Here is a 60948-nt window from a genome sequence, read left to right as displayed (position 1 = left end):
GCTTTTTGGAGTGCTACACTCTCAGATAGAAGTCAAGCTAAATCAGTTTATGAAAGAGAGTTAATGGCAGTGGTCAGAGCTGTCCAAAGGTGGCGGCATTATCTCTTAGGAAGGCATTTCATAATTAGAACAGATCAAAAGAGTTTGAAGTTCCTTACTGAGCAACAGGTTGTGGGAGAGGGGCAGTTCAAATGGATTTCCAAACTCTCAGGTTATGACTTTGAGATACAATATAAGCCTGGGAAGGACAATTCAGCTGCTGATGCCATGTCCAGGAGAAGCTCATATTGTGCATTGTCAGTTCTTAAGGTGAATGACTTTGAGGAGTGGCAAACTGAGATGTTGCAAGATCCCAAGCTACAGGCCATTGTACAAGATCTGATTGTGGATCCTGAGGCTCATAAAGGGTATACTTTGAAGGATCACAGGTTGTTTTATAAAGGAAAGTTGGTTCTGTCCAAGCAATCTTCTAGGATTCCAATTCTTTGCAAAGAGTTTCATGCTTCTTTGTTGGGAGGACATTCAGGGTTCTTTAGAACCTATAGAAGGTTGGCTGCAGTGGTGTATTGGGAAGGGATGAAGAGTGACATAAGAGATTTTGTGGCAGAATGTGACACATGTCAAAGAAACAAATTTGACAATCTCTCCCCTGCAGGGCTGCTTCAGCCATTACCTGTGCCTACTCAGGTTTGGACAGATGTGTCCATGGACTTTATTGGTGGTTTGCCTAAATCTAATGGCAAGGATACAATCTTAGTGGTGGTGGATAGGCTGACAAAATATGCTCATTTTATTCCCTTAAGGCACCCTTTTACAGCTCCTGAAGTGGCAGCTTTATTTCTTCATGAGGTAGTGAGACTTCATGGGTTCCCAACAACCATAGTCTCAGATCGAGACTCTTTATTTCTCAGTAGTTTTTGGAAGGAACTGTTCCGAGTGTCACACAACTTAAGTTTAGCTCAGCCTACCATCCTCAAACTGATGGCCAGACTGAGGTGGTCAATAGATGCCTTGAAGTTTATCTGAGATGCCTTACTGGATCCAGGCCAAGGAAATGGGTTACTTGTCTTCCTTGGGCAGAGTTTTGGTTCAACAGCAATTACAACCGATCTGCCAAAATGTCTCCTTTTCAAGCTCTTTATGGTAGGGAACCACCTGTGCTTCTTCAAGGGACTACAATTCCTTCCAAGATAGCTGCAGTAAATGATTTGCAGGTGGGGAGGGATGAATTGCTATCAGATCTGAGAGCTAATCTTTTAAAATCTCAGGACATGATGAGGACATATGCAAATAAGAAGAGGAGGGATGTGGATTATCAAATTGGTGATGAGGTTTTTCTCAAGTTACAACCTTATAGAAGGAGGTCTTTGGCCAAGAAAATGAATGAAAAATTGAGTCCTAGGTATTATGGACCCTATCCTATTGTAGCAAAGATTGGGGCTGTGGCTTATCGACTTGAGCTACCAGCTCACAGTAGAGTGCATCCTGTCTTTCATGTCTCTCTCCTCAAGAAGGCTGTGGGGACTAATTTTCAGCCTCAACCTCTCCCAGCAGCCTTGAATGAAGATCATGAGCTCTTGGTGGAACCTGAATCAGTGCTGGCTGTTAGGGAAACCACAATGGGCCAGATTGAGGTGCTAATTCAGTGGCACTCTTTACCTGCTTGTGAGAACAGTTGGGAATCTGCTGCCCAGCTCCATGAAGCTTTTCCTGATTTTCCCCTTGAGGACAAGGTGAAACTTTTAGGGGGGGGGGTATTGATGAGCATAGACCTTCAATTAAGAAGGTGTATGAGAGAAGAAACAAGAGGAAAGTCACAACTTAGTGTGACTGTTATTGTTAGTTGATCTGTTAATAAACAGCTGGCATGGTTAGTTGTTTCTGTTAGAGTACAGCTGGCTAATTCTGTTAATAGTTGTGATTCTGTTAGAACTACTGAGTAGTATAAATAAGGGAAAGGGGGAAGTTACAGGTAGTTATTCAGTTGGTTAGGATTTGGGAGATTCTGGATCTCGAATTCCAGAGGCTAGGGTTCTTGTTAGTGTTCTTGATTCTTCTGTGTAATTCCTGAGAATTCAACCTCAGTACTTGAGGATTGAGTCTCTGTTTTCTTCAATAAACCAGTAGCATTTCTGTGAGTTCATCAGAGACAGAATGAGTTTGCACTCTTGCATGCTGTAGTTAATGTTTTCTGTTTGGACTGTTATGGACTAGAGATGTTACATTGCCAGTTTCTAGTGCAGGTAAACTGGTAGCTGTTTTTGCAATAAAAATCTAAGCTCTATCCTTGTATGGTAAGAGTGTCTTCATGTCTTGGTATGCAACCATTGAACATTTCCTCATATTTTTTATGGTTGAGAAATACTTTATCATCTTAGGAAAAGATAACATAAATTAGCAAATTTTGCAGACACTGGTTTTTTAACTGTATTGCAGTTATGCTGGAGCTCTAACTATGACTGTTTTCCAACAAGGAAGATTTGCTTCTTCTTCCTTCTGCCATTTGAATTTTGTGGTTTTGGCCTTTAACTAGTGGGGTTTTCTATCAATGCGTGCAGTGCATGCCCAATGTTGTTCTGTTTTACTTCAGAAGTTAACCTCTGTCTGATGCTGTTAGGAACCAGAAATTGAGCCCTAACTAATTTTCACTTCTTTTAAATCCTAATAGATGCCCTGTAACTTGACTTGAACCCTTACATGTTGCATATTAATCACCAATGCCCAAATGTGACACACATATATATGTGAGAATGCAACCATTGGAGAAGTATCTGCTAGATGGAGGATTCACAGTTCTCGAGTTTTCTTTCTTTTCTTTTCATTTGCTTGGCATACCATTTTGGTTATGTTTGGCAAAACTAGCTAAAAGCTAATGAATTAGAAGAAATGTTTGATAAAATAGAGTGAGCTTTTCGCTAGCTAGAGCGTAAATACAAACATGTCACACGTGTTAATGTTTTGGAGAAAAGATTGGTATTAAGTTCTCCTAGTGCTTTAGCCTTGCTCTATTACAGGTTCCTCTGTACACTGCTATTGGTAATAAATTAGGCATGTTGTGAAGTCTTTTGCCTCATGATATGGCCTTACCCTTATGTGCCCCAAATAGTATGGGTGCTATCAGTGTACACAGAGTAATGATACTTGTAATAAACTTAAACCGATACACTCCCTTACATTTTCTCATCGATCTATTATAAGATACCCTGGTCTGACGGGAATTTCTTCTCACATTCTTCTACCAAATTAGAAGAAGAATAAGAGAAAGAAGGTCAACTATTGTATTTAAATTCAACTAATGTCTAGAAGTTAATGTTGAACATGAATGCATCAAAATGGATTTCTAAATTTGTGACTTGACTTTCATCTCATCCCCATGCCGTAACTCTCCCGGTTATGAACTTATGAATTATGATGAAGTCATTGATTTGAAGGGTTAACATTTAAATAAGATTTCACCGGCCTAACAGACATATGTTTGATATTCAATTTTGATAGAAGAAAAGAAAGGCAGGCGAAAAATACATATTAGAAAAAGCTGCCTTCGCTTACTTTTCCCTCTTCTAGATGACAAGAAATTATAATTTTCTATGAATACGGGGCACCAAGGGAAGCCATATGGTAATAAAGTAGCAATTATTTAATTTTTCTGTTGTCAATAATAGTATGTGAGGAAACTATTTGACATAGTCTACGTGTTTTTATAATGTCATGTTTTGTTATGTGAACACAAGAAATCAATACATATAGTTACAGTATCATAACTATTTCAAACTGCAGAAGACAAGAAGGATCTAATATGACATATTAATTAGTTCAAAAAAAATGACATATTAATTAATATAATAATAGAAGTGTGTAAGGAAAAACTTCAAGTTACTACTATTTATAAGGAGAAACTCGAACTCTGTTTCGATCATACACCCTGCAATTCTTCTTCTTCTTCTGTTCCTTCTTGTCCAAGTTTGTGTTATTGGTGAGATTACCAAATGGGTTCCTCCAGATTGTTGGGTCTTACAGCCATGCTTCTCTTGGTGCTTCTCCCCATGGCTGCCAAAGGGGATATTGTTGATGATATTCTTGGTGCTTAACTCATCTCTTTCTTTTACCACACATGAACAAAAACAAATGTCATTTCTTTTTATTCTATCTTTCTATATGTGATGCATTTGGGTATACTTGGTGCGTGTTTGAAAATTCTTACACATTTGATTCTAAAGACAAAATTAATTTTTGACAGAAGCTTATGTAAGTAGCTTTATGTAAGTAGCTTCAGTTGTCATAATTGATTCTGAGAAAAAATATATAAGTTGATCTAAATATGGAATTAATTAGTAGTAAATTAGTGTAATATTACTTGAAGTGTGACATTAACATATATGAATATGGGATATTGCAGACAAGGTTTGTGAAGAAGTGGAATGTGGGAAAGGAAAGTGCGTGGTAAACACAACTTACCCATTGAACTTCATCTGTGAATGTGAGTCTGGCTGGAAGAGAACTAGAGACGAGGACAGTGACAAATATGGCACTAGCTTTCTTCCATGTGTCATTCCCCAGTGTAAACTCTCATTCTCTCTTTCCCAAATACTATAATTTGGAGTTAAAAATTTCAAAACCACCTAATCAAATTGTAAGTTCTCAAGCCTGAACCTTCAATCAAAATTGGCTCTATTATCTGCAGGTAGCTTAAACTATGGTTGCCAGCCAGCACCACCTCCAGTTCCAGAGAAGAGTCTACCACATAACTTATCAGCTTTTGACCGTAAGTAACATAAAACCTCACTTTGAATTTGGTGATTTGTAAAATATAAACATGCTTTATATTAGTTTAAGTTTAAGTTTAATTATCAATTCAAAATGTTTCATATTATAAGTGAATTATGTGATGACATCAAACAGGTTAAATTTTTTCTCCAACAATCAATAGCTTTGGTAATTAATGTATTTTCCATTTTTTCTTGCTCTAATCATTTCCTAATGCCAAAATAAATTGTTGAGTATGGCTCATGGGTAAGGTCATGTCAAGTGGGCAATTAGGCGTAATCTGAATCATCAGTATCCTTATATGTGCTTGTAACACTGTAACTCTTATGGTATTCTGAATCCTAATCAATAAACGAAACTATAGACTTGTGTGTTTATCTCTGATCGGTATTCGCGTTGCTGTTCTAACATATATAAAATTATGTGACAGCTTGCTATTGGGCGTACTGTGGGGAAGGAAAATGCATCACGAACAGAACATATACATACGGATGCGAGTGCAGCCCCAATTTTTACAATCTTCTCAACATCTCTGTCTTCCCTTGTTACAGTGAATGTAAGGATCCTTAATTTAACCAAAACAGAATGTTGGTAAAGAAAATATATGGATTAATGAGAATTTTCTTGTTGAATTTTGAATTTGAAGGTACTCTTGGATCTGATTGTTCAAGACTTGGAATCAAAGTTGCAAATTCAACAGGAGACTCAACTGGTGACAGTGGCACTAGTCTAGGTGAGATTCACTATACTTCTCTTGGTTATTAAAATGCTAACTTTTTAATTATGTGATGCACCATAGAAGATGGTATATAAGAAATAAAATTAATTAAAATTGTTATATATATATATATATATTTTATGTTCATACAATGATAACATTTAAAAAGTTAGGTAAGTTTGAAGAGATCATAATTCTGAAATTGTCTATTTTGGTATTTTTCCACAGCAAGCTCAATCTTACCAGGAGGAAGTTTCCAATGGATGGTTATGTTGTTGATGTCAACGGGTATGGTTATGTGGAGCTAGGATGCAAAGAGAGGTGGCTAGTGGTGATTGGAATTATTGATTTGATTTCTGTTCACAGTGATTTTTGTGTAATATAATACTAATGCTGATACATAATATAGCCTCATTTGCCAGTAGTATATAAGAATAAAACCAGGGTTCAGTCATCAGGTGACTACTGTATGTATGGTATACTGTATACACATGCACAGATTTTATACCCATGTATGTACACATTATTGCTATATTTTATAATGTCTTTTCATTATAAATCTTTAATGTGTCTTCTTCTTCCATGACCACCCAATTACTATTCATTTGTTTTTCTCTTCATTTCTCACATCCTGTTATCCCACAATGAAAAAACAGCAACACTTAACTTACTGTTACTGATTTATCTGCAATGCGATCAATCATTAAACATCAAAATTAGAGGGTGAATTTCTTCACTCTTTAGTGTATAAACAGGATACTCTACGGATTACACTGAGATAACTTTGGGCTTAATTAAGGCATAGATCAAACCCCATATGCAAGCAACTATTAGGGTCATTTATGAAACATCAGAATGTATAGGTGCATCATCCTTTTTCTCTTATACCAATCATCTAGTTAGCACGGCACGGGCATTTCTTCGTTCTGTTTCTTAAAGTACAACTACAACGACTTTTTTTACAGTAGTCATTAACGAGGATGCATGTTAACCACATTCCAAGGCCTACAAAACTTCCTTTGTTCCAAGGCCTACATGGAAACCATTTGAATTCAATCCACTACTAAATAGACCAAATTAAACCAAAGACTTGAACCGTTGAACTCTTCAATTAGGATTGTTTCAATATTTTTTTTCGAGAGTTCTCATAATCGGACCCGTCATTAAACCGGTTGATGTACCCGTTCATGATTCAATAGTTGGATAGTGGTCGAATTAGTGATAATTAAATGATATTACAAATATATATAATGAAAATTACACACTTATAGAGTTTTAATCTTCAATAGGCAAGGAAATCAAATTTTGGGAACACAGTACATGTTGGTAAGATCATCTTTCTTACATGGAATCATAGTCAAAAAAACGCATGAAATGACCTGAACGGGTTCAACCCAGTTTTTAACCGACCAATTTTATCGGTTTTAAACTGGTTATGGCCAATTTTCATCCATGTTGGATATACGATTGGTTAGACCTGTCGGTTCGGTCCAATTCTTCAAATAATGGTATTATTTTATTTTCCAAAGTATCATCACAGCTGATAACCATGAGACTAATTTCAAGCGAGGTGCCAAGCTACAAGGTTTCCAAGCAGGCCAAGGGATTACCTGGCCATTCAATCATGGAAAAACTAAACCCCTTAGCCTTAGCCTTGAGCCAAATCCAAGATTTATATATGTGACACAACCTCTCCCAAACAAGAGAGACTTTTGTTTCAATTTGGTTAGCTGGTGTTGTAGTTTCAAGATAATAGGATCCCAAAAATGAAGACTCTTCGAGTTACCCCTAGCAGAAAGCCCATATACATGAATGGAAGAATCTTCATAGTTCTACAATGTAATAATGTTGCATTCTCTCCCATTGAAATCCCTGCAATTACATTTAGAGAAATTAACCTTCAGTCTAAATATCAATTCAAAACAACGAATAATGCATTTCAAGAGTACCACATTTTGGAGAGTCACATTCCCTATGGGGAGATGAAAATTTGTCATGAAGATTGTCTCATACAATGTGCGTGGCTTGGGCAGTACTGCCAAGAGGAAAATAATAAGAGAACTGGTAACCAAGGAGCAAGTTGATATGCTTTGTATCCAAGAAACGAAGGTTGAGGTCTTGGATCAGAGAATATGTGAGCAGGTTTGGGGGGATGCAAAATTCGAGTGGCAGACGATACCAGCTGAGAATAGAGGCGGTGGGCTTCTATGTGTATGGAAGAAAGGTGTGCTCCATATGACAGAGTGCATAATCAAACCAGGCTTTATTGGTATGGTTGGTAATTGGGGAGATATGGCGGAAGAGGCTGTGATTGTTAACGTGTATTCATCTTGTAGACTTGAAGAGAAAAGGAATATGTGGAGGGATTTAGTCGAGTGGAAGGAGCATTGTCCAGTTTTAGTGTGGTGCTTGTGTGGGGATTTCAATTCCGTTCGTTCAGAGGAGGAACGCATAGGAGTGTCTATGAATTCTGGCTCCCAGAGGAGAGAGATGGCAGAATTTAACAAGTTCATAGATGATATGGGGGTGCTGGATATCCCTCTTTCGGGAAGGAAGTTCACCTGGTACAGGCCAAACAGACAAGCACAAAGCAGAATTGACTGTTTCCTACTCTCTCCCGAATGGCTAACAAATTGGCCGCATTGTGCGCAGCTTGGACTGCATAGAGACATATCAGATCACTGTGCGGTGTTGATGAGATCAAGCCAGCAAGATTGGGGCCCGAAACCTTTCCGAGTACTTAACAACTGGTTTAAAGATCCTCGCTTTGCCGGCATTGTTCAGAAAACATGGGAGGAGCAGCAAATTACAGGTTGGGGTGCCTTCAAACTCAAAGAGAAGTTGAAAGGGCTAAAGCAAACATTGAAAAGCTGGAATAAGGAGGTGTTTGGGGAGTTGAGGAATAGGAGGGAGGCAGCGGTTGCACGAATAAATGAGTTGGACAACAAAGATGATCAATTTGGCTTATATGTCGAGGAGAATAGTTTGCGCAAGGAGGCAATGGCTGATTTTTGGCAGGTTCTGAAATTGCAGGAATCCTTACTGTATCAAAAATCAAGATCACAATGGCTTAAGGAAGGTGACCAGAACACAAAGTATTTTCACTCAGTAATTAATTGGAGAAGGAGGACAAATTCCATTGTAGGGCTGATGGCGGATGGGCTATGGGAAGAGGATCTGGGAAAAGTTAAACAGGAGGTGAAGTGCTTTTTTGAAAAAAGATTTGCAGCGAATCAGTGGGCGAGCCCGCAATTGGATGGTATATCCTTCAGAACACTTTTACAGGGAGATAATGATATCTTAACAGGCCCATTTGATGAAGCTGAAATAAAAGATGCAGTATGGGATTGTGGAGGAGATAAAAGCCCAGGACCAGATGGATTTAATTTCAAATTTATACAGAAATTCTGGCACCTATTGAAGGAGGACTTCCAGAGAGTGCTTGCAGACTTTTGGAGTAGGGGAGCATGGCCTAGAGGTAGCAACGCCTCATTCATAGCGTTGATACCAAAGGTTAGCTCGCCGTTGAGCCTAAATGATTTTAGACCAATATCATTGATTGGTTGTATATATAAGGTGGTTTCGAAATTATTAGCTTTGAGGCTGAAGCAGGTGCTCCCTCGGGTGATTCATGATACTCAGTTTGCATTCCTTGGTGGTAGGCAGATGCTGGACAGTGTTATAGTAGTCAATGAAGTGTTGGATGTGGCAAAAAAAGCAAAAAAACCAACGGTGGTATTTAAAGTGGATTATGAAAAAGCTTATGACTCAGTAAGCTGGGACTTCCTGGAATACATGATGAGGAGAATGTGCTTTTCTGGAAAATGGATTCAATGGATTATGAGCTGTATTGGATCGGCATCAGTGTCAGTACTGGTGAACGGAAGCCCATGTGAGGAGTTTAGAATGGAAAAGGGCTTACGTCAAGGAGGCCCACTCCCCCCGTTTCTCTTTTTGATTGTGGCAGAAGGATTAAATGGTCTGTTTAACAACGCTGTGCAAGTGGGCAAGTTTTAGGGATTTTCATTTGGGGAGAATGCAGAGCCCACTGTTTCTATGATGCAATTTGCAGATGACACATTATTTATTGGGGAAGCATCATTACAGAATGTGACAACTATGAAGTGTGTCCTGAGATGTTTTGAACTGATATCTGGCTTAAAAGTTAATTTCCACAAAAGCAAGTTGTCGGGTGTGGCGGTGGATAATGATTGCATTAGTAGATTTGCTGTTGTACTCCACTGCAAAACTATGAGTATCCCATTCATTTATTTAGGCATCCCTGTAGGGGAAGGTCTAATAGCTTGGCAATGTGGGAGCCAGTAATCAAGAAGCTTAGGGGGAGACTATCAACATGGAAACAGAAACATATTTCATTTGGGGGAAGAATTTGCCTCATTCAGAGTGTATTATCTGCACTACCTTTGTTTTATCTTTCCTTCTTTAAGCTACCAGTTGGTGTTCTTAATGTCTGCACTGAAATTATGAGGAGGTTTCTGTGGGGTGGTGGGAATCACGAGAATAAGATAGCATGGGTAAAATGGTCTGAGGTATGTAACCCCAAGGACCATGGTGGTTTGGGAATTAAAGATTGGCGCCTATTTAATATATCTCTTCTTGGTAAGTGGAAATGGAGGTTCCTTACTGAACAGGAGAGTCTGTGGTGTAGGGTTATAAAGGCAAGAGGGGAAAAATATGGGGACTCCCCCTGGTGGAGGGACATGAAAAATAATTGCATCAATGAGGGTTGGAATTGGTTTGAATCAGGCTTGCAGAAAAGTATTTTGGGTGGGGATGCAACGAAATTTTGGTCAGAGAATTGGCTTGGAATGGGCCCCCTTGAGTCTAGGTTCCATAGACTGTATAATCTTTCTTGCCAAAAACGTGAATGCATTAGCAAGATGGGTCAGTGGAGGGATGGGGCGTGGAGCTGGGATTTTAAGTGGAGGAGGCGGTTGAGGGGACGTGAGGAGGGTTGGTTAGAGGAAATGGGGAGGGAGGTCGGAACTGTGCAACTAGTGGAAAATAAGGTTGATAGGTGGAGTTGGAGGCATGATGGAAAAGGGATTTATACAGCTAACTCTTCTTATTTATTTTTGCAGGCACAAAGCTTGGAGGAGGCTGACCCAGTATTTAAACTGGTGTGGTCAGTTTTGGTCCCATCAAATATTCGAGCTTTTATTTGGCGATTGCTGAGGGACAGGTTGCAAACAAGGGATAATCTTCGAAAGAGGCAGGTTATAGGGAGCGGGGATGAATCCTTGTGCCCCTTATGTGGGCTGGAGGAGGAGTCTATCAATCATCTATTTCTCTTATGTGAGGCAACATGTCCCACCTGGTATGCATGCTCCAACTGGCTTGGCATGGTGTCATCAGTGCTGCCTACACTACGGGATCACCTGATGCAATTCTCCAACATTGGGGCCAACAAAGTACAACGATATGAAGAGTATGTAATTTGGATGGCGATTATGTAGACTATTTGGCTCGCCCGAAACAAAGCGATTTTTAATGGGGCAGAATTTGACAGTGGTCAAATTTTGGAATTGGCACAACTGAAAGCCTGGAAGTGGCTGAAAGCAAAAGCTGACGGGTTCAATTATTCTTGGTTCGAGTGGCAACATAATCCGGCCATGTGCATTTGGTCATTCTAAGGAGAAGAAGGGCAAGATGAGTTCAAGTGGAGGATTGCTGGAATTGGACTTATTGAGCTGGCCTTATATATGACCATACTGTGTCTGCTTGTACCAGTGTTTTTTTATTTTGGGGTCTTCCTGGGAGTCTATTGTGATATCATGTTCTAGGTTGGTTTGTCAATTTGTAATTTAGCTGTATTTTCTTTTCTCATCTTCTTTGTATTGGGTTGAAGTACCCCTTGTACTTCATTTCAATATATTATTTGGCTTATAAAAAAAAAACATTCCCTATGAATAAGGTGTCATCAGTGAACTGAATTATCAAGACATAACAAAATTTTCATTTCTCACTTTAAAAGCTAAAAATCTATGGAATGATATTGCACGCTTAAGTTTTCACGGTAACCAAAAAATTTATTTTACTCAAATATTTATTAAAAATATTTTTTTTTACAAGTCCATATAAGATGTACAGTAATTTATAAATGTATAAGAGTTTAGATTTAATTTAAAAAAAAAAGAGTTTAGATTTAGATTTTTTTGATTGGATTTAATTGATTTTTAGAACCACATTCGAAATCTGATATAATTATATTTTTTGAAACTAAATCTGATATATAAATTTAAAAGATTATATTCATTCTGTTTTTATCTTTTAAAATAGCTGTTGAATTTTATTAGATGAAATTGATTGATTTATTGCAACTTGCAAACTGTGGTATCTAACGTCGTCGTTTTACCTTGGAGGTTTGGTTTTTTCAGCGCAACCTTAGATTCCGAGGTGGGTTTGTGTTTGGAACATTGATATTTCATTCATTCTCTCTCTTTTCTTCTCGCAAATCGCAGTCGCAGCAATGTCCGGTGAATCTGCCAGCGCTATTCAAAAGGGTCAAGTAAGATTCAAACTTCATCTTTCATCATACAATACATACTCTTTTCGATTATTGAATTTGATTTTTGTGATCAGGTTGATCTCTTAGACTTCATAGACTGGTCTAGTGTTGAATGCCTCAATCAGAGTTCCACCCACTCTCTCCCCAATGCTATCAAACAGGTTCTTTTTTATTTCAATTTTCATTTTTTTTCAAAAGGCTTTTTTCTTTTCTTCTAGTAATAGCTAGCTGTGTAATTGTATTTATTTATTATTTAATTGATAAACTACATCAGGGGTATAGAGAAGATGATGGTTTGCATCTGGAGAGTGATGCTGATGAGCAGCTTTTGCTCTATATTCCTTTCACTCAAGTCATTAAACTCTCTGCCATTCTTATCAAAGGCCCTGAAGAAGAAGGTAACACCAATCACCTTCATATTTTTATAACTATAACTTTTTTCCCATTAGAGTCACAGTGTCAGTGTCAGTTATGAGTCTTGTAAATTGTAAGAGATTGCACAAGTAAGATGCCTGCCTGTGTACATACATCTCTCCTTTTGTTTGCATCTTGGTGCCTGAATTTAGAGTTTAGATGCTAAACATGATTGTTCAGTTTTTGATATTGTAGTCTTTTAGATAAGAAAGGAGAGAGAAGAGAATGAGACATATACTGAATATGATATGATATATATGATACAAAAGACTAAGCGTGGACGCTTACTTATACTAATGCTAGGCTCCGAACCCTAATCAAATAAGCAACAAATCATGATGGTTAATAGACGCCTAATTGAATAAGGAAATATATCATGCAATATAAAGAAACTGATTCTAAGAGATCATCCAAGATGCCCTAAGTCAAGATATTGTAAGTTTTTTCCATATAATCTAACACTCCCCTTCAAGCTAAAGCTTACTGAGTTTGATCTTGTTACAAATATATTCTTTAGAAAATATATAATTAATAGATTGTAGACCTACGGGATCTGGATGCTTTCCTTGGGACCTCTGCGAGGCCATACTGCATCTAGGATAGCCATGGGGCTTTCTTGAAATCTCTAGGACTACTGCTGGAATAGTGGCAAGGTCAGGCTGTTTTCTTTGGGATTGTCATAGGGGTAGGATGGTTTCACTGGAATAGCCATGGGAAGGGGCCAGCTTGTGAGACAAAAGGCTCCAAACAATCATTGGAAATGCCAAAGGGCACGCCTGAGCAAGTGTTGTTGCTAGGAGACACATTTAAACAGAGGTTGAACTAAAGAAAGAAGTGCACATCCTTATAGAGGACAGTGGTGTAACTCAAATGGGGCCAATAGGTCACAATGGGTATAGCCAATCGGAAGGCAGAAAAAACACTGAAACAGTACATGGAAGATGTGGTTTTTAATGAGAAGCATCCAAACATTTCAGATCAAAAAACCAAGGGCAGCCCCACGGAGGGCACTTGTAGGCAACCTAGGAGGTGAAGTGGTGGTCAAAGATGTGGTCAAGCGAGCCACTACCCATGGTGGAGGTGGTGCACGCAGGATGAGTAGCACCTTGAATAAAATTTCATCAGAAAGAGCGTGTGTGTGCACATGGCTTGTTGGCTCTTATGAAAGTTTCAGGAGTATGTAGATTGGCTCGTGACAAGTCTGATGTTGGTGGATTCGGTTGAAAAAAATTCCAATATTGGTGGCATTGGCAGGAAAACTGTCTGAATAAAGGACTACATGCTAGAGGATAGAGGAAACTAGAGATGCCACAGCGGCAACTATGGTCGAAGAGATTCAAGCCGGAGAATTTCACGGTGACTAAGGCTCGGCAAAGGTGTCTTGATGGAGGTGACAAAAAAAGTCACCAATAAAGAGAGAACTTGGGAGAGAAACAATGATAGGAATTTATGGATGGCTGACAAGAAGAAAATGAATCTAGAGATACTGTCATTGTTACAATTAGGGAACTTGGCAGCAAAACAGTAGTGGGACAGTTCGTGGAGGATTGTATTGCTCTGATATCATGTTGAAGCTATAAGGTTTTAGTTAACGGAGGAGAGAAGAGAAAGAAACAATTTTTTTACTATTATGATATGATATATATATATATATATATGATAGAAAATACAAAACATTAGCCACTACTTATAATAACTCTAGGCTCTTTATCCTAATTGATTAAGGAAACAAATCATGGATATAAAGAATAAGAGATCATCTAAGATGACATCAAGATGTTCTAAGATATTTTAATTTAATTTAATTCAGTTTATAACTTTATATATATTATCTGTACTAATTTGCTACTGCACATTTTTTTTCCCCTTGGTGACATGATTGTAAATTGTAATTGGATTTCTATATTGTATTTTAGGCCCCAAGACTGTGAAGCTCTTTTCTAACAAGGAACACATGGGATTTAGGTATATTTTTGCCAAAATCGTTTGTTTGTCATAGCACTTGTGTCTTATACTCTTATGATTTAATTAGTTGCTGATTGTTGATTCATGAAATTACAGTAATGTCAATGACTTTCCTCCAAGTGATGTGGCAGATTTGTCCCCAGATAACCTCAAGGTAGTTATTATATGACTCTTCTCCCAAGTCCACATGATGATATCCTTTTCTAATATCTTTGGAATAACTTCAATTACAATTTTCTTATTTGTTTTCTGACAGGGGAAACCGGTACCTCTAAAGTATGTCAAATTCCAAAATGTTCGTAGGTATGTTGTTTTTGGTTGTTCCTCATTTCTGAAGAAGCCTTCATTTTTATCATTCTCTTGGAGGGAATAGCTGCTAATTTGTGTTAATTACTTGAACAGCTTGACAATTTTTATTGAGGATAACCAGACAGGTTCTGAGATCACAAAAGTTCAGAAGATTACGCTGTATGGTACAACGTAAGTTTCTACCACTTTAAGTTTCTTTTGCTGTGAAAGACAGAATTAGCACCCCCGTTACGTTTTGCAGTTTATTTGTTTGTTCCCCTTATTTTGTCTGTCATTTCTCTATGTTTATTCAACCAATTAATGAAGGAGTGCACACACAATATAAGGTAGGATAAGTTATGAAAGAATGCATTAGAGAGAAAATCAGGGATTACATCTTGTGGATTAGATGGTAAAATCTCATCTTAGATCGTTTAGATATGTGTAGAGAAGTTCTATAGAAGCTCCAGTAATGCAATGGTTAGAGGATAATGGAGATCTAGAAAAACTACAGGCCAAACTGTTAAGGAAGATTTTGATTTGAATGGTTTGTCATTTGAAATGATTTACAATATGATATTATGATGTTGTTTGGTCCATATAGCTGACTTTATCTAGTGAAAAAAGGCTTTTGTTGCTGTTCTCGTTCATTGTTTGTTGGGCTATAGGATCCGGATATTCATTTTGTTTTTCTAGTTGCAATGTTATCTAGCAATTTTCTTTGTGATATCACAAATGCCATTTGGAAATCTGTGCTTAATTGACTTGCATGTGAGCTGTACCTTTCTTTATTCTATGGGTAAGGGGGTGGTTGGGAAATACTAAAAAATGATAAAGGTTCATTCTTGCAAGTCTTCTTGTTTACATTCTTATGTACATGTTAAAGGCTTGTATTCTGGTTATATAAAGTACTAACACATAAATTTTCTGATATTTTACTTTTAATGCAGAGTTGAAACAACTGACATGAAGGGTTTGAAGAAAGTTGAGGATCATTGAGCCCCTGGAAAAAATATATTCAAATTTGCTCCATATTCACCCTTAGAAATTTTGATTGGAAATGTGATATTCAACTTTACGCATGATGGTTTATGACTTCCAATGTCTATCTCATTTCATAATTCATACAAGACTGACGCACGGTTTTTCTGTGTGGTTGTAACGACTTATTTGATAGGAGTTAATGTTCAAGCTTTATGGATGTCTATTGTGCGTCTATTTATTGTTAAATCACGCATATCAAATGTAAAAAGAATTCACAAACTCAACAATTCAGAATTTGGGTGTTTGATTTTCTGTTGAACTCAACATAGATCTTTGCTCCTCTGTTTGTATCTTGAGAAATGTAAAATTATGTATGCATTGCTCTAATGTCAAAACAATTATGCACTTAGTTACACACCATAGCCAAAACCTTGAGTCCCATAAGCTGGTTGCACTAGTAATACTTCTTCACATTGTGTGCTTAGACGCAACAAATCTTCTATGTATCAACGAAAAGAATAGAATTCAAGTTTTATGTTAAATAAGTTTCCTCTATATAGTTTAGGATTAAATATGCTTCATGGTATAGGTCAAATCCATATAGGTTTGTTATGATACTCACATGGTCGGACGTGAACTTTTTTCGTCAATTTATAATTCTAAAATTTCGCTAATCACATTCTCCTCCTCTTTCCCCTTCATCATCTTCACCCTCCTTCTCCCACCCAACTTCCACAACCACCATTCAACTCCAACTCAACCACCTTCCCTTCCTCTACCTCCACAACCCCTTCTCCCACCTCAAACTTCTCTTTATGGCTCTTTCTCTAGATTTGGCCTTAGTCGTAAGTTTGTCTTATGTAATGAAGATTACATGTATGCATCTGACAGTGGAAAACAGAACATGGTAATGGCATTAGCTCCATACTGGCAATGCATGCCTTTCAACAAATATTTGTTTTGTCCATGTGACTGGGTTCAGGTTCGAGTAAATAATTTGGAAGATTATCAGGAGAAGGAAGGAAGTACCTGTTTGGTGGGTTCCTGTTCCTTTTTTTTAGCATATGGTAAAAAAACAAAAAGTAATGTAGAGTAGGAGCATGATAATTTTTAAATAAATTTCTAAGAACTTATCTAGATTTGAGTGACCTAAAATATATTTAACCCTGTAATCTACACATTGATGATGGACTGATGGTTGGGGCAGATAAACAGCTTCAAAGGAAGAGGTGTTACAACAGCCTAAGTTGAAGTCACATAGTTGCTGGTTATTCTTCAAACATAGACAGAGAGACTCAACAGCCACTTACAAATACACACCCTCCATTCCATTTGACTTACTTTCCGCTCTGTTTTGGACTCCATTGTTGGCCTGAAGCCACCCAGAAAACATGACCAAACTCACTCTCTTTCCTGAATGCTTTAGAGGAAGCATAGAGGGAAGTTTAAATCACAAAAAAAACATATGAAACTTCATCATACATGATCTTTGGCTGTTACTCCTACAGTCCTACAATAAACTTGATTGTATTCGTCGTGTTGATACAATTTCAAGGTTGTGTTTGTTACTTTTCAATAGAAACTGATTGGTCTGATGGAAATCACAAAAAAACCAAAAAAGATGCACCAGCCGGGAATCGAACCCGGGTCTGTACCGTGGCAGGGTACTATTCTACCACTAGACCACTGGTGCTTTGTTGTTACAAAAGCGATGTAATTATTTAATTATTTCTGAATACTACTCTTGTCATTAGGCCACATATTTGACGCGCCATTTTGTCACAATATATTATTCACCAAGTTTTTTTTAATAAGCAAATATTAATGGTTAGTAATGTTAGTAAATTAGTTTGATTCATCAGAATTTAAATTTTGACTCCTCACTCTCCATTCTCATTAACCCTAATGTCATCTAACTCTTACTACTTAAGTTAATCCTCAAAGATATAATTCGTCAAGTGTTTTAGGTTAAACACACCGGAAAGAAATTAGCCCTCAAAACTCAGCATTACATAGTATATTCTTCATTACCTCAAATTAAGGTGGGAATACGTTAGACCATTCATAAAGGCCTATGGTTATATTAGCTTCAAGTTAGACCAAACTAAATTAGAAGTCCATTTTGTTAAAAAAGAAATAGGTTCAAATTATTCAAAAAATCTTGTAAACCTAACCGCTATAGCCTATTTAAATAAGTACTCCGTACATGATTAATATATAAACACTTAATTATGTTAGAATTTTCCATAATATCTTGATTATATAATGATTTAAGGATATTACTACATTTCAAAATAGATTCATGACCTATATAACTAGCTTATGAACTAAATAGGCTCTCACACCAACACAATCAAGGTTATTTTCATTCATACCTTGTTATCTTCCTAATTTGTTTATACAAAGACTTCTTTTAGTACAATTTAACTTGTTAACCTATAAGTTTGTTGGTCTCTTTGTAAATACGTATGTGGCCATGTAAAAATCTTATTATGAAGCATATCGACTTTTAAATAAGCTATCGGACCAGGTCAGACTTTAAAAAATGTCAGATCTAACCTGAAAAAAGACAATAACGGATAACAAGTCAGATTTTAACCTTAAAATTTTTTAAGCAAACCAAACATATTTATGTGAAGTCTAGCTCAACCCAGCCTATTCTCACACCTAACCTCAGATTTCTACCCAATTCAATCCATCAGTTTCCTTGAGATCAAATGGTCCATAGACCATATGCATCTAAGAGAAAGAAACAAAAGGAAAAGCAAACATTGGGGTCAAAACAACCCCTAATTAATGTCTAGTTTTCCTAATTAATTATTTGTTTAAGTCATATTATATGATGCTTGATGAGGTTAACTTGAGATAAAACGATTGAGTGGAAGTTTAGGTAGGAAAGTTTAAGGCCAAAGCTACCATGTCCCATTTTCCACGAAAAAGAGAAAAAGCACCAATACAAACGCCACAAAGAGGTTGCAAACCATTAATTAAGAAATTGCGTTGGTAAAGAGACATTAAACTATCGTACGTGTAGGGAGTTAAAGTCTATTTAATCATCAACATTGAGTTTAATGATGTGTAGCACTTCATCAATCCTTGTAGAAAGAGAAAAGTTTGAAATTTTTCGCCTTTTGTTGGTTCTGAGAATATATTTTTATTTTTTTATCTCACCATCTATAACAGTGACTAATCCCTTCAATGCGAATGCTAACATTAAGTGGTTAACATCTAACCACTAAATGTGTTGTGTTTCATTTTTATGAATAACGATCGAAACCCCGACCCCATAATTAAAAGACAAGATAAGCTAACTACCAAAGCACACCGTTTGGTTGAATACCATTTTATGTGATTGTGTGAACCTCATTTATCAATCGTATCAGTGGAAATCACAAAAATGGTCCCCCATATACTCATTGTTCCCATGCTCAATTTGGTTCATTCCAATTGATGCCTACCTCAAATACAACACAGACAATTTATATGAGAGAAAGAAAGAAAAAGCATGAAAGGTTCATTCCAACCAAGTTTTTAAAAGCATGCACCTTAGGATAATATAGAAACTCTCGCTAGCTACTAGAATGTGTGCATGTGGTGGCGTGAGCGTGAAATTATTAAATTCTTCATTACAAGATAGTATAGGACCACATGCACACATCTTTCTCCTTGTTTTACTTTTCATCTTCTTATGCTTTATGGTTTCTGCGGTCCCTAATTTGATTGCTAAGTTACCAAAATGGCCAATCAAGAATAACCATGGTCCGTGATTGATGCCTTATTTTCTCCATATTTCTCTTGTGATGAACTTCTTTTTCATCTATTAGAATTAAAATATCATTTACAGGAGACAATGTTGTTCAAATCATAGATGACATTAAACCTAAAATCTTTACTTAAGAAAAAAATTAACGATGTATCACTTGAATTAATTATGAAAACTCGTTGCTTTGCTATACTTTGCTTTTTAAATTAATAAATTAAGTATATCTTCCATGGGGTTTTAAAAAAAATTATGTCTGATTTACAACAACGAATAGACTAATATATAACACAAAATAAAAAATAAAAAAAAGGAAGAAAGATATAGATGTGTACTAAAAAATAAAGGTATAGATTAACACACAATACAAATATATAAAAAGGAAAGAAAGAAAGTGATCTATCTTAAAAATTTCATTACATGAGACAAAAGAGATGACACTGGAAACGTCAAAACTAGCTACAAAGTCCCAGAGATGGTCCAAATTTAGCCTAATAAAGAACCATATACTTTTGATATGTATACATACGTTTGCAATCTTCCCATCTCCCTTATATGTATGCAATCCTCGACTTTTGAGAAGAGGGAGAGAAGATGTGTATATATACATATATAGCAGAAGAACTAAAGGAGTAGAGATCAAGATTATAAGCTAGTGCAGTCTATGTTTATATAAAGTCTCGGTTCGTGCACCTGCAATAGTTGAAGCTGCCAGCATGATCTGAGCTTACCTTCTTGTAATAATGGTAAGAACAGATCATATGGCAGCTTCACCTGTTGAATGGAAGCATACAGACCCTAATCACCTTTCTCTCATCTTTGAAAAGATGAATTTCATTCGGCATCACACAGCCCTTTACAAAAGGTTTCTTTTCTTCATTAATTCATTATTGGCGCTCTTCTATAAATATATGTGAACTCTATATTCCATTGTTATTGCTAACTTTCTTGGTGTTTTTCACATCAAAATATGTATTTTTCTGAATAGTTGAATTGCTGTGTTCTTCTGTTGGTCAAATCTGGAAATGGCACTCGATCCGTGGCAAAAAGAAAGAGGAGAGGGATCGTGGCATGTGTTCAGGATTTTCAATGCATCCTCTTGCCTTGGATATGAGGACAGTGTTTTTTACTTTTTAAGAACTTTTGTAAGTCACCTAAAACTTTTTTTCCCCATCTTTTTCTGTATCTTATGCTATCTTAATTCTTATGCATTGGTTTTCATTTGTACTATAATCTTACCTACCTATAGATTATTTTTAAATTCGTGCATATACTCTATTCTATACGCATGAATTGAGTTCCCAACTTCCAGATCTACAAAAAAACTGAATATATATATATATATATATACATATATATATATATACATATATATCTTATGAGAAAGGTAATCTTATGTGAGAAAATGAGAATAAATCACGACCGTTAGATCTAACCATCAACGGTCAAGATTAAAACATTAAGTCATGTGACTTTTTTAAGTGATCATGTGACAATCACATGACCATTAAATTCTTTTAATCTTAACCGTTGATTGTTAGATCTAACGGTCGTGATTTATTCTCATTTTCTCAAATAAGATTACTTTTCTCATAAGATACATCTCCTATATATATATATATATATAGTTGTGCCCAAATAGATATTGGATTTCTTTCTCTCACTTGAAAATTATGGAATGCTCAACACAGATCTTGAATATAGCTTCCCTTGAAAAATTTCAATACATGCCATGCTCTGCTACCTAAATTTGATGAAAATTTCTCAAACATTTTGTATGATGGTTCGTCTGGGAAATGAATTGATGAGAGAAAGGAAAAGGAAAGATTAGTAATGTATAGAGGATTTTGCTTGATGGCACGAAATGGTTAATAACTAATGAAAGTGACAAAAATAGGGGTTTATTAATCCTACTTAAATAAATAAATATATATATATATATATATATGATAATTAGTTATTTACTGTACAGGTTGTGACTGAATGTGATTTGGATACTATTAAATTTTGTGTGCTAGCTTAGTGCCGATTAGTGTAAGAATATATGCATGTTCATTCTCAACTTTTGTTCTGAGTCTGACCTCAATGTTGTTTACCAAAAGAAGCCTACCTGAAACTTCATTTATTTTGAGTATTTGGAGATTTTAAAGTAGATAAGAACAAGAAAGGAACTTTAATTTAGTCTTAACTTCGACGGGGAGACAGTAGCAAGAAAGCCCAAGGGACAACTGTAGGAAGAGCAGTATAGTTGCTAACTAGATCAAGGTCACTCGCCACGAGCTCTTGCTGCAAAATGTTAGACTTGATGCAATGGTGGTGGAGATCAACATCACTAAGCCAGTTTTTGCCTTGCTCTACGCGAAGCCCCACCCAATTAGGCTACCATGCTAAACAAGCCTAGTATGGAGCGAACTGCAAGTAAATGTCGGTAATCAACCACTTGACTTCACGTACAAATCCAGTCAAATCACTTGAGAAGTTTTGATTGTGAAGATGGGTGGCGAGCTTCCAATTTAGGTACATCTTCAGGAAAATATTGTTGTTGGCTCTACCATACGTAGCGTCGTACTGGAGAGGTGCATACGAAAAAACTCTAACACCCAAGTATTAGGATATGGTGGTGTCAGGTAGAGGAAGATGGAATAAAAAGTGTACGTACCTCTAGTTTTCTAAGACATGTTTTTCATTTATTGGATTGGGTCTTGAGGATCCGAAGTGTGAGGGTTGTGATGGGTACGACTCGCAAGAAGAGTTATTGGATCTTCTCACATGCTGTTTGATTGAACGGGTGGAGGAACGCTTGCCATATTGTAGCAGGGGTTACAAGCGTCACGCTCAATCCTTGGTTAGTGGGTTGCTGACTTTGGATGATATGTGAATGGTGAAGCATCGTACTTAGGCCCTCAATTTAATTTAATTGATGTTGAGAATTCAAGTGTGAGTAAGAAGTTCATATTAGATTGAACACTCTATAAGTAAGATGTCTCATATACCCAATGCATTAAGGTTTTGAGTGAAAGATGTGTGGTGTCAAATCTACTTGTGGTTTGTTTTTGTTAGCTGAATGTGATGATCCCCCGAAGTTTAATTTTATCCTCTTGCAACCCAACAATGGTATTAGAGCTTATGGTTATTAGTGTGATCATGATGACGGCATGTCCCATTGATGAAGATTCAACAGCGGTGCAAGTAATAGTTTCTATTTTCTAACTTGATTTCATGTATATAAGAAGAATAATAGTTTATTCACATATTTTTCACCTCCACCTTGATATAGGTGGAAAAATGAGAGAATTAAGTGATTTGATAGGTGATATGTTAAGAAAGACGGAAAAAGATAGAATGATATATTGCTGGACTATAAAGTTCATTTTTTGATTTTTTCTTCTTCTTCAAAGTCTGATTAATAAGTATACGATATGTCACCCATTTCTTTACTAAATTTTCATCATTTCAGAGCTAATCCCATTTTTGAAAAAAATAAAACCATTTTAAAACTTTAGTTAGCTCGATCAACTTTGAAGTGTTATAAATCAATTTCTTAAAGAGAAAATAGGAGATGTACTGACAATTTTTTTTAAAGAATTTCATTTCATTTGGAAATTGGTGAGTTATTTCATTGTTTGGATTCCTAAATACTCTGTCCACAAAAGATTGAAGAGCATAAACCTATTTATCTGATATTGATAATATTGTCCCAGTACAAGATTGGTGCTATAATTAGCTTAAGGCAAAAGCTAAGTCCTCTCCAGAAAATTTAGTGCCGGTATATTGTAGTTCACAATTCATATTAAGCTGCTTGAAGCTAGTATTTAGCATCAGTCTCAAAAGTTGACACTACATTGGCATTGTCTTAGGTAACGTTACACACTTGATAAGATGATTGATATTATTGTCCTTTTGTTAGCGTTGATGTGGCGATGCAAAAGTTCAAATTTTTTTAACTGCATTGTCGGCTAGGCCCGACACCGATATTGGTTGTTAATGCAATTTAAGATGAGTTATACCATCATTTGCTTACTACTTGAAGGTCTCTAGATTTTCGATCTCATCTCATGACCAAGCAGTACACCTAACTTGGACTTACTTCGCTTAGTATCTCTAAGTTAGAGGTTCTTTTTTACCTGCACGATACCCCCAGCCTTTAGGTTCTAAGTTAGCCAATGATGTAAGTCATCATTAAATTTACATTGACAAATATAGATAATCTACATGCATGAAGCAGATTATAAGGACATACTGCACTCATATTATACTAATATTATGTGTAGAAATTCTGGAATTAGAAAAGTCATGTTTGTTGGCAACTTCCATATCACATTGTTGCTCTACAGTTTGGATGGATTTTAAATGTCTCGATGTAACCCGAAATGCATGCATAATATTCTAACACGGACAATTGGACATTACCGCCAAGAATGTTCAATACTCACCGGCCTATTCAAGTATCCTAAAAAAGTTAATAAAAAAACCTAATTCATCATCTAAATTAGCATTTTTCTAATCACAATTTTTATTTTATGCATAGCATTAATAATTTCTATGTACACGTCGAAAGCAAAAGCAAACACAAGAAGCATATATCAGTATTTTCAGTCAACTGATCAACATTTCAATCTCAATCTCAATAGCAACAGCAAATTCAAACATAAAAAATTCAAGAGCAACTACCTTTAATAGACTCCAATATTCCATTACTTCACTATTTAACTCTAACAGACATTAGTGTGTTACGAGTTACGACAGTAACGTGTTAGATATGTACATGGGCCACAATTGAAAGTTACAAGGACCATTTTAAAAATTAATACCAAGTATAGGAATTAGGTACCAATTATACTTTCACAAAAAGGAAAACAATCTATACTACCTGGTATATTCATGAAGTGATCTTTTGATGCACTTCATGCACAATTGCTCCCCATAAAAATGTGGGGAAAGCTGAAAAGAACTCATTAATCATTGCCACTCAATATTGGTAATAATTGAAAATGAGTGTTTGCATTTATAACTTGCTAATGACACACTACACACGGTAATTTGAGGTTTCTCATTTGCAATTTGTTGATGACACACTACTAATAAGGACTGTTATTTTGAGAATACTTGGATTAGAAAACTTTTGAAGTTGTTTGAATTAGCTTCAGAGTTTAAGATGAATGCACTCGGGTATCAACATCGTTCCTTACTCAGAGTGAGAAATCTAATCTATCAAAGGTAGGGGCTTACCTTTTTTCCATTTTCCCCTGTCCTCTCTAACCCTAGATTTTCATATCCATGGTGTAGCCATCTATGCATGCGTAAGGCCTTAGGTTTTACTTGCGCTTCATTAAAATCTCAAAAAGAGATACTTTGTTTGTACAAATTGCACCATGTATCTTTGGGCTTACCCCAGTTGGGCCTTCATTATTAATATAGTTACCAAAACACTACACCCTCCAACACACTTCTTATTATTGGTTTATTTTTTGAAAAACACATTTCTCTCATTTCTTAAAAAATTTGTTGAAGGCTTAAAATTTAGCCAATCACATTGAGTATTTAAAAGAGTGTGTTAGTAGCACTTCTCATTAGCCAATTTAACTTTCAGATATGTTGGATGATTATGTTGAAAATACGTTGTCCTCCTTGCATGAAACCCTTGACATATGCACCACTATTATGAATTTTTTTACCCTTAATTCATGCTTATGTCAAGCTTGTAGCCATCAACAAAATAATTGTGCTGAGTTTATAGCCTTTACTTCATTAAGAAGCTAAACATAAAACAAAGGGAAGAATGACACCAAAAGTGCCTAACCATGAATTATCAATTACATTGAACTTCACAAGGAAGAAAACAATTGGATACTTATTAATCTCAGACTTGAACTCATAATTTGGAACTTCTAGTGCAGTAAGCACAAACCAGTGCCTCAAAAAGGCTTATACCAAAATACAACAGGAGCACCAAACTACCACTCTACACATGAACCACCAACATTACAAAACATTGACAGCTAAATAACGATAACCAGTGACCTCTTAAGTGGCAATAATAAAATCCAACCCTTCACTTGAAACATTTAGATGAGTGCTAAGACCATGAACTAACCCCTTCATTCTTTTCCGTCTGCAGCACGAAGTGATCCTAGTTGAACTGGGGCTTGGGTTTGCACCACCTTGGATGTTCCATAAACTGCTAAATCAATACCTTTAGCCTTCTCCTTGTCAAGCTGCTCCTTAATCCAGAAATATGTAATCCTCAGCCCATCCTACAATATCAGAATTGAGATACAGCTCTAAGTATAAACAAAATCTTGTGGATGTTCATTAAGACAAAGAGGATAAGGTCAACTTGGGAAGTTGAGTAGAAACTTCAACATTCCATTACTGAATTTGAAGAAGATAAAGGGAGAATTCGTTTTATTACAGCAGTACCTATGATCAATGACTACTCAGCAGATCGTATACTAAACTTTGCATAAACAACATGGAATAGGATTAAGAAGGTAATTTTCACCCAATTAATTACATTATTACCTTCAATTTCATTGTTGGAGCCCAGCCAAGTTTCTCTTTTATCAGTGTATTATCTGAGTTACGACCACGAACACCCTCTGGTCCAGGAATGTGATGTATAGGAATATTCTTGTTCTCAAAGCTGAGAACAATCTCAGCCATCTCATTCATGCTGACCATCTCATCACTTCCAATATTTACTGGCTCACGGAAGTCGGATTTAGTCAATCTAAAGACAAAAGTGGAGACAAATTCAAGTATTACCACAAGTAATAATTAACTGAAGAAAAAGACAAAACATCTACATAATTACTTGATAAACACTGAATCATCTTCCCCAACCCAACTAAATAAGGCAAATCCTAAATTATGTAAAGGCAGCAATCCCTCATTCCCTCCTATAGTGTGTACTTTTGTCCCAATTCATAAGAAGAGTTTCGTTCACTTTTTAACTTGAAGTGCATGCTATCGTTCGTTTTCATGTGTCAACGAATATTCAAACACAACATAGTCATTGAATTCAATAGCATTGACTGAGCTAATAAATTCTTGCAAAAAGACAACTTCAAATAACTGGGTTTTGCAAAGAAACCTACTAATGAAATTGACAACTACTTAAAACAGATTAACATGGAAATTTACTCTACTGGTTTTGCTTTCATCATCAATCATAAATATCACAAGATAACTTTTTTTTATTCAAACAAAGAAAACCTGGAAAGATTCAGCCAAGACCTACCTAAGAACACCTTCAACACATTCATCAATGAAGGTGAATGATCGCGTTTGCAAACCATCTCCCCACATCTCAAATCTGTCAGTAGAAGTGATTGTCTTTCGACAAAAAGCAGCAGGAGCCTTCTCCCTTCCACCTGTATGAGAAAACAACAAACTTATTAAATCCAAATGTCTACAAAAACTAAAAAAAACATTGTCTGGTAATTTGCTCATTAACAAAACTACAAAAGAAAAAATTAACTTAAAACATGCCTTTCCATGTTCCAAAAGGGCCATATATGTTATGGAACCTCCCAATGCGACATTCAATTCCAAAATCTTTGTTATAGTGCTTGCATAACTCCTCTGTTGCGAGCTTCTCTAGTCCATATGCATCTTGTGGCTACAAAGTCATAAAATTAAACACATCAATCTCAATCATCATGTAAACATGAAGAACCAAAAGCAATATTAAACATTTAAAGGTCACAAACAAACCTCAGCTGGCCATGCATCAGCCTCCTTCAAGCTCACATTAGTTTCCAACTGTTTGAATTCAGGATAGATACAAGCACTAGAAGCATAAAAAAACCTGTAAAAAGGAAAGGTTTTGGCATGAGTAAAGTACATCATATAAGTAAAACTAAGGTCACATTGTGGATGTTTGTTCAGTAATTGCTCCAAAAACACATAACTGAAATGATGGACAAGATGGATAACCTCTTAATGCCATTAATCCTGGCAGCCTCAATCATGTTGAAACTAATCATTGTGTTGTTGTACATAATCACAGAGTGGTTGGACTGAATAAAACCCATCCCACCCATATCAGCAGCGAGATTGAAAACATGATCAACCCCCTTAGTGACCTTGAGGCAGTTATCCATGACCCTGAGATCAACAAGATGAAATTCATCACAAAACATGTCCTCACTCATGTGCTCATTTTTTTTCCAGTCCGAGGCAATAATGTAGTGCCCCTCAGTCTTGAGGCGCCGCGCAATGTGCGATGCGATAAAACCCCCAGCTCCAGTGATGGAAATCTTAAGCTTTTCCGATGGCCAGTAAAGCTCCCTCTCAAGGTTCTCATAGGTGTATTCACCATAGTCAGTTTTTCCAGTACTTCCCATTCTGCATATGAGATGAATTAAAAAGGGTAACCAGAAAATTTTCTTAATTGAATTTTAAAACATGGGTAGGTACTCCATAAACAAAAACAAAAACTTCAGTTGTGAATCAAGGGACAAGAAGTTGCACCACAGAATATGAAATGCTACAATTCAACAAAATTCCTATTTAATTACATAAAACACATGCGGGCACATGAGGGATTCTAGAATGCAATTAAAATAATGGAATCATATGATAAACAATAACTCATTAATCATTATAGTTGGCAAAAAAATAGAATTAGAAGTAAGTAGGTTGGAAAAAAAAATCTAAATACAATATATATTTTTTGTTTGGGTGGAGAGTATCATCGAATTGAGGCAGAGCAGAATACAAAAATATGTAATACCAAGCATAATGGGTGAGAGTGGAACAAAAGAATGACATGCAGAGAAAAAAAAACAGAGGATGTATATACCAGACAGAGTAAAGTCGTTACATGAGAATTTGAAGACAAAACCATGAGAGTTCAAGGTTTAAACCCTAAACTGGGATATAAAACCGAAAGAAAAAAGCGAGATACAGAATATACATAAAGAAGTTGGAGTCAAAAAAGGGAATTGAGGAACATAGATACCTGTGCAGAAGGAAAAGAAGGAGATTGGGGAAGAGAAGAGTGGAAGATAACGTGTGAAGAGAAGATATTGAGAAGTTGTTTGAGATTGAGGGGGCATTGGTTTGCTATATATAGGATGAAAAGTGGAGAGCCAATGACCGTTATTTGCTTCCAATAATTGGCTAGTCACCCCCACACAGACAAAACAACATTTGATTACTCCACCCAAACGCAATTTTATTTACTGTTTTTGAATGCACCAGATAAAAAAAAAAATTCATCGGAAAACTACCACATAATATTATGATAATATTAGACTTTTTTTGAACGTGATAATATTAGACTTGATAAGATAAAGTTTGATAAAAGTTTAACATTATTAAGCGTTTTTTTTGTCTTGACCAAGGTATCCCCACAACCGACAGCCGTGAGACTAATTCCTCGCCTCACGGTCAGCGCACTAAGCGGTAAACGTTTTAATTGTATAACTTATCATATTGATAAAAATTTATCAAATTAATAATTAATTTTTAAAACTATTTCATAACTCTATCAAATAGTTAAACTTATTAAATTACACGATAGAGGTAGTGGAGGTGATGGTGATGATGGTTTAGTGTATGGTGGTTGTGACAGTATAGGTGGTGTTGCAGGTGGCAATGGTGGTGGTAATGGCGATAATGGTAGACGGTGGTGGTGGCAGCAAGGTAGTGGTAGAGGGTGTGGTGGTGGTGTGGTAGGGCGATGATGGATGTAATTCTTATGGTGGTAGTGATGTGGCGAAGGGTGGTGGTGGATGCGGAGGATGGTGGTGATGGTGACAGTGACGATGGTGAAAGTCAGTTGTGGCAGTGTTGGAGGGTGGTGGTGGCAATAGGTTAAATATTTTAGAGTAATTTATACGTAACAATCTTATCATGTCTTATCTTACTATGTATTGAGTAACCTGTCATTTTAATGTGTAAGAATGGATTGATATAGATAAACATATACAATACAATATTAACACACAACAATGGATAAACATAAAATGTTAATATACTATTAATCCTAATGCAACGTATCAAACGAGCCTTTAATTGAAACAGATTGATTCAGATTTAGAGTGTTTAAATGTTCGAATTAATTAAACATATTCAATTTAGATTGTTTCAAATTTATTGATTTTTACTTTTTCACTCGAACCAAACCAACTTAATCTCAATTGAGTTGGTTCAACTTTAGAGGGATATTATTCATAACTATTCACTCACATCAAAACGTTCAAGTACAACTCATCGAGAACAAATAGATTTAATATTTTAACTCATTTATAATGTATTTTTATTATGAAAATAATATTAGTTTCAATAGTTTTATTTGATGAAATTATTAATATCATCATCACACATATTCATGTCATCATCATTGAATAAATGTATATTGCAATTTATAGTATGAAAAAATACAATATGCATATCACACTTTAAAATGTAATATGCACAGTAAGAAGTGCGGTATGCATTTTTGTATACCACACTTTAATATACATATGTGTGGGGATCACATCAACTATTTTGCCTTTTTTTTTACTTTATTTATTTATCAAGGAGTAAAGAAATTAATTGTTCTTGATATTTCTCATTCACTCACACATGAATGAGCAGATCAGAAAAGAAAAAATATAAGTAAGTAATATAATATATGATGTAATAGAAAATGTGAACAAGAAAATTAAAAATAAATATGAAATTAAGAGTGGAAAATAAAAAAGTGTGAATGAATCATTACTTCAAGAAAAAAATATCAATCACACATTTTCTTTACATTTTATAAAAGTACTTTATCATGCGTGTGGAATCTAGGTACTCCTATTAAATAATTAATTAAGCTTAGTTTAGTTTAATGGATACACTAGGAAATTTATTAGAAATTGGGAGGCCTATACTCAACCACAAAAGCTAGCTCAAGAGTTGAGGTTTGCACTACCCTTATAAAGGCTATCTATGCTCTATCTCTAGCCAATGTGGGACTTCTAACACACCCCCTCACGTCCAGGACTGAACAACCTGGAACGTGGGATCAACAACAACGGGTGGCCCAATAATGGGAGGTCTCCACAACAAACAACAACTGGATCTAGGATAGGCTCTGATACCATATTAGAAATTGGGAGGCCTATACTCAACCACAAAAGCTAGCTCAAGAGTTGAGGTTTGCACTATCCTTATAAAGGCTATCTATGCTCTATCTCTAGCCAATGTGGGACTTCTAACAAAATTCAAACGTGAATTGACAAGGTTAGGAAGCTACTTGAGTGCACACCGTGACGTAGAGGCTGGGTTGATTCATTGAAGCCTTGAAGGAGAAGGAGTAGTGTTGAAGTAAGCATCCATTAACAAAACCAAATAGAAATGAGTGCCACTGCATGCCAAAACCAGACACAACACAACACACAACACAAGGCGCCGTTTAGGACATGGGAGTGAAACTACCTGGAAGCTGCTGCTTTCATAAGCAGCCTTAATTTTTTAGGCTGATAAGATCTTCCCATGATAATGCCTAGGTTCTCTTCACTAATCATTTAAATAATCTCATCTATTTAATATGTATGTGGTAAGTTCTAAATGACATATGGATTGAGGAGGGGAAGGTCCGGTGATCAATCCGTAGCGGGTGCAAATTTCACTAAGGTGTCCCTATTGGTGAGAGACATTTGACTATCTCCCTTAAAACTTTGAAATCATAAAATTTTAATTTTAATATAAGATAATACTTTACATATGAGAATATTATAGTACACTGCACACATTTGTTTTTGTCAATATAGCTTGGAATAAATGGTTAAATGGTTGCTAAATGACACCTACAATATGCGAAACAATATCTCATATCTCAGAGAGTACTATAGCAATGCACAGATATACTATAAGAAAAAGAAAAATAGTTGACATAATCAGCATAAAGCATGAAATAAAACCCTAAAGGCTATACAGAAGCCCCTAAAAATCTCAAATTAACAGATAAATTAAATGACTTTAAAGATAGGATATATCTTTTTTGAATAGCGCTCCCAAAGAAGCAATTCAACTGACTCTGCCAGGGTTGTAAGCCGTGCGGCTATCAAGAAAGCCCAAAGTGAGACTTCAACTACTACACACTTTTGTTTCATCATCCTCCCCTCTCTCTGGGTCCATATAGTAGGTACTACTGAAAAGAGACACAGACCCTAATGGTTGATATAACACTCGCATCCCAAATAATATGTGTTTTAGGCGCAAAGTTTACTTTTTTTAGGATTTTATCGAAGATCTAGGAGAGATTTGATGATGGATTGTTGCTCTTTATAGTCACATTTACTTTGGCTTTCTTCCCACGAGAAAGTCATGTAAAAACCTTCACGCTCACCTATCAGAGACTTGTACCAATTTTGATTGGGATTGCAGCCTGTGTGGCCATCTCCTTAGTTGTTTTCCCAGTGTGGACATGTGAAGAGCTTAACAAATTGATAGCTTCTAACATAGAACAACTAGTATATTACCTAGAAGGTATATTTGACCCAGTCCTTAGTTCGCATGCTTATATTTGTGTTGTATATGTCAATAACTAAACATCTTCATTCTTTCTTAGGTTTCGCAGGCAAATATATGCATGACCCAGATGATAGAGAAATACTTGAGATCAAGGGAGGACATCAAAGTGTTTTTAATTCTGTAGGAGAAGAAGAGTCTTTTGTACGCACTTCATTTCTTTTTCTTTTTCTTTCATTTTTGTATTCTAGACATCATTCAACATTTTCATTTTTTGGAATGATTCAAGACTTGATTTTATGTATTTCTCAACATCTACAAGCAAATTTCGCGGGTTGGGAACTAAGCTACGTTGGCTTTAGGCTTTGTTATCCTTGGAAGCAATACTTAAAAATTGGAGCACTTGTTCGGGAATGTGCTTACAAGATTTGCACCCTCGAAAACTACCTTAATTCAAAAATTGAATCATTGATTGAGGTATTTAAACTTGAATGTCTATTGTGAAAACAAATTAAGCTTAATCTGCCAAAAGTTCATACAATTTGGTTATTGTAGACTTATCTTGGGTTTAAGTGTGGAGTTAAAGCATCATGCATTAAGATTTGTTTTGAGTCTAACAAGGCGTTAAAGGAGCTATCTTCGTCAATCAAAACCATGGCTGACTCATCAGCAGCTAAAATCCACATAGAAAATTCAAAGGCTGCCACTGAATAGCTCATTTTTGCGCTGGAAACTCATGTTAATGGTAGTGTTTGGCCCAACTTTTTTGTGGCTTAAAAGTTCCTTAAAAGTTAAAGTTAAAAATAAGAGCTAAAATAAAAAGTAAAAAGCTGTTTGTCAAATTTATTTTAGAAACAGCTTTTTTTTGACTAATTTGTTATACCCGTTTTCTAAAACGGTGTTCAATCCTTAACGCAGTCTATCTCTTTTTTTTGGACGGTGTTGTCTTTCTCTAATTGCCCATTCTTTTCTTATACTACGAACCATCAATCTCTTTGTAACTTAGCTTCACGTGAATGGTGGAACAGTAATGATATATACACACCTCATTTTTAAAACACTTCATTTCCACCTCTTTTTGTTTCTATCTCTCTCCTCTTACCATCTATCACATCTCATATTTTCTCTCTCTTACTTTTCCTTTTCTTCCTATTTCTCTCATCATTCCACCTCTTCCACCTCAAAAGAGAGGTGTGTAAGTAACATTACTCATGCATGCTGGAACGCATGATCTGTTTCATTGCAAGCATAAATTAATTAGTATTTCTGTCAAATCAATCTATTGTGCACAAGGTTGAAGAATCACTTGGCAACAAGGATGCCAGATGCAAGAAAGGGATCAATGAAAAGTAAACCCTAAATCAATATATTCAAGACCAGATTCATTGTATCCCCACAATATAAATCAGCGTTTTTGGAAATGAGGGAGATCGACTCAATATATTGCTCACAGGTACAATATATTAGGAACGAAGACGGAAGAAGATTGTTTTTTTTTGGAGTTGAAAGAGATCGACTCAAGAACTGGTGGAGAGGATGGTTAAAGAGGAATTGAGGGGGATGGGTCCAAAAAAATAAGTAACTTTTAAGAAAAAACTTACTCAGACTAACTTTTAATTTTAGAGCTTTTATTAAAATTTTCTTCATAAAAAATAAGTAACTTTTATTTTAAGATCTTCTTAAAAATTTTGTTTGGCCCAACTTTTACTTTTAAGGAGCTTTTAAGCTACAAATAAGTTGGGCCAAACACTACCTATGTGTTAGCTTTCTCATTTAGCTCATTTCAAGAGCGTAGTGTAGGCGTATCGTCTAATTGGTAGTGTGTTGACTTGTAGGTGCGGGTTTCTTTGTAACTAACTAACATATGGATGAGTAGTAACTGTGTTGTAACAATTTGTAAGAAGTTACGGTGAGTGGAAATTGTTTGTAATAAGTGTGTGTAAGAGATTCAATTAGTTATAACTGAAACTTTTTCTATTTTCAGTTAGCTTCCTCTACAAGCTATGTAGTGATTTATTCCAAACTAAGTGAAACCATCATCAAGTTAAATGTGTGAAGTATTGGATGTTCTACAGGAATAATGTTCCTCTCACACCTCTGAAGGTGTGAAAAACGACTAGAAGGGGGGGGGTTGAATAGCGTTTTCAATATAAAAACTTTCCCCTTAAGATTTAAAGTAAATCTTTTCGGTTTCTCTAAGATAGATGGTGCAGCGGATAAAGATAGAGAGAAGAGAAAAGCACACAAGTATTTTATCCTGGTTCACTTGATAAATCCCTCAAGCTAATCCAGTCCACCCGTTAAGGTGATTTCTTCCTTCTTAGAATGAAGGCAATCCACTAATCAGATAATTGTTACAACTGCACTTGAAACCTACAAGTGACTAACAATACACTGACTTAGCTATCACTAAGATTCACTCTCTTAGTCTTCTCTAGGATCCGATCAACCTTGATCTCCTAAAGGAATCACCACTAAGATTCACTCTCTTAGTCTTCTTAAGGATACTGACCTACCCGGTCCCTTAAGGAAAATCAAACAACTGTTTGAGGTTGGTGTTTACAAAGGTTTGCTTCTAAATAAGCTGAGTGTAAACTAAATAAGAACAGATGAAGAAAGTAGAGGCTTGAATCTTTTCTTGTATTGCAGCTCTTGATTTCTCTCACTCTTCTCGCTCTCTCGGTCTTTCTTCTTTTCTTCAGCCTTTTATAGTCCAAGGTGCAAAGGATATTTCTGTTGAGAGAATATGACCGTTGGAGGGCATTTCTGGAACTTCCAGAACCTGCTGTGGCTGAACCTTGGTAGGTAGGCTTTTCAGAATAGTACACTGCTCTTGTACTTCTCGATAGAGACATTTGCCTTTAACCATTGACTTCTGATCAGAGTTATGCTTCGTGTTGGAACTTGTGAAGCTTGGTGATCAGAGTCAGAGGGATGCTTGGATCCTCTGACCTTCGTAACTTCTGCTTCTGGACCTTCAGAGCTTCTGAACCTTCAGAGCCTCTGGTCCCTCAGAGCTTCTGGTCTTCAGATCTTCTGATCCTCAGATCTTCTGATCCTCTGATCTTCTGATCCTCTGATCTTCAGATCCTCTGATCCTCAGATCCTCTGATCTTCAGATCCTCTGATCTTCTGATCTTCTGATCTTCTGATCTTCAGAACTTCTGACGAATATATCTTCTGGTGTCAGAATCAGAACCTGTTTGTCAAAACACTCAAGACAAACATTAGAGTATCATAGTTGTTCATCCACAAATAAATACTTGTTATCATCAAAACATAGAGTTGTACCACATGACCAAATCTTGATCTTACAATCTCCCCCTTTTTGATGATGACAAAACCATGTATTTTGATGAACAGCTCTAAACAAATAAACTGAATACACTCAGAGTATAAGGTATCAGAGTTAAAACTTATCCTGATGTGTATAGTTTATCTTGCTCCTTCTGAATCCAAGACTCGTGCTTGATTCTGAGCTAAGCTCCCCCTGAATCTAGTACTTAATATCAACGTTAGTAAAATCTAGATTCTGAGCTTAATAAAATAGGAGTTGTCAAGATACTATAAGTTCTCCCCCTTTTTGTCATAAGCAAAAAGAATGAAGGTGGAGGGAAAAAAATAGTAAGAGCATAAGACGAAATACTCCCCCTCAGAAGGAATACCAAGGGATACTTGGCTTCTGATTAGCATATCTTCTGATGTTGTTGCTTCTGGTTTGACAAGTTCTGAGTCTTTGTTTCTATCTGAAACAGTCATGCTCATCTCTACAAGCTTTTTCAGCTAGCTTTGACTTGACCAAATCTTACTCTACTGATGCCTCCAAGATTAACTTCACCTTCAGGTTCAAGTTTTGGATCTTGGGACATATGTCTTTCTCCCGTCATGTGTTGCTTGCATCCACTGTCCAAGTTCCATGGTTGGAGTTTCGATGGACCTATTGAAGATATCTGCAACATATATAATCTTATCCCTAGGTACCCACTTTCTGGGTCCTTTCTTGTTAGTTAGCCCAGAAGTTCTGACAACTTTGGGTCTTTCAACAGGATAATATACAGGAATTTTTGCATGATATTTAGACATGGAGAAAGATCCCTTTATAAGAGGAGGTTTAGCAGCTTCAGCAGGTACAGGGTCAGGCAATATGGTACCAGAGGGAACAAAGCATTCATACAAAGATTTAGCTTTAGGCACAGAGGGCTCATTTCTAATTGGTTTAGAATACCCAATGCCACGCATTCCATTTCTGCTCACGCCATAGATCAATGAAGCCATCAAGCTTCTATCTACGCTTTTAGCCAGGAATCTTTGAAAAGATTTTTCATACTTAGATTCATGCTTACTATCAGAGGCATCGCAGGCAATAACTTCTTCTAACTTAGCAATTTGATTCTTAAGCACAGAGTTAGAATTAATCAAAGCATGATTATCATTTTTCAAATCATAAATAATTTTCTCATGTTCAACAGAAGTTTCAGAGGCAGCAGAGAAATTCTTTTTCAACCTTTTATGCTTAGTCAAGAGAGAGTTATATTTATCCATAATTTCAGACAAAGCATCTTTAAGTTCAGAGGTTAAGAAAGAATCAAATACCTCATTTTCATCGTCAGAGTCTGGATCTCCTTCTGATGCTGAGTCAGAGTCAACAGCTTCCTTTGTCTCTGCTCCTTTGTCTTTGACAATAGCTATGAGTCCTTGGACTTCACCATCAGAGTCAACATCCTCTGACTCTGATTCATCAAATGTCACCATCAGACTCTTCTTCGTCTTGAAGTGCTTCTTTGGCCTTTTGTCCTTTGATGAACCTTTGTATTTGCTCTGCCTGTGCTTCCAGATGCAGTTGAGCTTTCTGGATATCAGAGTCAGCTCATCTTCATCAGAATCTTCTGATGCTTCTTGGAGAGCCTTAGCCTTTTCAGATTTGGATTTCAAGGCAATAGACTTCTTCTTGTGATCTTGATGTTCAGCACGCTTTAGTTCATGACACTTCAGTATGCTGATGAGTTCTTCTAAACTCATATGCTCAACATCTCTTGTAAGCTCTATTGAAGTCACTAAAGGCATCCAGCTTTCAGGAAGACTTCTGATGACCCTTATGACATGATCTTTTGTAGTGTAGCTTTTGTTGAGAGGTCTTATTCCAGCTACGAGCAACTGAAGTCTGGAAAACATATCCTCAATGGATTCGTCAGGTTCCATTTGGAAGGATTCATACTGCTTGATTAGAGACAACGCCTTTGTCTCTTTCACTTTCTTGTTTCCTTCATGAGACATCTGCAAGGATTCAAAGATGCCCTTGGCGGAATCACGATCAGTAATTTTCTCATATTCTTCATATGAAATGGCACTTTGCAGAATAGATCTTGATCTGTGATGATCTCTGAATTCCTTCTTTTGATCTTCACTCATCTTCACCCTTGGGATCTTTACACCATGTTCATCAACAGGAGGGGTGTAGCCATCAACAACAAAATCCCAGAGATCAGGATCAAAGCCAAGAAAGAAGCTTTTGATTCTGTCTTTCCAAAAATCAAATCTCTGACCATCAAAGATAGGTGGTCTTGCACTGTATTGATATTTGCTTGTAGTAGTGGTGGAATCCATGAGTTTTTCACACTGGCCCGGATCTACTGAACACTGTTAAGTGTGGTAATCAGAACTTGCGCTCTGATACCAATTGAAGGTGTGAAAAACGACTAGAAGGGGGGGGGGGTTGAATAGCGTTTTCAATATAAAAACTTTCCCCTTAAGATTTAAAGTAAATCTTTTCGGTTTCTCTAAGATAGATGGTGCAGCGGATAAAGATAGAGAGAAGAGAAAAGCACACAAGTATTTTATCCTGGTTCACTTGATAAATCCCTCAAGCTAATCCAGTCCACCCGTTAAGGTGATTTCTTCCTTCTTAGAATGAAGGCAATCCACTAATCAGATAATTGTTACAACTGCACTTGAAACCTACAAGTGACTAACAATACACTGACTTAGCTATCACTAAGATTCACTCTCTTAGTCTTCTCTAGGATCCGATCAACCTTGATCTCCTAAAGGAATCACCACTAAGATTCACTCTCTTAGTCTTCTTAAGGATACTGACCTACCCGGTCCCTTAAGGAAAATCAAACAACTGTTTGAGGTTGGTGTTTACAAAGGTTTGCTTCTAAATAAGCTGAGTGTAAACTAAATAAGAACAGATGAAGAAAGTAGAGGCTTGAATCTTTTCTTGTATTGCAGCTCTTGATTTCTCTCACTCTTCTCGCTCTCTCGGTCTTTCTTCTTTTCTTCAGCCTTTTATAGTCCAAGGTGCAAAGGATATTTCTGTTGAGAGAATATGACCGTTGGAGGGCATTTCTGGAACTTCCAGAACCTGCTGTGGCTGAACCTTGGTAGGTAGGCTTTTCAGAATAGTACACTGCTCTTGTACTTCTCGATAGAGACATTTGCCTTTAACCATTGACTTCTGATCAGAGTTATGCTTCGTGTTGGAACTTGTGAAGCTTGGTGATCAGAGTCAGAGGGATGCTTGGATCCTCTGACCTTCGTAACTTCTGCTTCTGGACCTTCAGAGCTTCTGAACCTTCAGAGCCTCTGGTCCCTCAGAGCTTCTGGTCTTCAGATCTTCTGATCCTCAGATCTTCTGATCCTCTGATCTTCTGATCCTCTGATCTTCAGATCCTCTGATCCTCAGATCCTCTGATCTTCAGATCCTCTGATCTTCTGATCTTCTGATCTTCTGATCTTCAGAACTTCTGACGAATATATCTTCTGGTGTCAGAATCAGAACCTGTTTGTCAAAACACTCAAGACAAACATTAGAGTATCATAGTTGTTCATCCACAAATAAATACTTGTTATCATCAAAACATAGAGTTGTACCACATGACCAAATCTTGATCTTACAACCTCTTTTTGAGATGGAATGAGGAGAGAGATTGGAAAAAAAGAAAAAGTAAGAGAGAGAAAGTATGAGATGTGATAGATGATAAGATGAGAGAGGTTCTGCCACTGTTGGAAAACCGAGAGTCCCCACCTTAAAGACATAGCCTCCGCCATTGTTGGATCCCACCGATGGTTCTCTAATTGAGATGCAACAAACACCAATCAGAAGTTAAAATCTCATGCTACTTGTAACGCCCCAATTTCTCAACTGAGGAATCACATTAGTAACCTAACAAAGTCTAAGGACTATTCTGCAATCCCTAAAATCCAAGGGTATTTTTTTTTCTGAAAAACAACTAAACACTGAGGCTAAAAGATTGGAAACATATCATAACTTTATTTAAATAACATGTTTCCCGATATATAGTAATAAGAGTTTACAACACCATAAGTAAGGTTCAGAATAAACATGCGCACTTTAACAGTGGCGGAAGCAAGAGTTTAACAACAGAGTTCTCATATAGAAAAGGAGACTCAAACATAATCCATAAAGGAGAAGCAAAGCTGCTTCTCACACCTCTACTCCACCACCCACGACCCGATCTCCAACTCGAGCAGCTAAGCTTCGGCGGAAGGATCTCCATCGCCTAATAGCGTTAAGCGCCCAAACAACAAGTAGCAAATAGAAAGGGTTAACTCCATGCAATTACCACGTATAAAAGGAAAAATCATGCTATTCAAATTTAATTACCTAGCATGGTAAATAAACTAGCAACATAACTAAACTCATATATCAACAACTTAACATAGATTAACTCAGATAATAATAACCTCAACAATGTAACATCAAATCAGATATCAATAAACCAATAACTAAAATCCAACAACATAGGGTCAGGTGTTAGTTCCCTATAATGCAACTATATGCTGCTACCAAAATGGATCGATCAATAACGTCTCTCAAGACGGGACAATGATAGGACCACACCTCCTCATTGCCACTTATGACGTCTCACAAGACGGGACAATCATAGGACCACACCTCCTGATCGCCACTTAGCGTCACAAGATGAGACAATCATAGGACCACACCTCCTGATCGCCACTTAGCGTCACAATGGACGGGACAATGATAGGACCACACCTCCTCATCGCCTCTTATATCACCACACAGGGCGGGACAATGATAGGACCACACCTCCTCATCGTCACTTTCACCTTAAGCCTTATATGCCAAGTCAGACAACAACTCCCAATCTAATAGTCAATTCAAAGTAACCACATGTTATTCATAATCACAACATCCACACAAACACATCAAGCTCTACTGAGCGATGAAACAGTAATTCAGTGCTGTAAAACATAATCATGTTCAATCCACTAGAAAGCAGTAATGACAGAAACCAGTAAACGACCGAAGCCTCTCAGAAAACGGGGACACACGTCTCAATAAGTTTACTCGGTCGAAGCCTTCAGAAAACATTTGGCACAAGCCTCAGAAACAGTCAACATAAGCAAGCATACAACATTGAAAATCATACCAACATTTCAATCAATTGCCAATCAAGTTTAAACAACTTCATCTCAAACGCATGCAGTGCGATAAAAGAATGCAAGACTCAAAGACGCTCTAAAACTGAGTTACCCTTACCTTCGTGAGTAGAAGTTGTGCATGGAAGTTGCGAACCTAGAACAAAGAAACGCAATCATCAACACAAAGCCTCACTAGGAGCAACACGATCTAATAATACTAATCGAAATCGTAAATAAAGCTTTTAAAGCTTCAGAGTTCACTTTTTGGCACGAATGGACAACGAAGACTTCGTTCGCTAAAACGAGCATAACTCGAGCTACAGAACTCGGAATGACACGAAACCAACGCCAAAATTTCGACAGCGAAAAGGGCTACGCTATGGCTCAGGTCATAGAGACCCAAAAATTATTTTTGGACATGGTACCCTAACAAATAGGTTTCGGCCACTCTCAAAAATAGGGTTTCCAAACTTTTTCTTCGATCTAAATCGATTCCTAGGTTTTCTTAGGCGATATCTAGGCCAGGGAAACTCTCAGAAAAATTATCGGATCGAAAACTCGAACAAGGGTATTTTGGTCAAGATTTTTAGCTCGGAAACTCAAAATCAGAATTTCGAAAAACAAATTAGATGGGGTCGATACCAACGACGATTATGACGACTAATCCTACTAACGCTAAGCTAAGTCGAGAGTTTTCAGTCTAAAGGATTAAACTTTGGCTAAAAATGGGTTTTCCAAGCAGAATTGAAATTCGGCGGCATTTCGGCGACATTCGGCAAAATGTAATCCGCTAAACATGCTCTTGGGCATGTAGGGAATAAGTTTAGATTGAAAGATGAAGTTATTTGGACAGTTTTACAAAAAGCTCAAAACTTTGAGCACAGAAAGACATAGAGAAAAACGACAGAATTGACGATCAGAAGTAAGGAATAGCATCTATACCTCGATGTCGATCCCATGCAACTGGAATCAGGACGATTGAACAAGAAACGAGAAATCGGCTCGGAATCCTCTTGCTCCTCCTTGCTCTCGGCCAACTTGGGGAAAAAGTGAGGAATTGTGGACTGATGATGATTTTGAAGGAGAAATGGTGGTGATTAGTATATTTATGTCTTGTGTTGTCAAGTTCATAACATATATATAGGTGAATGAAATGGAAAGATATGTACCAAGGATCAGATAAGGACTGATTGGTGGAGGGATAAGGATGGATAGATATTTTGTAAAGATATTTTGAGAAGATATTTTGTAACGATATTTTGAGAAGATATTTTGTAAACCAGTACAGATTTGTTTAGATGTCGGAGGATTTAACTCATAGAGTTAAGATAAAAATATAAGAGTGATATATTATTATATCAAAAATTATGGGGAACTCGATGAAATGATAAAATATAAATTTGAATCACTTTGAGCAAAATAAAATGATCTATGAACCAAGAAATGAGTAGAAACTGAGCTAAAGAATAATTGTGAGACAATTATAGCAAATATGACGTCGTCATATTATGCGTCTGAGCTAAGTACAATTTATAGGAAATGGAACACGCGGAAAAATGAAAATTTCGCGATTCCGATTTTTTTCCTACACATTCCTCCGTGAATCCTAAGATAGGTTCTGGCGACAGAATTCCAAAACTCAAAAGAGGTTTCTTGGAATTAAGGTAGACAATCCAAAGTCGGTGTAAATCTATTTTACCCGAAAAACTACTTTTTGCAGTGAATGTCGGATGGGAAAACTTCTTTCTGAAGAAAGATTGGAAAGCTCGAAAGAAATAGGTGTACGCGTGTGGAATCTTCGTTTGAAGCTCCGAATAGAAAAAATCTTCATCAACCGTTTATTCTAGGTTTCTTGAACTATCAGGGTTTTAGTTTCGGCAAACCTCCGAGAACTAGAATCGGACGTTCGTACATTCCAGGGTTTCGAATCGAAACGCTTGTCATGGGAGATTTAAGAGAAGTTCTAACATTTCTCTGAAGATTTTTTGGAATTAGTTTCCATCGTGTCTTTAAGTGCAAATTAGTCGTTTACTAACGTTTTCGCCCTAAGGCGGAAGTGAATGAAACTCGTACTATAGCCTATAGCGACTATATACTATTCTTAACCATTTCCTGAACCTTCTTCTTCATAATGCTAATCCAAACATTAAACGAAATTCAAGTTCCTCTCACGCTTACACAAAATCCTACGCGTGAGCTGGAAATTAATTATTTATTTAATTCTAAAATCCTGGGTCTTACACTACTGGACCAAAACCAGTAGAGCATGAACCTCTCCAACCAACATCAATATTAACATTAATACGATTTAGGGGAGGTGGTTTACAAATTTAGTTCTCTAGAGCATCTTGTCTGCAACTCCTCTGATCTTGAACCTCTTACCACTCGCTCAGGTTGACAGAGTGAACCATCATAGTTATAGCCATGGCATGTACAACAATTTTTTGCACAATTCATATCTTATATGTATCAATGCATCCATTTCTTAAAGGTGAAAAAGTTGCACGTGACTCACGGTTAACATATTAAGCGGTAGGAGAGTGACTAATGAATTTTTTTTCACATTCAAAAGAGTTAGAAATTAAACTCTCAACCATTTGCATAAAAAATGAAGTATTGAACTACTATCACAACCAACTTGGTTAATCGATTACCAATTTAGTTTCAAAATTAATTTCCAACTAGTGTTTTTTACCCGCGTGTTGCACGGGAAATATGTCTATTGTATTTAATACATTAATTAATACTTTGATTATTAAAAATATATTAAACAACGAATGAAATAGAAAAGTCAGAATTGATGAGTAAAGTGGAGATAAAGACTTCTCTTCTAAGCCCGATTGAGACCAAGAGGAACTCGTTTCACATTCTTCGTAAATATGAAGACGATAACACAAATCATAGATATAAGGAATTATCAACATATTAATCTTAAAAAAAATTAATGCGATAGTAGCACAAATCAGGATTGTGTAAGATATATCATAAAGTATAACATTATTGTGTTTATTCCAACTAAGTAGGGATGACAATGGGTAGGTACTATAGTACCATTTCCATACCCGCGTTTTTAAAAATTACATGTACTCGTTTCCATACTCACGTGGGTAGCAACTCGAAGCTCCCCACCTTTAGACAATTCAATGTCATTACAGGAAGCTATCCATCTTTGCCAAAATCTAAATCTATGGATGTCAATGGGTCTCAAAATCATAGGGTACCCGCAAAAAATACCCACTATGGGTATGGTAAAAAACCGCTAAATGGGTATGAGGTTGAGTATAGATAATTACCCGCAAAAAATAGTGGGTATGGGTGCGGGTATGGGCACTATAGTACCCAACCGGCCCATATTCGCACACATATGTTATTATTATTATTATTTTTTTTTTTTGAAAATGAAATGTATATTATTAATAGAAGCGCTTGAGCCAATAGCAAACCAAGCGAGAACCAAGTACAATCTGAACTGAACTCGAACGACCTATGAACACCGAACAAAATAAACCCACCACCATCCCACAAAATGGCATAAGCGAAATCCCAAGATAGAGCCTCATTAAAACCTTGCTAGGCAAAACCCAGTGGGAAAAAGCCTAGCAAGGAAAAAGAGTACTACAACCTTGAGATAGCCATTCTGTACCTGAGTTCAATGATATTGCATCCTTTAGCTGAATGTACTAAAACAAATACTCAAGAACTAAGGCGTCCACTAGAAATCGAAGCACCAACAGGTTCATCCCCAAGTATCCATTACGACCACGACCTTATTAATCAACAAAATCAGCAACAGCATGTGTAAAAGACCTTCCATTTTCTCACCAGCAGCAACAAGCAACAGCAGTTTTAAATTGACAGCAACATCATTTGTTTTATAACAGCAAACACAGCATATTTTAGCAGCAACAGCAACAACAGTTTTAATTTGACAGCAACAGCATTTGTTTTATAACAGCAGCAACAGCATATTCCAGCAGCAACAGCAACAGCAGTTTTAAATTGACAGCAACAAACTCTGGTTCATGACAGCAAACAGCATATTTCTTTTGACAGCAACAGCAAGCATCTGTCTCAGCAGCATAAAAACTCCACAACAGTACCAGCAGCAGCTATACGCATCAACAATCACCCCTCAGCTATGCCTCAAGCATAAAAGGACACAACAACCTGAATCTAGTACTCCACCTGACAAGCATTCTGAATCTCAACCACCACTGTCAAAGCTTGAAAGCTGGTTTCCCCCCACAAGCACACAAGACCACCCGCAGTACCTACCAACTGAACCTCAACAAAACGCATTTGCAAGCTTTGCGTCCACTACACAACTGTTATTAACCGTTGATCATTAAACTTTGTTTCTTAAAGTAAAATTATTTCAGGTTTAAGGTGCTGAATTGCTTTTTTCACTGCCTCCCTTTTCGTAGAACCTCCTAGCCCACGCACATTCCATGTGAGCCAACGACCCGGCTTGTCAATTAAGATGAGGATGGTTCTCACGGATTTGAGCTTCCAATCCTCTCAACATCAAAGCTTCTGATCCGCGTGGTTTAAGTCCAAGTTGCTTTCCAATCAACCAAGCACGTTGCGCGCGTGTTGACACCCCATCTTCACCTGTCACTGGTTCAAGAAAATCATGAGGCAGAGGTATAGGCTTATTTTTTCTCCCCTTAGGACGACCTCGCTGAGAGTTTTTCTTGGAAGAATTTGTGTTTGGTGAATTATAAGGAGTTGGTGTGGCGAAATCAGCAGGCACCAGTTGAAGCTCTTGCAAAGGCGTCTCTGGCTCCTGGGGGGAGATGACGTGATTCACCTGAGGGAGAACAGAGGCCGCTGGTGAACTTTGTCGAACGATTTGGTAAGGCGAGGTCCGATAATATGATTCACGTGATGCTGTGTTGTTTACGTGCACTGCAGAAGCCAGGGAAGGTAGCAAAGATGTCGCGAACCTCAATAAGTCGTTTTTATCATAAAAACACTTAGGCAAACATGGCCTTAACAATTGTTGTTGGAGAACATGATGTGGGTCCCAATAAGTAGAATAAAGTGGCCAACTGTATTTCTGAGCCAAATCCTGTGTGTTAAATGAGTAACCTGTAACAGAAGTTTTTTTATTATAAATTAAATCAGGATTTTGAAAAACATAATTGCTGATTTGATTTTGAATTCCTTCAGCAGTTATATTTCTCCTCCATTCCTCAATCTCATCAGCCGTGTATCCCGTTTCCTGCAAAACACGTAACTGCTCCCCCAAATTGACTCCATCATTAACGGCCTTGATTGTTACCAAGTTCAAATTTGAAAACGGCTCCCCTGGTAAAGGCTCCTCCAGCCGCTCAGCCCCTAGGTCCAGCGCCACCACTGGTTTGGTGGCCATGCTCTGGTATGCCAGTGACTCACCGCCACCTGCAGAGATCCCTTCTTCTGGCAAAACCGGAGCCTCAGGTTGTTGATCCTCCACCTCCACCACGAATTGAAGCCCTTCAAGTTTCACATCCCTAAAAACTTCATCTTCATATTCTGACTCCACATCAATAGCAGACTCATAGTCTTTTTCAATATCATAAACTAGACCACGTGTTTCATCACACAACATGTCCTCATTATTTTCAGAATCATCACCAAAGTCTGTGGCATCCTCAGAATTATATTCCTTCACTGGCGTAGACGGCATGGTTTCCACCTTACCATAATCATATGCCAAATCATCTTTCTCTACCAAAATCACACAAGCAGTACCCTCAACGTCTACTGCCATTGTAAAACACTGCAATAACGGATGATGCATTTGGACAAGAATGCGTACAAAATCAGCCCGATGACGTTGCTTGGTTGCCACGTCCAGGCTCACGAATTTCCCTAACCTATTTCCTACTGTCGTGAAGAAAGAGTCCGACCATAGTCCCATCGGAACTTGCCACAGACGAATCCACACTAAGTGTGCAACCCCGAAAGTAAAACGAGTGCAAGGTCTCAACTCTGTAAGTTTCTGCTCCAGGAAAAAACTGCATTCAGGTAAAGTATCCACCATCTCCTCATTACTCTCAAACTCCAGCAGTACCTCATTAGCACCAAGTGGGATGAATCGAAAATTGTACATGCCGATCTGAGCGAGTTCATCCTGAATAACATCTACTGGCTTCGCCTCAAGAGTGCGTGCTCGTGCACAACGATGATACCAAGCATTATCAAGTTCAGATGCCACAATATTCAAACGACATTCCACTGAACTGCGTGCTGCCTCATAAGGTTGAGCAGAAGCCTCTTGTTTCTTTGCTTCTCCATTTTTGCCAGTAGCTTGCTGGTTCTTCTTTGGGCGCCACACTTTTTCTTGCACCTGCATTTTGCTATTCTGTTTCTGTAATGGTACTTCTCCTCCCCATGTGCTCTGTTTGAACCTTGCTTTTTGCACAAACAGATGGTTTCCCTCAACCCGCTTGCCATTAAGAGTACGAATTGCCTGCCAAGCCTCTTCATCGCTCTGAAAACGAACAAAGCCATACCGGAATCGCCGCTGGAATTTTTTCTTAAACTGGATAAAAACATCAGTCACTTTCCCTACCTTCCCAAATATCATTTTCAATTTCAGCAAGGTAACCCTATCACTCAACCCATCAACAAAAACAGAAAATGACATCCCACGCAAATTGGATTTCTGTTGATCACGAGATTGCTTTTGCATATTGTCTTTGCCACTCCCTGGAGCAGATGAAAGCCCCTGCTGCTTCTGGTGTTCATGGCTACCCGAACCATACCCTGGCTGCGATTTCCGTTGTACATGAACACTGCGTGATAAGTGCTCAAAATCCTTCCACTGCCGTGGTGAATGATGTGGACGCTGAAACCTCCTAGAAGCACGTCGCTGCCATTGATTCCCAGGATTCCTGTAATAGCCTCCAGAAGGAGCATGCCGTTGCCATTGTTGCCTTGACCACTGAGAATTCCCTTGCCGCGACCTACTCCACTCATACGACGAGGTCCGGCGAGGCTGCAACCACCGTGACTGAGGCGGCCACCCATAGCCTCTCTCTCTACTTTCTCTCTCAAACCTCATTTTTCGATTCTTATTAGCGTTTTGAAGGTGTTGCTAAATTCATTTCAAAAGCAAATTGTTAGCTGTTTTTAATCTTGTCCATTTTTATTATTATTATTATTATTATTATTATTATTATTATTATTATTATTTGGGAATATATTAAAAAATTAACTTAAGCTATAGCTTTCAAACTCACTCTTTTTAAAAAAAAGTTTGGGATATATTAATTAATACTCTAAAAATAAATAATAAATAAATTAAGATAAAATCAAGAAATAAACCACCTAAATCCTAATCAAATCTAAAATTTTAAAATGTATTTTTTTTACTCTAAAAATAAATCAAAAATAAATTAAGATAAAATCAAGAAAAATACAATATAAATCCTAATCAAATCTAAAATTTTAAAATGTATTTTTTTTTATGAGAATTAATCTGAGAATGACACGTGTTATTTGTTTTTTCCAATTAGTGAATATGTTGCACCCTAGAAGATTTTCTTTTCCTCAATCCTTTTGCTTTTGATTAAGAAGAGAAAAGCAGGAATCCTTGAAGCATATGACATCTTACAATTAGTTAAAGAACAAAATCAATTCATGAAGAAGATTGAAACAGAAATCCAAAATGAAGTTTTGAAGAATAAAATGCCCTCCTTCACCAATTTGAAAGGACTGTGGTGAAAGAATTGTATATAGTGTATTTGTGAATCTTGAGGTGGAACCCTTGTGAAACAAAAAATCAAAGGCACATTTCAGTCAAGAGAAACAAAAAATGGTGTATTGCCCCATATGTGCGCACCCCAACAAATTATCTATATATGTGAGAAAAAAACAAAAGAATTCTCCCACCCAAAATAATTGTGGTTACTTCACCAATAAACTTATACTAACAATCAATTTAAATTGAACTTAAGGAAATATATAGAGCAAAGTAAGATAAGTCACCCAATTGACATACTAAAACATGAGTATATGCAAAACTAATGAGTTTGAGGAAAACATGAACCAACCTTAAGAATGGGCTAAACATATTCATGAAGATTAAATGTGAGCTCTTCATATGCTTTCATCAATTTGACTGACATGTGCATCATTAAAAAATAAATAAATAGTAAGTTGTGCCTCATTCACATACAGTGCAAATAGTATGCTTATACACACAGCTCAAACATGAAGAATAAAAACGGGCAAAATTTGATAAATGAATATAAATTCAGGCTATCCTAAGTTTCGTAAATTTCTATAAATTATACCAAAATCTGGTTTAGAATGGTTTCACACGCATGAATTTCTACAAACTATACTAAAATCTGGTTTAAAAAAATACAAAAGCGGAAGAAGAACAATAATAAAAACATTACATCAGAATCAAAACATTACGTCTTCAACAATGATTCGTCAAAAGGTCTATGCAAAAATTTGTAAACTTTTGGATCAAAACACACAAAATATGTGAAATTTAAGAATCCAGGATTGAATTACGAACAAAGGATAAACTGAAATGGCACAAACCATCAATCACAACATGATAAACTCTTCTTCACGTAACATCATCTTACGGCATACCTCTGTCCTGATCGCGACATGTGGCAGAGGTAGAAATAGCAGCTATCAAATCTCTGCGTGTCCATGGTAGCTTTGTGGACCCTCAGCACCAAATCAACTCCTTTTCTTAGAATTAACATTAAATAAATAATAAGATAAATTAAGATAAAATCAAGAAATAAACAACCTAAATCCTAATCAAATCTAAACTTTAAAAAGGTACTAAATAAAGATAGATAAAAACTACCAAAATCTAGCAAATCACAATAAAAAACTCATAAAATCCTGAATTAAATAAAAATACCATAAAAATTCATTTATACTCTAAAAGTAACTAAAAAATCAAATAAAATATTTCATGAAATTAAAATTAAAAATAAACAATAAATAAGGATAGATAAAAACTATCAAAATCTAGGAAATCACAATAAAAACTCATAAAATCCTGCATTAATTAAAAATTCGAAAATTCAATAAAAATTAATTATTATACTCTATAAATAAATGTAAAATAAAATAAAATATTTCCTGGAAGTAAAATTAAATAAATAATAAGATAAAATTAATAAATAAACAACCTAAATCCTAATCAAATCTAAAATTTAAAAAGGTACTAAATAAAGATAGATAAAAACTACTAAGTCTAGCAAATCACAATAAAAACTCATAAAATCCTGAATTAATTAAAAATCTGAATATTTAAGAAAAATTAATTAATATACTCTAAAAGTAAATCTAAAATAAAATAAAGTATTTCCTGGATTTAAAATAAAATAAATAATAAGATAAATTAAAATAAAATTAAGAAATAAACAACCTAAATCCCAATCAAATCTAATATTAAAAAAGGTATTAAATAAAGATAGATAAAACTAACAAAATCTAGGAAATCACAATCAAAACTCATAAAATCCCGAAATAATAAAAAATTCGAAAATTCAATAAAAATTAATCAATATATTCTAAAAATAAATTAAAAGACCAAATCTTATCTTTTAAAATAATAGCAATCAATTATTTTAGAATATATAAAATTAAAACATATATCAATTGAAAATTATATCCTCTAACAAATTGACACGTGGAATAATTTTTATGAGAATTAATCTGGTGCTGACACGTCACTATGGAAGTTCTTCTTTTCTAATATATATATTGATAATAGCCACACGTGCGTTTTTCTTTACTTGGGTGGTGTTAGAATTATTTTGAAGAATTTCATAAATGTGGATGGTGTGGGTATTAAAGCTTTTTGCTGCCCTTCCTTCTTCCACCTTCACCCTTTCAATTTACAAACCCTTGTTTTTAGCATTCATCACCACTTCAATCTCGCATCCTTGCTAGCAGTGTTGTTAAACTTGCGTGTTGACCTTCAAACTCGTACAAATCTACATATCTAAAACTCCAAAACAAGTCTATTCACAAGCAAACTAAAAAATTCACTGACTCGCGTAGAACCGCTGCAAACTCAGTAGAATTATACAAACTCGCGAGTCCACACCGAGTTTACTAGTCTATGAAAAAAAAATCGAATTTGACCTAAATCCCCAAATGTAAAAGGGGTAATTTGGGGTTTTCGCTACAGAAATTCATCAAAAAACAGAATTGGTTCCTCGTTCTCCATTGGGATTTGGAATTCCCACCCCAACCTTTTTTAAAAAAATGCCAGAAGTGCCCTTCGGTATTTAATTTCCCGGAACTGGTTCGAAAATTGAATTCCCGAATCACGTGATGGACATCAGTTCATGGACTACCGTCTCAAAATAAGGTAGTTTAACTTCTGAACAAGTTCGGAAGTTTATATACCGAAGTAGTTCGGGAGTTTAACTTCCGGACCCCCTAACCAGATGATATTACAGTGGCAGAAATACTGCAACGCAGAGACACAAACCAGATGCATTTTACAAGGCAGAGACACAAAGTAGCAGGTAACTTATATTGAATCAAAATACCTTATATTAATAACTCGCGTTTGAGACGGCAGCTTTAGGGTTCAGACGAGAGCTCCAAAAATTCAAATTTTAGAGCGTCAAAGTGAAAGTGAACGTGAACCCGTGTTTTGTGTTCTTAAATGAAAGAATCCGGGATATTAACTTTTGTACTAGTTCGATATTTTATTTCCCGGAGCCAAACACGGAGGGGCATTTGTGTATTTCCCCACTATTAAGTGGAGTGGGAATTCTAATGGTTGGGGTGCGAATTTGACCTAAATCCCCAAATGTAAGGGGTAATTTGGGGTTTTCACTACATAAATTCAACAAAACACATTGGTTCCCCATTTTCCATTCCTTCGAAGTTCGAACAACCTCTCAAAGAACGAGGAGCACTCGCCGCTGCTGACACATAACCCATCGCTCGCCGCCGCTGCTGGAAGTCCTTGCTTGATCCTGATCGGAAGTCTATTTGAGCAAACATGGATGACGACAGAATCAGCAGTTTACCAGATGAAATCCTCTGTCACATTCTCTCGTTCCTTCCAACTCAACAAGCAGTTCACACAAGCGTTCTTTCAAAGCGGTGGATTCATCTCTGGACCTCCGTCCCCGTTCTCGACTTCGACAATCGATTCCATCCATTCGGCTTCGAAAATTTCATACACGCAACCATTCAAGCCAGAAATCTGCAACAACCCATCACAAGTTTTCGTCTCAAATATTATCAGCTTCTTCATCGTCGATCTGAGGATGTGAAGGCCGATATCAATGCTTGGGTAAACACTGTTATCGACTGCGGCATCGAGAACCTTGAAATCAGGAAAGAATGGGAGCGCCAGCCTCTATGTAATTTCATTAGTTTGAGCTGCAGAATTCTCAGCTGCAAAACCGTAGTGGTTCTCAATTTGGGAAGGGTATCTATAGCGGCTTCGTCTTCCGTTGAGCTTCCCTCACTCAAATCCCTACGTTTGAATCGCGCTGAATTGAAAGAACCTCAATATCTTATGGAGCTTCTTTATGGGTGTCCAATGCTAGAGGATTTACACATATATATGCTACATTATGATCATTTTGGGTCGGTTTGTAAGGAAAGGTTTAAAATCTTACCCAAATTGGTGTGGGCAGATATCTGGGTTGTTGGTATGGAAATTATGGATGGTAATGATGTGAATGTTCTTCTGAAAACAATATCTAATGTGAAGTTTTTGAGCATTTCACAGGTTCGAATATATTCGGATAGGAATGTGTTTAGTTTGTTTGGTTTCGTTTTTAGATAATGTCACCTATATTTCTCATAATTTGTGTTTACAACTAGTGCAGTTTCAAGTTAATGATGCGGTTCCTGAATTTCCTCATTTAAGAGATTTGACCCTCTTATTGGAGTTTCATAGCTGGCATTCGGTGCTTTTGATGCTAAAGAGTTGCCCCAAGCTTCAAAGTTTTGAATTTGATGGAATTTTTAAAGCTATGAATTTTCTACCTTACCCTCATTTTGTTCCTGATTGTCTTACTGAAAGTTTAACGAAGTGCCATCTCCGTTATCACCAAGGCACAAAAAATGGCCTACAACTTGCAAAATATATTTTGCAGAATTCAACATATTTACAGGTCTTGAAAATTGGTCATGCTTTACATAATCCAGCTGAAGTGCTGAAGGTGTTAGCTTTGTGCCCAAGGAAATCTGCATCGTGTGAACTTTCATTTATTAGATAGGTTTGTTAGTAGCGGTAAACTTTTTCGTATGTTGTGTTATTTCCCAATGTGCACATGCTATGAGTATCTGGTATATACTACTAATTTTGCTTCCTCAATGTTTTTTACAAACTCTAGCAGTGACATATTTTCTGTGTATGCTTTTCCTGAGTCAGAATGGCAATAAGACTGTTGCCAGTTTTGTTTGATTTTTTGTGGTTTTTAATTGCAGTCCTTGGATTGGAACTCTATACGAGGATGCTGCAGAAAAAAAAATGCATTTGGAGGATGTGACGCTTCTGAATACAATATTTAGTGTTGAGAATCTGAAATACATTTGTTATCCTGGTGATCCATCATCTGCTATCCATGTGAGTATGTGACTAGGAAGTGACGTTTAGATCGCAAGAAGAAACAATCAGAAAGAAACATCCCTTATGTAATCTTCTTAGAATGAAATATTGGAATAATTCTCAGATTTCTTTTCTCTGAATTCTCTGTTTAGTGTTTATTGTTCTTCAATACTGAATTGCTCAATGAGATAGTGCAAGAGTAGCTCATATATAGACTAGTTACTAACTTACTAGAACTGTCTATGCTAGCAGTTACAGCTTATAGTTTTAAAGTTACCTTCACTCATTTCATTTCCTCATTGCTATTTCCTTCTCTTAGAGTTTTGAACACAAATATAGAAGATACTAGTCTGAATAGAGTTATACAAATTCTTTTCCGATCTTCTCTGGTTTCCTGCAGCTATTTTTTCAGTTTTTACTTTTTACTGTACACACTATATTTGTTGTGGAAGTACTTTTAAGTTTTAAGATTATGTGTATTTGGATCCCGGTTGAGGTAATGTGAAAACATTTTCATCTCAATCCATAAGAATAATTCCTTTCACCTCTTTTCTTGAAGCTAACGTCTGTAACACTAGCGCCAACAGGTATCCAAGGGTGGATTCTTTTCTTTGCTTCCCACCATATGTCAAATAGTACGTCTTGGTTGATAATCTTTGTTTCTTCTAATATGATATTCAGTGTTCTTTAGCTAATAAGAAATAAGTTATCATCATCATCAGTTCACTCCATATGGTGGTTTCTTAACTGTAGTGGGTTCTTATTTTTCTTTTAGGATAGATTTGGACTTGACAATATAGAAGAAAAATTAAGGGAAAATATAATTTCCAATTAATAGCTTTATTAAAAAAACATCCCTCTTGGCAATGAAGAAGGGTCTGACGCATGTTTGGGAGATGGGAATTAAATCTGTTACTTGCTACACAGATTGCTTGGAAGCCCAGCAAATCATTATAAGCAATAGGGACGTGGACACTTATTGGCACAAAGATGAGATTATTGCTATTCGAGCATTGCTTAACAAGGAATGGAGAGTGTCTGTTAATTATGTACCCCGGGAACAGAACCAGGTTGTCGATGCCCTCGCCAAGCTCACTGTTAATGAGAATTGAGATTGGAAGCTCTGGTCTCAACCACCACCAACAGTGATATTCCTGCTATGTCAGGACGTTCTTAGCTAGTTTCATTTGTTTGCTGTTTTCTTTCCTACTGTAACAAAAAAAAAACCCATTCTTCCATTTAACAGAGGAAAATCTTACGGGTATTCCTCTTGCGATGTTGTACAAGTGTTGAGTCCTGCTAGTCTGTCGGGAAACAACAGAGCTGAAGAAAAAATAAACCACGACTGTTGTCTAAACTGACAACCAGAGAAATATCACTATGTGAAAATTGTTACAACACATAGACTTCTCTCACTCTCACCCCAATGCCCCAGTACAACCACACTCTCACAAAGAAAATATTTAAACTAAGTCAGATATAAGCTTAAAGTGCTACTGACTGGTGTATCTAAAAACAAAGAACCTAGATCCAATATATAGCCTTGGTCTTCCCCTTGCTTCACCACAATAAGCGATGTGGGACTTCTCCAATAGCTAATTTTTAACCTCCTTCTTTATTTTAGAAACTTGGCAATATGGGACTTGACAATCAACCCCAACAATCTCCACCGTGATTGTAAGAGTTACACATCTTCCTCTTACATTGTCTATACCGACAATCATACTCCACCATAAAAGAGTACACTTCACTTGGAAATAAATCATCCCAAGAATTTTCTTCACTTGGAACTAAACCATTCCAAGAATTTCCACATGTCGAAACCTTGCTGAAATTTTATGGTGCAACTCCCATGTTGGCTTCCAGAAAGTTCTTCAGCCATCGACACCTTTCACCACACACCTTGCATCAATGTCAACCAATGCCCGTGTGTTGTTTCTGATCCGCTAGCAATAACTTGTCCTTTTCCATGGTATAGCGGAAATACCATAAGGACAAACTTTATCTTCTATATGAGATCACCATCATCTCCCAGAACAAGGGAGACATTGCTAGCACTTACCTCAGAGTCTTTTTCAGATACTACTCCACCTGGACAATTTCTCTTCACATGCCCAGACTTTCCACACTTCCAACACGTCAGATTCTTTGCAAGGATCTTCTTCCCATTAGGCCCACCTCCAGTTAGCAATATTGAGCTTGATGAAGTGCTTTCATCATTTTTCATTCTCCTTTCTTCCGAAATAATTTTAGTTGCAACTTCTTCAAAACTCAAACTTTCCTTCCCATACATCAAAACAGGTTTCAGATGAACATAGGAAGATGGAAGGGACAAAATGAGCCTTAACGCTTTATCTTCATCATCAATCTCTACTTTAATAGATTCCAGCTCGGAGATAATATTATTCAAAGTACTCAGATGATCAGATATTTTCGTACCTTCATCCATGCACAGATTGTGGAATTGCTCCTTCAGCAACAACCGATTTGAGATGCCCTTTGCCTGATATAACCCTTCAAGCTTCTCCCAGAGTTCCTTGGCTGATGACAAATTCTGCACATTTGCAAGAACATTCTTTTGCAAACACAGACGAATTGCACTTGCAACCCTCAAATCTAGTTCCTCCCACTTGTCGGCCTCCATGTTGGAAGTGTTTCCTTTCAGCGCCTTGTGTAATCCTGATTGTATCAGCACATCCTTGACTTGTACTTTCCACAAGCCAAAGTTGATTCTTCCATCAAACTTCTCTATGTCAAACTTCATAGCGCTTGAATAAGACATAGCAGCTGCAAACCTCCTCTTCAGCACCTCCACAATATCACACTTCTTTTCTGGTGTGGAAGATCAGATAATACTGCAACCACAGAGCATACTAAGAATTGTGATATCTCATCGAGCCGAAGCTCTTGATACCACTGTCGGGAAACAATAGAGCTGAAGAAAAAATAAACCACGACTGTTGTCTAAACTGACAACCAGAGAAATATCACTATGTGAAAATTGTTACAACACATAGACTTCTCTCACTCTCACCCAGTGCCCCAGTACAACCACACTCTCACTCTCACACAGATATAAGCTTAAAGTGCTACTGACTGGTGCATCTAAAAACAAAGAACCTAGGTCCAATATATAGCCTTGGTCTTCCCCTTGCTTCACCACAATAAGCGATGTGGGACTTCTCCAATAGCTAATTTTTAACCTCCTTCTTTATTTTAGAAACTTGGCAATGTGGGACTTGACAATCAACCCCAACAATCACTTGTTGGGGGAGACAGGGGAGCCCATGGGCCGAGGAGCAAGACACCAAGAGATCTTGGACACCACATCTTAACCCAAAACCTTAAGGCATCAGGTTTATGGGTCACATCTCTTATAAACTCTTCTCCTCACCTACACTTAACCAATGTGGGACTCCAACTCCGCACTTGAATTCTCAACAATCTCCCCCTCAAGTGCGAGTCACCTCCATATTATCATGGCCCCCCTCCGCGGAAGCTTATCCACTCTTGCACCGCCGTTCGCTTCACCGCGTCAACGGAACCCGCCGCCTAGCCACACCGCTAGGAAGACTTTCGACACAAGGAGTCGTAACCATGGCTACACCAACCATCGGCTCTGATACCACTTGTTGGGGGAGACATGGGAGCCCATGGGCCGAGGAGCAAGACACAAAGAGATCTTGGACACCACATCTTAACCCAAAACCTTAAGGCATTAGGTTTATGGGTCACATCTCTTATAAACTCTTCTCCTCACCCACACTTAACCAATGTGGGACTCCAACTCTGCACTTGAATTCTCAACAATCTCCCCTGTCAAATAACCACTTTATCCCAAAAGCTTAAGCTCTTGGGTAAGGGTCACATTAATGGTTTTATATTATATTCTAACACGCCCCCTCACGCAAGAGCCCTTTGGGCTTGAAGCGTGGATAAATGCACAGGCCCACCTACCATGTGCTTAATTAAATTCCACTTTTAATTAGAAAGTGAGGGGAGCAAGGATCGAACTCTAGACCTCTCAGTCATAGAGGCTCTGATACCATGTCAAATAACCACTTTATCCCAAAAGCTTAAGCTGTTGGGTAAGTGCCACTTTAATGGTTTTATATTATATTCTAACCTGTCATTCTTAGGGTATTTCGTTTGATTTTCTGAGTAGCATAAAAGCTTCAAATAAAGTATCTATCTATTATTAATTTAGTGATTTAGTCACCCCATCTAAAAAAGTATTCATATTTTAACTTCGTGGCTAAAATGCATTAATCCTGGTTGTTATATGAAGTTATTATCTAGAAATATAGTTAAGTTGTTGAAGTGATGGTTAAATATGCTATTAATGTACCCTATCATTCTTAAATCACTATAAACCCAGCTTCAAAAAAAAAGAGGTGATTTTTACTGATGAGCTAGTTTCATGTTACTAAAATATTTCAGCTGACATTTTATATATTCACACCACACTTTCTACTCTATCTCAATTTTATCCAATTTATTTTCCTATCTCTCTTGTGACTGAAGAGAGAAGGGCTTGAGAGAAGTGAGGTTGAAGAAGGTGTTTCTGCGCTCACACTATTATACTGTCCCCACATAGTTGTATGTAATCACATTAATGAATTTTTATTCATATTAGTGCAGATCCAAACTTCTAGCCACCTCACGCGTTAAAATTCTATCATGTGAAAAGTTTATGATGTTTCCTTATATTGAAAGTTCGTGTCTATCTTCACAAACTAACATTTCTGAATATGTACTAATTGAGAGAGTGAACACAGTCATAATAGGGTTTGTGATATAGGTAGATTTTAAGTAAAATTGTTTGATTTGAAATTTGTTTAAAAGTAAAATTACGTGATGAAAATTTAAAATAATTTAAAATTAAAACGTACCAGAACAAATATAAAAGTATTAAACTGTTCAAAAATATATATAAAAGTATTAAAACACGGATTTTGACTTCTGATTTACATAAGAGATATGCATGAATATGTTTTAGTTGGTCAAGTGACAATTTTTTTTTGAACTAGTAAAACAGATTTTAAAATCATTAAATATATTTTTTAATAATAATTGCTTTAAAAATACTTTATATGATTGATCTAAAATGAAATAGATAAATTTTCAATATTTATATTAAAAAGTATAATTTTCTAAATGATTTTTTAAATTTTAATATAAATATTATAAGTTCAAATTTCTTAAAAAGAAAATTACAAGTTTAAATTTAATCTTTATTTAGTTTCTATTGAAAAGAATTGAATTCAACTTTTTAAATTGTAATTAAACAAAAGTAATTCGAGGTCAAAGTAGCCGTCGCCAAAAATACAGCAGCAGCCATAAATAAAGATCGGAAAGAAGCTTTTGAGCTTTGAGAAAAGTGAAGTTCAAGTGCCTTCTAAAGGTAAAGCCAATTGGGATTTGGAGACACCACCAAACTCATTCCCCTTCGTTCCTTCAAAAGTCATTTCTGTTTGTAATAGAGATTCTTTTTGTGATTTAACTTTTCACAATGATCCATCAGTTCCAAGTTGCAAAGAGCATTTCTCACTTTAAACTTTAAAGTGAAGCAATGTTCATTTTTAACAAGAACATCAATGTCTACCTACATCTATTTTTTATCTCTCTTTTCACCACATTAAATTATAGTATATCATATCACTATAAAACGTGAAAATCGACTCATAAGAAAAACCGTTATTGCTCATAATGATATCATCAGATTCGATCATTCGAACATGATTGTTTCAATTAAAAATATTTATTATTAAAAAGAACATCATATCATTTTTTTTTCTCTTACACTAATTTAGGTGTGACCCCAATTGGAGTATTTACTATTTACAAAACATTTACTTGTTGTATGTACAAGTAATTGAGTATTTCGCTGTTCTTATTTCTTTATTCTCTTACTTTATTTACCTTACTTGTGTGAGACTTAAGAGGATAAATTAGATGATGGTATAGCTTGAGTGGTAAGAGCTAATGGGCATAACGGTTGAGTTGGGTGAGATGAAATGTGAAGGGTTTATAGTTCGAACTCTGAGGAAAACTAATTTACTAACAACGAGCATTTACCTATAAAAAAATCTAACACTACAAATGATGTCTACATTGATATTCAAACATCATTCTTGTAGATTGATTCCGAAAATATATACCTCTCAATCGATTCAAGAATGCGATCGGATTATGATTGGATGACTTTGATTTTTTTTTTTAAATGGATATATGGATTAGGATGCAAAAGGAGACCAATCATAATGGATGATAAAGAAAAAAATAAAATGGAAAAATATCAGCCATACTTAAAGTAATTTCAAAATTTTAATGGTATTTACTATTAAATATTAATGATAGTCTTTTTTTTTTGTTAGTTATCAAGTTTTTTTTTAAAGATAGTTATAAAGTTTTACCTTTATCAGTAACGGGTAATTTTTATGAAAATATATAAAATAATTAAAAATAAATACTCCATCTGGTCCTTTTTATAAGAAACACTTTGGAGATTTTTCTTGGTCTTTTTTATAAGAAACACTCTTATAAAATTAAGTCAAATTATCAATACCAATGCAAAGGGACTTATTCCCAATACAAAAATATGGAGGGACGAAATTGCAACCACCCAATAGGTATGATCAACATTTATGGTAATTAGCATGATTGTTCTTGTAAAAAGGAAAAAACATTATTGGAATTAAGCATAGTAGTTAATTTTATAAAAAATATTAGTTTCCTTGGTTTGTGTGATTTTGTCCAAGTTTTTCTTATAAAAAGGACAGGAGAGAGTAAATTTTAAATTATTTTAATTGGTAGAAAATTAATTAATGGTGATTTATAAATATCTCATTTGATTTTATGTTAATTAATAGATTTAAAAGAATTTAATTATATAGTGATCTTAAGAAATTTAGAATATAGACCTGTTAAAAAAAAAGAATATAGACGCTGCTTTTATGTAGGCTCGTGGGGACTTCAATATATATAGATTGCTCACGTCACTACAAAAAAAGTATTTTTTAGTGGCGGTCTATTTTGCAATTTGTGGCGGTTTATAACCGCCACTAATTGATTACGTGGCAGTCACTTGCCCGCCACCTTCCCGGATGCCACAAACGTATTTGTGGCGGTTTTCACTCGACCGCTGGTTTTACATGCAACGATAATTTGTGGCGGTTTTTGACCGCCACATTGACCGCCACAAAATATTTTAACGACAGCTGGATACTTTTGAACTGAAATTCATGTTTTTGAGCTATATTACTATCACCTTAAAAAGAGGAAATTTTATTCTTTATAAATTTCTTATGATAAACTTATATAAAAGTCGAATAAGTCACAATTAAATTCTCTATAATACAAAAGACTCATGAAATTTCAACTACTTTTAAAAGTGATCATTAAATTCTCTATAATATGAAAGTCTCATAAGTAACCATTAGATTCTTGTGCCAAGATTTACCAATCAAAGTGTTGCTATTGTCATAGCCCAACTTAAAAGCTAAGAATACCTTAGCAACCACGACAACGCAATTACCACAAAATGCTAAGAACACCTTGTTCATAGTTTTCTCTAAGTATGAAACTATGGATACATAAGAATACTATGTTCTATACAAGTTTAGAACTCAATGTATTTTTCAAACATAATTGCTATCTAATGAAGATTCTCCTTGCTGTGTTGGATTAGCCTCCTCATTCCCTTGATCCTGTGAAAGATATAAACATGTATGATTAAGAGTATCTAGCATGTCAAACTTAATCATAAATGTAAAAAATTTGTACTTCATAACAAGTATAAAGAGTAAAACACCACAAAAATACATAAATTCACCCCAAAATGACACTAGAACCCAACCCCAATTGAGCACTATCTGTAAGAAATTAAACATGAATTTGGCATTCATTCACCATCACATATCAATTTGGCAATTCAGCCATTGATTCAAAAATGACATATAAGTACAAATACATGAATTGACACTAAAATGACACCAGAACAGAACTCAACCTAAGCAATTGGGAAATCCAGCCACTGATAAAAAATCACATATGAATTGACATGAAAATCAGAAAAGCAATTGAAAGAGTTGAACCTTAGCAAAAGT

The 60948-nt window shown here is 36.4% G+C and overlaps 6 protein-coding genes, 1 long non-coding RNA gene and 1 other non-coding gene across 12 annotated transcripts in view; 5 read left to right on the top strand and 3 right to left on the bottom strand.

Moving 5' to 3' along the window:
* Positions 1-3906: 3906 nt before the first annotated feature.
* LOC130720457 (uncharacterized) lies at positions 3907-6041 on the top strand. The gene is made up of 6 exons (XM_057571102.1): positions 3907-4080; positions 4397-4558; positions 4682-4762; positions 5195-5320; positions 5411-5497; positions 5711-6041. Exons 1-6 carry the CDS (start codon positions 3987-3989, stop codon positions 5788-5790), a joined length of 630 nt encoding a protein of 209 aa, XP_057427085.1. The 5' UTR covers positions 3907-3986; the 3' UTR covers positions 5791-6041.
* A 5792-nt stretch (positions 6042-11833) lies between these two features.
* LOC130720743 (PITH domain-containing protein At3g04780) lies at positions 11834-15986 on the top strand. The gene is made up of 8 exons (XM_057571435.1): positions 11834-12011; positions 12086-12172; positions 12286-12409; positions 14342-14390; positions 14487-14544; positions 14647-14693; positions 14793-14870; positions 15629-15986. Exons 1-8 carry the CDS (start codon positions 11973-11975, stop codon positions 15675-15677), a joined length of 531 nt encoding a protein of 176 aa, XP_057427418.1. The 5' UTR covers positions 11834-11972; the 3' UTR covers positions 15678-15986.
* A 1298-nt stretch (positions 15987-17284) lies between these two features.
* Positions 17285-17355, bottom strand: TRNAG-GCC (transfer RNA glycine (anticodon GCC)). The gene has a single exon. It is a non-coding gene; the product is annotated as a tRNA-Gly (tRNA).
* A 2478-nt stretch (positions 17356-19833) lies between these two features.
* Positions 19834-20655, top strand: LOC130720820 (uncharacterized). The gene is made up of 2 exons (XR_009013246.1): positions 19834-20287; positions 20411-20655. It is a non-coding gene; the product is annotated as an uncharacterized LOC130720820 (long non-coding RNA).
* Positions 20656-25214: 4559 nt separating this feature from the next.
* On the bottom strand, positions 25215-28545 carry LOC130720278 (GDP-mannose 3,5-epimerase 2). Its single transcript, XM_057570907.1, has 7 exons — positions 28388-28545; positions 27361-27771; positions 27139-27232; positions 26914-27043; positions 26663-26795; positions 25945-26152; positions 25215-25676 (listed from the first exon to the last, which is right to left on the bottom strand). The coding sequence occupies exons 2-7, from the start codon at positions 27768-27770 to the stop codon at positions 25521-25523; spliced, it is 1131 nt and encodes a 376-aa protein (XP_057426890.1). The 5' UTR covers position 27771; positions 28388-28545; the 3' UTR covers positions 25215-25520.
* Positions 28546-30972: 2427 nt separating this feature from the next.
* On the top strand, positions 30973-32589 carry LOC130719749 (aluminum-activated malate transporter 7-like). The gene is made up of 5 exons (XM_057570357.1): positions 30973-31050; positions 31662-31934; positions 31976-32058; positions 32127-32368; positions 32462-32589. The coding sequence occupies exons 1-5, from the start codon at positions 30973-30975 to the stop codon at positions 32587-32589; spliced, it is 804 nt and encodes a 267-aa protein (XP_057426340.1).
* An 18544-nt stretch (positions 32590-51133) lies between these two features.
* On the top strand, positions 51134-53070 carry LOC130721210 (F-box/FBD/LRR-repeat protein At1g16930-like). The gene is made up of 3 exons (XM_057571968.1): positions 51134-52015; positions 52116-52508; positions 52720-53070. Exons 1-2 carry the CDS (start codon positions 51275-51277, stop codon positions 52506-52508), a joined length of 1134 nt encoding a protein of 377 aa, XP_057427951.1. The 5' UTR covers positions 51134-51274; the 3' UTR covers positions 52720-53070.
* A 7145-nt stretch (positions 53071-60215) lies between these two features.
* Positions 60216-60948, bottom strand: part of LOC130721189 (uncharacterized) — an 8821-nt gene continuing 8088 nt past the window's right edge. For all 5 annotated transcript variants that reach the window (XM_057571936.1, XM_057571940.1, XM_057571939.1 and 2 more), the window contains exon 14: positions 60216-60549. In XM_057571936.1, the coding sequence (XP_057427919.1) occupies positions 60481-60549 (69 nt within the window). In that variant the 3' untranslated portion in view covers positions 60216-60480. The remainder of the gene's footprint in view (positions 60550-60948) is intronic.

The sequence above is a fragment of the Lotus japonicus genome, chromosome 5 (assembly GCF_012489685.1).
Source record: "Lotus japonicus ecotype B-129 chromosome 5, LjGifu_v1.2".
NCBI lineage: Eukaryota > Viridiplantae > Streptophyta > Magnoliopsida > Fabales > Fabaceae > Lotus > Lotus japonicus.
This window is presented reverse-complemented; position numbering and strand designations above follow the sequence as displayed.

Bases quoted from the DNA above. Each gene is read 5' to 3' on its own strand.
- LOC130719749 (XM_057570357.1), top strand. From the start codon at position 30,973: ATGACATATGGATTGAGGAGGGGAAGGTCCGGTGATCAATCCGTAGCG. The intron at 31,051-31,661 runs GTGAGAGACATT...TCGAAGATCTAG, and splicing joins TCACTAAGGTGTCCCTATTG to GAGAGATTTGATGATGGATT. The intron at 32,369-32,461 runs GTCTATTGTGAA...GTGGAGTTAAAG, and splicing joins TGAGGTATTTAAACTTGAAT to CATCATGCATTAAGATTTGT.
- LOC130720743 (XM_057571435.1), top strand. From the start codon at position 11,973: ATGTCCGGTGAATCTGCCAGCGCTATTCAAAAGGGTCAA. The intron at 12,410-14,341 runs GTAACACCAATC...ATTGTATTTTAG, and splicing joins CAAAGGCCCTGAAGAAGAAG to GCCCCAAGACTGTGAAGCTC. The intron at 14,391-14,486 runs GTATATTTTTGC...ATGAAATTACAG, and splicing joins AAGGAACACATGGGATTTAG to TAATGTCAATGACTTTCCTC.
- LOC130720457 (XM_057571102.1), top strand. From the start codon at position 3,987: ATGGGTTCCTCCAGATTGTTGGGTCTTACAGCCATGCTTCTCTTGGTG. The intron at 4,081-4,396 runs GTGCTTAACTCA...GGGATATTGCAG, and splicing joins TATTGTTGATGATATTCTTG to ACAAGGTTTGTGAAGAAGTG. The intron at 5,321-5,410 runs GTAAGGATCCTT...TTGAATTTGAAG, and splicing joins CTTCCCTTGTTACAGTGAAT to GTACTCTTGGATCTGATTGT.
- LOC130720278 (XM_057570907.1), bottom strand. From the start codon at position 27,770: ATGGGAAGTACTGGAAAAACTGACTATGGTGAATACACCTATGAGAAC. The intron at 26,153-26,662 runs GTAGGTCTTGGC...TTTTGTCTTTAG, and splicing joins TGTGTTGAAGGTGTTCTTAG to ATTGACTAAATCCGACTTCC. The intron at 25,677-25,944 runs GTAATAATGTAA...CTGATATTGTAG, and splicing joins CTCCAACAATGAAATTGAAG to GATGGGCTGAGGATTACATA.
- LOC130721210 (XM_057571968.1), top strand. From the start codon at position 51,275: ATGGATGACGACAGAATCAGCAGTTTACCAGATGAAATCCTCTGTCAC. The intron at 52,016-52,115 runs GTTCGAATATAT...CAACTAGTGCAG, and splicing joins AGTTTTTGAGCATTTCACAG to TTTCAAGTTAATGATGCGGT.